This window comes from Maylandia zebra, linkage group LG12, assembly GCF_041146795.1.
Source record: "Maylandia zebra isolate NMK-2024a linkage group LG12, Mzebra_GT3a, whole genome shotgun sequence".
Taxonomy (NCBI): domain Eukaryota; kingdom Metazoa; phylum Chordata; class Actinopteri; order Cichliformes; family Cichlidae; genus Maylandia; species Maylandia zebra.
In genome coordinates this window covers 12,268,250-12,326,196 of record NC_135178.1, presented here as the reverse complement: position 1 = coordinate 12,326,196, position 57,947 = coordinate 12,268,250, and the positions used below count along the sequence as shown (strand labels likewise).

Sequence of the window (57,947 nt, the reverse complement as noted above, 5' to 3'; positions counted from 1 at the left end):
TTCTGCCTGTGTTTTTCAGTTGTGAAAAGGAGCCAACAGCCTCCCCCTTTTTCATGCTTTTTAAGGCTCATTGACATGGAGAACGAGGGCCGTGGAGATGCTTTATGTGCCGGTGGGTAAACCACAGCAGGTGACCCAGAGTCGCAGTAATACAGCGTCTTTAACGCATGCTGTGCTTGTCGAAACTACAGAGTATAGCCTCATTAGATCAACAAAAAGGAAATACAAACAAACACCACCAAAGGCTGCGGCTCTTATCAGGGGTGGCCAGGTACAAAGCATGCAGATGTGCACCCACTGGGAGAAGGCCAAGGAGTTCAGGCACTTTTACAAACTCTTATCCATTCAGTCAGGAGACTGGCTGCATGCGTGAACATCGACTGGGAGGAAATCAAAGTCAACGGGCAGATGCTGGTGTGAGAAATAATTAAAGGGTCACAAGTAAATAAAAAGGATACGATTCTAGAGACACTCCACAACCTTTGTTGTCACAGTTTTGTTTGAATAGAAGAAAAATGCATAAGAGTGAGATTCAGGATAGAAAAATATTTGTTTCATACCTCATATTGGTCTCTTTTTGTACACTTTCGTATCTCAAGTTAATAAGACATCAGTGTAAAAATGATATGGATTTCACACACAAGACTTCGAGTCCAGAGACTTTTATTTATTTTTTATGTTTTTTTATGTCACACCACAATTTGTCAAACAATAATTGCACACAAATGATTAACTCTTACATTATTATTCTTAGCTTTTTACAAAAATATTTATTTACACTGGGAAATGAGGTGAAATGCAAAATAAATAGTTTTTTTTTTCTTTTTTCAAACAATTAAACCACAAACTTGAGTTGCACTCAGCATTAAATGGCCGGTTTGAATCCTGCCAGTCGGGGCAGCAGACAGAGCCACTCCTTTTTCTTATTCTCTCCTCTCAGTTTTTCTCACTCTGGCTGCAGGGTTGGGGCCCTCAGCCTTGTATAGTCATGCGCTCTCACAGCTGTGAGTGCCGGGATCAGCTTTTTGTTAAGATGGCAGCGGTAAAGTAACTCTCAGTTGACGGTGGAGATTCCTTCACCAGCACGAATAAGAGAACAGCGGGTACTGGCTCCACTCGGCCACGTTGCCATGGTGATAGCTGTGATGCACAGCTTGCGTGGTGTAGTCAGTGGTCAGATGATGAGGAGGGGGATACTGGGAAGGACCTGGGCCGCCCCACTGGCCCAGGGGCTGCTCGGTGCTGTAGGGGTTGTAGATGTGGTGACCGATGACCCCTGGCTTGCTGGCCTGGGCCACAGACATGTTGAGCACCCCTGTGTAGTCCTGGGGGCCCGGGAGGTGCTGGGGGCCACAGCTGGAAGGGCCAACCTCACGGGCCTTTGAGGAGTCGTGATCAGGGACCGTGGCTATGTCAGGAACTCTGGACTCAAAGCTGCTGCGTCCGGATCCACTGTTGCTGCTGCCGATGCTGGAGGAGGGGGACGGGGACTTTCCATACTCATGGAACCTGGGGAGTAAAAAAAAAAGAAGAAAAGAACAAATATTGATTGGCATTCATCAAAACAACATGATTATAATATGATCTGCTGCATCGCTGTTTACCTGTATGACTGGTAGGAAGCTGGAGTAGGAACAAGCTGCTCTGTGCTGTAGAGATCTCTTGTGTCTGCCCCAACAGGAGAGTCAGTCCTCACTCTGTGCTCTCTCTCAGCATCCCAAGGAGAGTAGCGCTCCTCTTTGACACCATCCTCTTCTTTTCTTTTGGGCAGCTCTTCATCCTCTCCGTCGAAACCTTCATACGAAGACTGGCAGAAGTCTGAGGAGCCACAGATCATCAAATGAGAGGAAGAACAAAACAAAAAAAGCATCAACATGAAGAGAGAAGAGTGTGAAAACGGTACCTGGTGGACTGTCTTCTTCAGAGTTCAAAATGTCTGATGCCTTGGTCCTCTTCTCAAGGCATGATGGGTCCTTGTTGGCACGTCTGCAGCAGTAGATCAGTTATATTAAAAACAAATACAAACTACAATACACTGAACAATAAATGAGCTCAGATCCTTTCAAGTCAACGGACCAAACTGGAGCTTTCGCGTTGGCATTTTAACCTCACCTTTTCTTATTAGTGCCTTCATCCCGGAAGCCTTTTGCAAATGGGTTGTGATCGATCTTCAGCTTTGTAATCTGCAGGAGAGGGAGACACAAAGTCAAAGTTAAAACTTTGTGATTTGTCTCTCGGCACACGGCATACTTGCAGTGCTAGAAACAGACCTTAGTGTTCTGGTAGGCAGTGACTGCAGTGAAGGAAGTCTCCGGGAAGGTGAAGGTCTGGAAAACACTCCAGCGCACACTGAACAGGTCGTCTGCCTGAACAATGTGGAAGCGCGGATGGTAGCGATGCATGGAGTGCAAAATGATCTGCAGACAAGGAACATTTTTTTGAACATTTTTCGCTTCCTTGAACGCGGTTTTACTGTGTGCTTTTGACATGTCGACTTAAAGACCACGCTGTCTTTTTTATCCGCTTTTATCCCCGGTGGGAGGAAACTGTAATCGGAAGGTTGTTGAATTAACTATCCTCCAGCCAAATGTTAGAAAAAAAGCACTGCCGAAACGTTCGGTCTAAAGACGTCAAAGTGTTGCAGATGTTGCTTTTACTCACATGGCCGTGCTGGTCGAGCGTGTTGTTGGTCAGCTTGAGCTTGAGGAAGGAGACGGACTGCTTCATCCAGTGACTCCCTGGTGCTGGAGAGTCTGGGTGGAGGTAGGTTCTGCAGGGTGGCTGAGGTTCTGCTTTTCCTGCCACCTCCCACTTCTTTTTATTCCACTGTTGGAAAGAGACACATGAGTCAGTCAATTTGAAAAAGGTGAGTAGCGGAAGAATTTTCAAATCCTTCCTTTTCCACCATAGACTGGAGAGCGGTGGCTGGCCTGTACCACCCACAGAGATGGGGAGGGGAGCGGGGGGTAGTACAGTGGGCTCACAGCAGGGGATAGAAAAACAGGAAGAGATAACATCCTTTGATGTACAATGTTGGGGGTGTGTGTGGGGGGTGGGGGTGGGTGATAAACAGGGGATGTCTTGTCTGGGGCTAGTGGCTACCACTTTGGGTTATCTACAGCCAAACCTATGACTCTAGTGAGGCCTTGGGAAGTGAATTTTCTCTCATGCATGACTCATTAATACACAAAGGAGAAAGCTACTGGTGTCTTACCTTATACCTGAAACCATCCTCTGGGACCATGTCGACCATCAACACGTACTTGGCACATGGAATAAGCCCGGATAGATTCACTTTGCAATGTGGAAACATTCGCCTGGTAAACATGGGAGAAAGAATGAGTTCTGCAAAAGGTGGGGGAGCAAGGTGTGAACATTTAACATTTTATTTTATTTTTCTGTTGCCCTACCTTCCCGGTTTAGTGATGATCATCTCTGTCCCTATTTCATGGAAGGTCGTCCACAGTTCAGTGTCCTCCAGAAACATCCTGATATTGCCCTGGAGATAGGCATCAGGTCCGGGAGCTATGTGGGCCGGAGGAGGCCCACTGAAGTTGGACTTCAAGTCTAGAAGAAAAACATGAATAAGCATTTTTTACTGGAAAAACTGGTAGAAGAAGACACGTGTGCTTACGGAGGCAAAGCTGATATTAAGAAGTAGTCATCAACTCACCTCTGATGGACTGCATCCTTTGGATTAAACTTGATATGTTTTTAACTGAAAAGGCTTTAAAAAAAAAAAAAAAAAAAAAAAAAAACAACAACGAAAGAAAGAAAGAAAAGACAGAGAACTCAGTCCAGGTGTGTGATATCCAAAGTGCGTCTTCAGCTCTTCTCTGTCTCCTGGGTCTCTTTCCACACATGCAAAAGAAAAATCCAACAGCCCAGGAAGGAAGTCAGAAGGTCAAATCAGTCCTCGCTGCAGATGTTTCAGAGATGCTGAGTCCTTGCAGGATGGGATGACCATGACTTTTAAGGGTAGCCCAGGAGTGGGTGGGGCCAGGGAGGCCATCCTTTTGAAGTGGCACAATGATGGGTTGGAGTCCAACTGTGATTGGAGAGTGCTGGAAATCAAAGAGACTTAACAGAGGCTTGATACCATCCCCACAGGAAGGTGGGGGGGGGGGGGGGGGGGGGGGGGGGGGCGTGAAAGAAATGCATCTTTATTAACTGCTAAGAGACTTTAAAAACAAATAGAGATGGACTTCTGTGCTGCAGAACACATAACTCAGTCCAGCAAAACCTGTGTAAATATTTCCCTCACACACACACACACACACACACACACACACACACACACACACACACACACACACACACACACAGAGTCTGCTCATGAAAATGCCATTTAGTGTGTTTGTGGTTAGAAAAAAGTCATTATAATTCATTTGGCACAACTGAGAGAAACACAGCTGAAGGTCTGTGTAAACGGGTTAATGCACTGTGGTCTGTGTGTGCATACAGGTAGGGTCTATTTTTTTTTTTTTTTACATTTTTCAGAAAATCAGCAGTGTTTTCAATAGCTTAGTTAAAGTACACAGGCTTTTCTCATAAATACATTGCATAAATCTGACATATTGGTCTGGAAATGCACACATACACACACATATATGTATTTTCATATTCTATATATAATACATTTTTTCATCATCTCCTTTACACTTTCCATCAAAGGCACCCACAGCAGTGGGTGGGAAACTCTATGTAAACCCATAATGACGATGACAACATGCACTCTTTCTGCAGGTAACTTTCACCTGAGGGCTTTGTGTGAAGCCTGCCAGGTAGTGAAGACTGCATGGAAAGAAGGGGGGGGGGGGGGGGGGGTATGTGTATTCAGGTGTCTAGACAACCCCTGATAGATAATCTCATTAAACTGGTTCCCCTTGAAATGAGCACGTTTCTGCAGCATGGAGAAAGCCCAGGCAATTAACAGCCAGTTAGCACCAAAGGCCCAAGTCAGCCTTGAATGGGACAGGAGGGGTCAGAGAATAAAGACCTGGCACAACAATCCAGCCATCCTCCAGCCCTCCACACACGGGACAAAATCCACAGCTGCGTCTTTGCTCGCAGGCTCGTCTCCTCCTGCATCATGCCACTCGCTGCAGGCAAAAGAATTTATTAGAAAACTGCAAGTATTTGCATAGAAGGGAAAGAGAGAGAAAACCACAGTTTCCCTTCTTGCCTCCACCAACACACACACTCACAAATTTGAATTAAGTGAGTTTCACATCTCATTGAACCTCTTTTTCTTTTTCCTAGCACAGACACATCACTTCCAGTCAGGTTTCTAATTGTAATCCCATGTATGTGTGCTGCATACAATGCCTTCTGTAGGCCCAAACCCTTTTACTCCCACACACCAAGGAGTCTTTTGTTCACGTGTGACTGTATGGATAACAGCTCCAGGCACAAAACTGCGTGTGATATACGAGCGGCTTTTACAGGTGAGGAGCGAAACACAGAGGTGGGTTTATGAGACAGCAGAATTGGCAGTTGGGTGTGCATAAAGAGGCGCGAGAAATAAAGTCTCCCCTGTGAAAGTATTGAGCAGCCTGTTTAAGACTTTTGTGGAGGGTCGATGTAGAGTAAAGAAAAAAAAGGAGGAGGGGTGACATTCAGCTTTTAATGATACACTTAAGAGATCGTGGTCTGATAATTTACCTATGTTAAATGCCCTGATGCAGGGCTCTCCACTCTCTCTGTGGAATTGGCCCTCCCCCCCCCACCTTATGTGAAACGCAAATACACTGATGCTCTCCACACTTCTTCTCTGGTCATGTTTCAGGGGACCAGAGAAGGGGTCACGCAACTTTTTTGGCTGTTTGTCAGCAACGCGAAGGGCTGAATTCTCTTTAGATCACTTCAGCTTTAGCAGAGGAGAGCATGTCAGCTTCAGAGCGGAGGTGTACATTTCAGCAGCGGCAGTGTCAATCCCATTACGCAGTGGTTCTGAAGGCGACAGGTGTGACTGCTAAAGGCCTCAGTGCGGGGCCAGGCGACAAAAAGTCAGGGTGTACAGAGCCATGACAGAGAGCTTATGTAAGAGCAAGCCCAGGGGAGATTTAGGCTGGATGACAAATCAGGGAGCCTGTCTGGAGAAGACTGATAGAGGCTGCCAAAGCCCAAATATACTCCATGAATAACGCTTTTTTACTAAAGAATGTTCGAGGGTGACAGAAAGGGTCTCGCGCTGCAAAAAAAGACTTATCAGAGATACGCTGTGTCGCAGTGACTCCTACTCCCAGATCACCTTCAGCAGAGCTCTTCTACCTACCAGGTGTCAGTCTTTGGCCATTTGCTTTAACTGCACAGATCTCCCTGTGCTCAGCATTTAACAGCTGCCAATATACAGCCAGGGCCGAGGGATCAGACGGCTCTCTGGCAGCCCAATAAAACGCCCCCTTGAGTGCAATGACGAGAAATCTCACACCTTTTGCTCACATTAGCCATGCAGCGTAGTCCTTTTGATGCTAAATCAGCCACATTGAGTGGTTTGTAGAGACAGCAGCCGGCAACTAACACGACGAATGAGAGGAACGATCAATTTACTTTAGATCGTTGGAGGTGCTGTGTTATGATTGGTCACTTTAAGAAAAAAGTTGAGGAAAAATGGGAGAGAGGATCCTTCCATGCCCCCTCTGACATCCCTGTCCTAAATGCAGAGTGGCCGTGATCTCATCTACACAAACTTGGGGCTGGGGGACCTCACATTTGGTCCACCACATAAGAAAACAAATCTCACATCTAGCTTGCCTGGCAAAGAGGGCAAATGACAACTTCACAGCACTTCATAAGAAACTCCTGGAAGTTGCTAATGAAGACTAATGGCTTCCCTTGTGTCAGAGATTTCACACCACTGTGCACAAGCCCTTTGACCGCAGTCAGTGTGGTCAGATGGCTGCAGGAGTTCAGAGGCTGTGCAGCTCCACCACCAGCAGGAGGACTCAAAGAGGAGAAATCCATCTTCACCAGAGCTGAGTCTTAGGAGGTGCACAGTGCCCCAGTTGTGAATCTCCTTAAGGCAGATGTGTGACATTGCACAAGATGAAAAGAACACAATTTCAGCTGTCCTGAAATGAGTTTTGGGAGTTTTTGGTTTTAAGTTATTTGATCACAACAGAAAATAAAATGCAGACAACGGGAAATAGTGGGAAATCCAAGTCACCATGTGTGCCCCCCAAAGGTTTGTGCTTTCTTTAAGTGTGAGACATTTATACTGTCCAATGAGAGTTGTTTGTAAGGTGTCTTAACACTTCTATGGTGCTTTCCTCTGACTAAACAGAGAGTTGACTCAACATTAGAGCAACAGCCTCAAACTGCACTCATAGTTGTCAGATTGCTTAAACGTGACTTTGATACAATACAGTTTGCTAAATGTGTTACTTTGTCTGACATGAATAATAAATGCTTATGTAATCTATTGTAAATGTATTATTAAAAGGACACTCATATGCCATTTCATTAGGTACAGCAGCTTGCTCGCACCAATATCTAATCAGCTACTCACATAGCAGCAAGTGAATGTGGTCAAGATGACCCGCTGAAGCTCAAACTGAGCATCAGAATGAGGATGAAAGGTGATTTAAGTGACTTTGAATGTGGCATAGTTGTTGTTGTTGCCAGAAAATCTGCTGGGATTTTAACACCCAACCATCTGTAGAGTTTACAGAGAATCGTCAGTTTTTAGGGAGAAAGATGCCTTGATGATGTCAGAGGTCTGAGGAGAATGCTTTGAGCAGTGAGGCAACAGCAACTCAAATAACCACTTGTTACATTGAAGGTAGAAGAGCATCTCTGAATGCATGTTAAACCTTGAAGCAGATGTGCTACAGCAGCACAGGAGTGCAACAGGTGCCACTCCTGTCAGCTTAGAACAGAAAACTGAGGCTACAGTTCGCTGGGGCTCACTGAAACCGGGCAACAGTAGGCTGGAAAAACGCTGCCTGCTCTTACGAGTCTTAATATCTGCTGCAGCTTCAGTGCGCAGGGTCAAAATGTGGTGTAAACAACATGAAAGCATGGATCCATCCTGCCTTGTGTCAGTGACTCAGGCTGCTGCTGGTGGCGTGATGATGTGGAGGAAATTTTGTTAGCACAGTTTTGAGCCCTTAGTACCAACTGACATGCCGCTGAAACCCCACATCCTATTGCTGCTGACCATATCCATCCCTTTATGACCACAGTGCACCCATCGTCTAAGAGGATAGCACACCATGTCACAAAGCTCGGATCATCTCGAGCTGGTTTCTTGAACATGACAATGAGTTGTCGTGTACTCCAATGGTCTCCACAGACACTAAATATTAACTCGACAGAAAACATCTGGGATGTTAATATGAACCAAACTCTGAGGAAGGATTCCAGCATCTTGTTGAATCTGTGCCATGAAGGTCCAAACCAGTACTAGCAAGGTGTAGGTAACATAGTGGACAATGAGTGTTTATACTTGGAAATAAAACTAACGTACAGTTTCAAAAAATGTTGGGGTGCTGTGTAAAATGCAAAAGGCATATGATAAAAAAAGAAATAAAACTGTTTATATTATAAAGAAAACACATCAAGAGTTAACACTGAGAAATCACCTGAAAAAGCATCTCAGAATGAATAAGGTTAATTAGTAACATGATTGGGTATAAAAAGAACATAAGACAGGCCGAGTCTTTCAGAGGTAAACGTGGGGAGTTCACTGCTCAGAGTTCATGTGGGTAAAACTTGAACGTAAGCAGCAGGTTTGAGAAGGCATTAATATTTACAAGACTAGGAGTGACACATTCTATTATGCAGACTGCTTTCAGGGAAATCATCGTTTATTTCAGCAAGCCAACGCCAAAGCACAGTCTGCACATGTCACAGCAGCATGCTTGAGTGCTAAACTGGGCTGTCTGCAGACTAGACCAGTCAGCCAGTGAAAACATTTGGTGCCTTAAGAAATTAAAGATAGAACAAAGGACGCTCTGAAGCCTGAAACATTATGATGCAAAAGTTGGAAAATATGTCAGCAGTGTTAAAAGAACAAAAGAACAGGTGATGCAACAGAGCGGTCAACATGCTACCGTCTCCCCCAGGGTGCTGGCAAATTACAAAAAAAATTAATTTTAAAAATTAATTCCATTCAGCTTTTATTTACATTTTACACAGCATCCCAACATTTCTGACGTCACAACTTTTTCAGCAATCAAGTGAAGTCAAGCAACAGCATGTAAGTACTTACACTGTATGATGAGAATCTCCATCCGCACCATATCAGTCTGCATCCACGACTCTTGTAAGTTACAGCTGGTTTCCCCAAACAAACCATCTAATTTGATGCACACATTGCACCTGATAACAAACAGCACACACAGTGCAGATCGTGTGTTTCTCAAATATATTTTTGGTTTGACATCTATAATGCATTCAGTCCAGACACAGAGAACAGTTCCACTTCAGCAGCCTGCACCAGAGGGGAGCTGGGCGAAGCTCGAGCTCAAGCCTTTGACCCACTCGCCCTCTTTAGCCGCGTTACATTCCCAGAAGCTCGGCAGAACAATAGAAAAACTATCTTACACCAAAAAATAATCGTGAAATAAAATACAAAACGTTTCTTCTTTTATCAAGGGTGATAGTTTACAATTATTCACTTGTACGCTTTCTTTGAAAAATTATGTTTTAGACAACTTTCAAGAAACATAATCAGTAAATAACTTTCTTTAACATCTTGTATAGAAAACAAAACAATCTTTAAAAAACATTCTGTTGTCTTCCTCTGAGTTAAGCTAGATTGTGACAAATTTACCAAAATGGTTTCAATGGAAAGGCATCGGGATTAGAGAGTCCTCCTCGGGACGCGCCAAAGATCGGGAAAGATCATGAAAAGTGCTTCTCGAGCTTAAGAGTTGACCGCTGAAAGCCAAAACATGTCAGAAAGATACTTGGATTTTGATACGTACCAAAAAAAAAAAAAAAGCTAATTTCCAATAACCCCTTCCCATATGAATACAGATCAATGCTGGTGACATGGAGGTCCATCCTGGTAAGAACTGTTCCTCTTAGCTACAAATGCACATGAAAGGAAAGAAAGAAAAAAATAGTACAAGGAATACAGTGAGTACAAAAATAGCGCAAAGTTAAGTGCAAACTGAAAAACATCCCGAATGTTAAGTGTAAACATTTTCAACCTGCTACATGTCATGAGGCCGCGTGGCTCGTTGTCTCCACGGGCGAACATCAAACGCAGCCGATTGTTCTTGTGTCCTTTGAAATATTTCGTGTAGCAATGCATTGTGTCCTGGAGATGAACATCTCATGCCCAAGTAAACTATCAGAGTGGAGGACAGCAGGTGCATGCTGCTGAGCGCCCATCCAGACCGAGGCGCCTCAGTTCGATGGGCTCGTGAGACAACTGGAAAGCTGCAGCTTGGCGATATAGTTAGCACACAACATACGAGAAGATGCATAAACACGGGACTGGCTCGCTTTAAAGGCTGATTTTTTTTTTCCTTTTTCCCCAAGTTGTCACAGGAGAGCTCAAAAAGCTAAAGAGTGATATGCATAAATGGCACATTACAGACATGCTGTGAGACGAAAGCCATCATTGTCTGTCATATACATCATCACCAGAGCAACACTGCGACATGACAGCCGATGAGAATACTGCAGTGGGAGTGTGGGGTTTTTTGTTTTTGTTTTGCAATGCACGTGAGGGGACAAGAGCATCAACACAGACAGCTGCAGAGGTATGAACATCCTGTTTTTTTTGTTGTTGCTTTTAAGAATTGGGGGAAGTGGAGTTTGGCAAAGTCAGGCCTGGATGTGTCATGAGTTCAGAGGCCTTCCGAGGCTCAGATGTCCATGTAGTCGTCCTCCTCGTCCGACTCGCTCTCCAGAGACGACTCCTGGCTGGATGTCTCCTGCACCTCCAGTGCCGGCTGGGTCAGAGTGTCCTTTTTGACTGTGGCTGCGGACTGGGACGACAGGATGACGTTCTGTACAGGAGCAGACAGCAGGGGTCACTGTTGAGTGCTGGGACAACAGAGAGCCGTATGCGTGGTAATTGAGAGTGCTTACCTTAAGTCTCTGTTTGGTTTCCTCTGAGATGCTGCCTTTGGGGGAGAGAAGCGTGGGGGTCGGAGGCGTTACTGTGATTTCTGGCGGGAACTTGGTAACGGTGGAAGGGATGAAAAGCTTTGGCATGTTGGGCGGGACTCGGGAGCGGATTCGGCTGGGGTCTGGAAGCTTCGACTGGTCATTGCTGGCATACTGCTGCTGGTCTGAGAGAAAGAGCGTGGAAGAAAAAGAAAGAAGGCGTGCACAGTCACTAACGGTGCTGTTATGTGCATTATCTGTTGAATCCAATCTACGCATGTTTTTGTAAGACACTTTGATTCTTAGGTAATGACCTGGGCAAGGTTGTATTGTGCTACATGTGGCAGTTTCCCCCTGAAACCAGCCTGCTGCTGATTCCTGCCCCTGCTGGGACACAGTGGCGAGTTTCATCTGCTGGCAAAGGTGCGACTCCTGCTGTCGGTACAAAAGTCCCTCTGCAGGCTCCTCCCGCTCCTCTGCGAGCAACAAATAACATGTTAGGGATCGATTCGACCCAACAAAAAACTTTGCAAGTGCGCAAAAACTGTGCTTTCAATTTACAAAACAAAACAAATAAATCAGTGTATAAAAAGAATAAATATTGCAGCAAATTGTAAAATGTCAGCTTTTATAGCAAATCATTTGGACACTGACAAGAAACATTTCTTTTCAGAATGGTTTCCAGTGCTTTTGATTTAAAGTTGCGTTGCGTACCATTTCACTTCCTCTCTGCTTTCCTTCTTTAGCACGACTAGAGGCTGCGCGCGCACACACACACGCGCACACACACACACACACACACACGCACGCACACGCAGAGAAATGTGTTTTTGACTAGGGGTCCCATGAAAGTCATCAGGAACACTCACAAGCGACTGATTGTTTACAGGTCGCCGATGAATGAGGGGATTATTTCGTAATAAATCTCCTTATATTTGGCATTTATTAGCAGACAATTGACAGTAACAAGTTTCCCTTTGATTGGGACCTCACAGCCTCATTCATTAGACAAGCATTTGTAATGAATGCAGGAACACTGCTGCTAACACTAACTGCAAAAATTCCCCCTGCAGCTCAGACACGGACACAAATATGAAAACAAAAATTATCTAATACGTTTTCAGTCTTCACCCATAATGTTGCCTAGGAAACCGTTACATAACACACATCAGTGCAGTGCTGCTTCATACCGACCAGTGTGTGTTTGCACCCACATGCAAACACACTTTTGCATGTGTTTTCAGACTTCAAAGGTCATGCAAGTTTAGGAAATGGACATGAAGCTATACAACTTCATAATATGCAGCTCCTGGTTACGCTCTCGCTAAATGAATGATGAATGCAATTCAATAAGTAATAATAATAATCACCAGTGTGTCACGGCAAGAGATATTTGTACTTCAAGGACAATTTCTAATTCTCTGTGGGGAAGAACAGGAAGAGACCTCCTGTAGAAGCAGGTTCAGGGAGGGGCAGCTGTCTGCTGCAAATGGTTGGACAATGATGGGAAGCAATGTTCATCAAAATGCCAGGCATGACAGAGAGACGAGACACACAAAGAACCCTGATCTGAAATCTGTGATGGTGGTAGAAGTGTAATACCCGGTATTCTGAGACTTAATGCAGCTTTATTAGTCAAACATAAAAAACCCTAAAAAACTACTAAACTGCAAGTTGCCTTTGTCTTTTTATATTTCCGTTATTGCGTTCATGGTTAAGAAAATATAACTCCTACTGTGAGTTGGTTTGGCCACATGTGTTTTCTTCTCTGTACACAGACACACATGAAAGATTCACTGGTTCTAAGCTGCCTGCAGGTGTGAATGTGAGTGTGAATAATGGTCTTTCCTGTGACTGACTGGCAGCCTCCTTCACTACCGCCTGGTTAACAGCTAATGAATGATCAAATGTTTCATTCATGTCTGTCAATGCAACTTAAACATCCCTATGTGTATTCATTTTCTATGTATCCATGTCTGTTATTCTACCTGTGTAGTAACCCTGAGGGAGCTTGCCCCTTGAAAATAAAAGGTTCGTTTAAACTACCTTTCTGTGTCTTAAGAGTAGAAACAGGTAAGAAAGGCAAAAGAAAACAAAAAAAACCCAAAACTTCGTCAACAACATCATGACCGTCGTCAAATGTCGTCAAATGATTATTCTAACTAACTGATGCTAAATCTACTGACCACAAAGAAAAGGTTCACACACTGAATTTGCATACTACAGATTCAAGCTCTCAGCCTTTAGAAATGTCAGTTCTACTCATCCTAAAAACCTAAAGAGGAAAGAATGACATGTTTTGATAGCAAACACGAGATAAGCTGAATATTCATTATGAGATCTGCGGTGATTAAGCCAAAGCCTTCGAGGAGCTCACGTAGGCACACAGAGTCACAATCTGGAGGATGTGAATTTCTCAAACTCTTGTTGGTGGACTGACAAAACCCAAAAGGCAAAACATAACCAGGCCAGAGCTTGCTGTTATGTAACTGAGCTGCTGAAACCCACAGGCGCCCTCTGCTGGTCACATGGACACTGTAGTATCATTAGAAACTGGAGCTCCACTTAAAGCAGCAGAATTTAATGGCAAAACTGCATTGATTTTTGTCTGCAGAATCAGAGGACGTCGCAACATTTGATGTGTGTGGGAGGAGGCCGCTGTACCTGTCTGTGGCAGGAAGGCCATGGCTGCAGAAGAGTGGCTGGCTCCTCTCCTGTGCTGTGGCTGATCGTGGAAGCTTGAGGTCTGAGGTCTGGGCAGCTTGCTCAGGGGCTCGTACACCACCTTGGCTTGGCTGTCCTGGGTGGACAGCGGGTGGCAGGTGGAGTGGCTGACCAGGACGGGCGTCGGTAGGGAGGCGGGGAAGAAGAGGTCTCGTTGCTCCTTTGTGTACTTAGGTGTGGTCGGGGCATCGCTCGAAGCCTGCTGAAGACAGAAAAAAAAAAAAAAAAAAGACAAAGCAGCATTCATGAGGAGGTGTGACTGACCTTGGCTAACCACCCCCTGCACCGGCAGACTTCTGAGTACTGTACATCCTCTCCCCTTGAGACAGAACTGCTGCGAGACTCAGAGAAGCAGAGTCGATATTTCTGCACTTTTCAAACACACATCAGCCGTGCTAGTTTTGCCTCTTTCACACAACAAGTAATGAATCCTTTACAGAGTTTCGATGCCGCTCCTCGGGGTTTCACGGGCTGGCAGCACTTGCCCGCTGGACTGTGTGTTGGGTTATGGTGAGCTCAGATCTGAGCCACTTTGGTGGATGTCCTTTTGAGGACCACTTATAAACACAAGAGCTGCACAAACAACCTATGACAACAGCCGCCCTGCTCCCACAGCCGCTGTCATGGCAACACAGAGGAGCACAGTTAAAAGGAATGAATACACCTTCTCCTCTAGTTTTTATATCTAAATGGATAAAAAGTTGGATGAAAAACAGCTTTTCTAAGCACATGACACACAAGATGCTCGGTCTATTGTGCAAACCGAGCCAAAATGTGAGACATTCAGGAATGAATTCATTTCATATTGACTAGAAGGCTACACCGACATGTACAGCATTAATTATGCAGGGATGGAAAAGAGGCAAATATGACTTCATACTTGCAAAAGAATCTGTCAAAGCTAAACTGCATCTGCTACAGCTCTGTTAAGACATCTAGGGTCATAGTATATATTCTGTCATGACAAGTGGCCTTTGACAGATATAGTACGTTAGCTCAAGAAAATTTGGCAATAACAGAGCTCTCGTCCCAGTTCTCCCTGGGTGTCTGCAGGGAGATGAAGTCAAATTGTGCTCGGCTTCACAGCTGCGTGCAGTGACGCTTCCCATGGGATTCACACAGCAGAGAACAGGCAAAATTAAACAAGCAGAGTAGCCTTCCCAAAGCTTGGAGAGCAAAAGATCCTCCAGCCCAACGCAGAGCAGCACAGTAGCTTAAAGCAAGCAGCAGCTCCGTAGCCGGCTTTGATGATTCATATCTCATGAATTAAACATCCCCAATAGAGACACCAACAAGTCAGCTGGACTGTGCGCTTAGAAAAACATTAGATTGCAGCACGTAGCATGAAGCCAGTATTCAGGGTTGAGCGTTCCCGTGTGGTCGAGGTCCAACAATGAACCGAAAGACTGTTCTCTGTCATCACAGATCGGGCTGTCGATCAGATTAGAGCCGCGGCAGATCTTTCCAACACAGAGGAAACAAACTTTTTCCATTAAACTGCCCTCCAAAAATGAAGCAATACTGGCATTTCACTGTGAAGCAAACAAAACGTATTTACTGAAGTAAACCCATAATGTTCCAGCTCAAATACAGGAGTGTTTTTAATAAAATACCTCCACCAATTCAGTGTTATCCTTATTTAACTTATCCTGGGCTTTTGTATAGCCCCTCAGTTCACATTCACCAGTTGACAGCAAATTGTATGGACTCCTCCAGTGAAAACAAGACAGAGGACAACACAGCTGATTTTCCAGCTCAGCACTCAAAGGACTCCCTCTCCCTCCCCCTCTATTTGTGGGGGCTTGAAGGAAATGTGTGAATCTGCAAGCGACAGGGAAAAAAAAAAAATTTCCTCAAGCTACGATCTACATTACCCACCACATACAAATGTAAGCAAATGCAAACCACGACAGGTATTGGTGCCACAATAATTACACATTAACAGCAGTTAGATAAGACTACAGAATGAGCTTTGATGTAGAAAAGCACCCTCCGTTTGTCACATCCTGGGCATGCAAGGACACTCACCAGTGCATACAGGCCACCTATCAGAGTAATCCACTGATTTTCCTGGCTCACAATGGGCCTTTGGGCAGATGACTATGCACATAGTAAAGGCAATACGTCTGTATTAGCTTATATGGGAAAAAATCTGAGAAGGTGGTTAAAAAAATAAATTACAATGCTGGTGATTTTCCTTTGGCTCTGGCAGTCAGGCGGCATGACTGTGTCTTGTTAAGAATCCATGTATGAGCTGTTAAGTATTAGTCATCCAATATAAATGATCATGATGAAATAAAGTGGTCAAATTTAAATTCTTTTTGAGTGTGGATGCATCTGGGTTTAGGCTTCTGCAACCGTAATAATGGCATTATTTAGACATCATTTCAATTTTCTCACATTTAAATTATTCTAAACTGAAATACATAAGTCAGCATACAGTCCCCGAAGTGAGCTAAAGGCTCTTTACAGCGTTTTTTCTACTCCTGGCTCTGTGTGATGTCAGCGAAATTGAATTTCTGTGGCATGCTGTTTATGAAGTGCAGCAAATCAGAAATAAAAATGTCTTAAAGGGACATTGGTCTTAAAGGGAGAGGATCCCTAGTTAAAGACAGATGGTGAACTGAGGTGGCTGCACAAAGGCCCAGTATAAGTTAAATAAGGAATTCACTTCTTTATGCACATTATAATTAGCCTCTTTAAGGTAAAAAGAAGATAAACAAAATAATGTGAAATTAAATACATGTAGATAAAAACAAAAATATAATTTACTGCTACTAATTAACAACTGTAGTTTTTACACATGGCGTCTTCCAGCTCTCTGCAATCATCTAGCGTCGCGTGGAAAGTAGACAAACGAATAAAAAGACCAAGATGAACAAAAGGAATCATGCAGAAAATAAGATGGTGCGATCGCTGAACTGGGGAAAAAAAAACACAGATTTATTTTGCTTACAACTGTGGTACACATGAGCCTGAAGTTCAGGGAACATCACCGTGACAACAGGATGTGGGCAGAGAGACCCTTGATGACTGTGTGGGCAGGAGGAGGGATGAGAGGGGGGGGGGGAGAGAGACACTGAACCAGAGTGAGGCAGAGCAAGTAATGATTCGATGAGGAATCCGTGTACTGGAGACAAAACTGAGATAACGTGCTTAGGCACTAGCTGATTGTCTGCGATTACACAAATACTAAGTATTTACTCATTTCTTTCACTTTATCTTAAAAAATGAAAGACATCATATGCATATTGCCTGTGCAAATAAACAACCTGAATATCAGTGTCACGCTGAAAATGATGACAAGTTTGGCAGCGACTGAGTGAGGCTGAAGGGACAACAGGGAGCATTCACACCACGCTTTGGGCTATATTTAGCACTGGCAGGCAGGAGCAGGTTAGACTTGAAGTCTGGGAATTACCAAGTTAGTCATCACTTTAGCACATTTTACTACAGATGCTGCACACTTAACCCCACACATAACACAGAACATATATTATAACAAGTGCTATTATGAGCTAAATCAGCAGACATGTAACACTAGAATTAAACTTCCTGGATTCGCCAGATGGGTGAGCTAGACGATTGTAGTTTATAAGACATTTCTGGTGTCCTGTTAATTTGTTTTGAAACAAAACCTTAAAATTTGTGTTTTGCTATGCAACGCACATCCCAGGATCTTAATTTTTTGCATCATCTTTTATAATGAAGGAATAGACCCATAGTTAAGCACGTGCTACAGGGAGCTACACCACAAGGATGAGGGAAAATGTGAAGGTGTGGGTGTAGCAGAAAGGTGGCAGATGAACATGCTGAGTTACAAAGGTTTACCTGTCTTTGGGCAGAAGTGGCCAACTGTATCTGACAGAACTTCACAGCCTGGTCCAGAGCCACATCCTCATCAACCTGAGACAGGAGAAAAGGCAGAATAAGGATTTTCGAGCAGAGGAACGCAGTGTATCTACAGATAATCAGATTCCACGATGTCAACTTGTTCACATACGTTTCCGTGCAGTATAAATACAGAAGCAATGATTATAGCACCACAAATTCATCAGATTTCTGAAGTGACCTGTCCTGAGAAACATACAGTGTTAATTAATCCTCATACACCAACGCCAAACCGACAACAACTTAATCTGATTCTGAGCCAGCACGATTTTTTCTCTCCTCAGCTTTCGCATCTGATCATTAGCACAAGTAAAGAAAGGCGTAGTTCAGCTGGTGGATGTGTGGGAGTTGGCAAGCTTAGCTAGAGAACAACACCGCACACTCGAAGCTGGAGTAGGCAGCCAGGTTTTGGCATCTTCGGGGACACAAATTGGATAATAACCTTTCAGCATATTGTAACTCAAGTACTCTGAGAAAGATCTAGAATCTACCACTGATTGTTTTCAGGTTTTAGAAAATTAAACCCCGATTGGAGAATTTAGGCAATCACAGGTCTTTGTTGTCCAAATGTTTTCCAGTTTATAGGCATGTGTTAAAGGTCCTCCGTGACTGCGAGACATAGTTGTCTGTATGAGTTAAGCATACAACTTCCACCCAGAGGAGTGGGCGTAAGGCCTGTGAGAGGACAAATATTTAGGGGGACTTTATTTTTCCTCTATCGAATTTTTGTCTGTGGCAGCTTTAACAGCTGCGTGAGCATGTTTACAGCGACGTTCGCTGTCTGCAGCAATTCAGGGACCCCCAAAGGGAGGGAATTTACAGCATCCTCAATCGAGTTTTCAAACTGCTTATTGTAGAAACAGATTGAGTCAAGCTTCAACATGTCACAGAGGACAGCCCTCTGCTTTCATCTGTAGCTCTCTGCAAACTCTTTACTTGTTGAACTTCCTCCCCACAAACACACAAGGATGCATGTGTGTGCATGCTTATTTGCCAGTTAGAACTTCTCAAAAATCCCTTGCAAACTCCCCCCCCAATAAAAAACCCCACAAAAAAGCCCAAAAAATATCTGACAGGTATGGAGGACCAACGCCACTTTCTAGAGAACTGTAATGGCATCATTAACAGACAGTGTTTGTAAACAATTGAGCATTTGAACAAATTCTGAACCAACGCAATGTTCACATGATGATGCGCATTTGAGGATCTTTTTTGAGGTAGTAATGAGCAACCAGTATTCTCTACTCATCAAGCTGAAATACTTTGATGGCAGGAAATGCTCAATCTACATACACACTTAGTGGGTTTTTGTTTTAACACCTCAGCAGAGAGGTTAGAGACTGAAAAATGTCTTGAGTGTGATATGCAGCACTGCTGACATAAACAAAAATGAAAAAAAAAAATCAAAAGGTACAGATTTAAAATATAACCATGTGCAGGTGTGTTTTGGGGGGGAAAAAAGAAAAGAGAAAACAAAGCATTTGTAGTTTGTGTAAGTAGGTACACAACCACAAGATGGCTTTGGAAAATGTCCAGGCTTATTAATTGCGTGATTTGGTGACAGGAAACATGTTGCGCCTGGCTCTGGCTTTTAGGTACGGCTCTGAGAAAATTATTCTCTAAGCTGTTTCTTAAAAAGCACAGGAAAAAGAATCTTGCTGCAAAGCTAAGCGCCCAGAAAAACCAAGCAAACGATGCAGACAGTAAACCACTCCATTCAATTTTTTATCTCATTCTTGCTGTATTTTCAAAGTTTATATTTTTCCAATGGAAACCACATGGCTATTCTATTTTAACTATCTTAACATAATTCATTAAAAGAAGCTTTCTGTTTCTAGAAATATCCTACAAAGTTTCCATTTCTGTGTATGCACTTTGTCACGGCACACTTTGCATCAGTTGTGCTGGCAGTGTAAAAACAATCTTTCATTATCAATTATACTTTGATGGCAAAAACTAGCCGGGGCTGACATGAGAAAACAATTTGCTTTTCAGTGCAGAACCTGATATCAATATATATCAATGTGAAAAGTTAAGAGGCCAATCACAGGAATTCATAAAGTGAAATGTAGTGATAAATTTCACTGTATCTTTAAATCAGCAGTGACTGAGCCAAAGTGGTTTTTGCATGCTTTAGAGGTGGATATATATATCATGAGAGAGAGAGAGAGACAAGCGAAAGAGAGAAAATATGGCTATTCCTATTTAAAAATACCAAACTACATTTAGAGTCAGCAATCTATTTTAGAAATAACAGCAAAAGGACGGGACACACCGAGGTTGAATTTGGGTTACTCAGAGTAAAAACAACCGCACCTTGAGCTGTATTTGCTGCAGAGCTCGAAAACTCAAAGTGGGAAAGTCCCTGATTGTCAATAGGAGTACTGTTACTAATTCAGTTAGAAAAGGGGTTTCCCGAGTCCAAATTATTTTAGGAGGATTCTCATTAAGAATGTATGACTTTGCAAAATATCATTTAAAAAAAATGCAGTGCGGTTATTGCAACAATAATGTTACCTATATGTGCACAGTGAAGACATGTGGTGTGGCACATCTGCAAGAGGTTTACCTGTTTTATGAGCATATAAGTCTCTGACATTATCTTTTCAATGCGCCCCAGGTCGTAGGTCATGACTTTCTGGCCTTGTTGCCACACTCTGTAGGCATCAAGCAGGAGGGTTTTTCCAGACTCTACATCCTCTAGAAGTTTCCTCTTCCTGTTTGGCTTTCGTAGTAACCCCTGATCAGTCCCACTCGCTGCCACGGTGATTTTGGGTGCTGAGGCTTGAAGCTGCTGCTGTCTGGAACTGATACTTAGCTCCTCCAGGGAAAGTTCTGGTGTCCGGCTGATGTCAGTGACTTTCTGCTGAGGCTCAGTGCCACTCACTGAGGTCTCAGCCTGTGTTTGGGTGCCCTGAGAATCTGTGGCATTAGAGGGTTTCCTCCAGTGGCAGATGTCCAGGTCCATGGGTTCTGCAGGCCCTGCTTTATGCCCCTCATTCCCAGGAGTCTCTGCCTTCCCAGGGTAGCCCTCCTGAACCTTACTCCCTTTATCTATTGACGGTAGTGGTGATGGGGTGAGTTGCGCCTGGGAGGCTTCTCTTGGACCTGGATCAGTAGCACAGGCGCCCTCTGTGAGTCCAGGCTTCTTAGGCACGGTGTGTTTGCTGTCATCTGAACTGGGCTTGTTGGATGTGTCTGTTGTGGTCATCTCCCCCATGGAGGGCGCAGGCGCTTTCTGAAGCTGCTCAGACACCTGAAAAAGAACAGAACCTGTCAAAACATGAAGTGGGTGCATGCCAGATGTGTAAAACACTGAGTGGCTCTCGGCCGTGCATGTGCACAGTGGGCTGTAGTAGTCTTACCCCAGTGAGACTGTTCAGATTGTCCTCCAGGACTTTTACAGTTAGGAAAAATGCTCTCTTGGCCAAAACCTGGCGATCAACATCCCGTAAATACTTCCTTCAGAAAGAAGGAATAGAGATGTCATGGAACGAATAAAAGACATATGACAGAATTAACATCATCACACAGAACGTGGTGCTTACTTTCCCTGGTCAGGGGTTCTCTGCAGCATAAAAGAGACTTTCAGCAGAGTATCGTGATCCTTGAGCTGAGACAGCACCTCCAGCAAGAGGACAATGGATCGGTTCATATGAGATGCAAAACTACCCGGGCGATCAATCTCATCTACTGGAATACGCCAGATGCCCTGGACAAGACAAGGAGAAAACAAAGGAAAATGCACAGTTAGGTTTGACTATTTTACTCATCATTGTTGCTAGCAGTTGGAGTAGGAACAGTCAAAAGAGACAGTGCAGTTACCCAAGAGTATTTCAAACTTCCCAGTGAAGCCAAATGATCTCCAGCAGCTCAAACAAAAGTTACCGCTCAATATTCCAAAAGTCCAATTTGTAAAATTCTGAAAGTTTGTGTTTTTATAAATGCTCTCTGCTGCTATTCTAAGTTCTCAGAGGCATGTGGAGGGCATGACACAACGGAAACAATTAACGGGGACATGTGGAAAAGCTGAAAGGAAAGAAGGTAGTGGGGAAAGCAAGAAAAATTAATGTGACTGAAACACATGGCTTTCAAAGAAGAAAGCCCTAATGAGGGGATGGAAAGGCTGCAGGAGAGATCTAGCGGTCTAGCTTGCCATGTAGGAGATATTAAGAGAGAGGGGGGCTTTCTCTCTGGGCAGTCTCATTAGTGCTCAGTTCTGTCCAAGCAATGAAACAGACCAACAGACTAGCTGCCAACAAACAACGTCCTCTTCCCCCCCCCTTCTTTTTTGTTTTTTTAAATGGAGCACTCCACCTTTTCAGTGAGCACATGTCCACTCAGCAGGTAAACTGAGGAGAGGATCTGCACTCTGAAGCTACTGATGCGAGTGCAGATGGTGGCCTAGGCAGCACACAGGCTTCAGTCGCAAAGCACATGGCACATAGTACAGTTACAGACTCTGTGTGTGTGTGTGTGTGTGTGTGTGTGTGTGTGTGTGTGTGTGTGTGTGTGTGTGTGAGAGAGAGAGAGAGTGAGAGAGACAAATAAAGATGACCATATCAGGATGGAACAAAAACAAATGAGATGGCTCTATCAGCTGCTGGAGGCATGGGGAGCATGGCGCTCCTCCTAACAGACCGCTCCAGATTGTCAGATGACATTTTCAAATCCACCGGAGAGGAACAAAGCAGGAGAGATAAACCTATCAAAACAAAATCCATGCTTGAAGATGCACCTAGAGCCTTTTAACCTAGAAAATTAAATGAAATGCAAATGAATCCCAGAAAACCTGATACATGTTGTTTTTAAGCATTCCTAATTTCTGTTAGTATTTTTGTTGTACATAGGAATCTTTTTGTACTGTTTTTTAAGCAACTTTTGTGATGATAATTAAAAAAAACCCCAAAAAAACAGAGGTCAGGAAAGAAATCCCACGAACATTGCTCAAATGTCTGCACAAAGACAAGAAGATTTATTTATGATGTCATGCGACGCGATCAGGCCAGGCTTGGGAAGGTTTTTAACCTTTCAATAAGCCTCCAACATTTCATGGAGAAGAGTTGTTCTTTACAGTAGCATCCAACCTCAGCAAATCTGTTTAGGGAAGCAGAGCCATGGGTTTACACAGATTATGAAGCAGCACAGCATCTAAAGCAGATTTGTAAGACTTTAACTGCAATAATTTTAAGCATCTTTTTCCCCCCTTTTTGCTGCAGAAAATATGAACACTGCTTGATATCTGGAGCTTAAGCCCAGACGTGGCCAGTAGATCACGTAAGAATCAGGCAAGGGGTAAGACGCACAGCAGACAAACTCATACTTTAGATGTGTTTTTCCAATTAAATAATAAGCTGGTTAAAAGGGAAAAGCAGAAAAAAGGCAAAAAAACAGCTATTGGACTTTACAGTTATACTGAACTGGGGAATTCTTTGTTTGCAAGCCAAATTAAAAAAAACTGGCTGTCTTATCTACTTCATCTTCTCATGTGTAAACATGCCATGGACAAGGAAAGGCATGAAAAAAGAAAGTAAAAAGGCAGGAAAGTTGCACAAATTAAGCGTTGCTGTGTCTTAAAGCAACGCTATCCCATGTTACATCAACTACAGTTTCACTATAACCAACTACAACTTTAGATTGTACGATTTCGAGGGGTGGGGGGGATCCAAGATGGCTGGTCTCCTGCTAAAGCCATGAGCATTTGGCAGGTTGTTGGTGTAATTTTATATCTTCCTAAATTCTTCTCTGCATTAGTCCTGACATGCAGAAATCTGAAGAATCTAAAGAATAAAAGACTCCAGGAGTGTCCTTTACAGTTCTGTGCAATCTAACAGAAACATCACAGATTTAAAAACAGCTCTACTCCAAGGTACAGCTACTATAAACACAAATTTGCGCTCGATTTTGAAAAGAAAAAAAAAAGTCAGAAGGAACGAGAGGAGGCAACTCACCATCACCAAAGAAAGCTACTCCACGACGCCTGTGTTAGTATTCTTTTGGACAGTTTCCTGTTGGTGGTGGCAGCACCAGCAGTGCCTCCACCCTGAAAGAGGCTCACGCTCTCAGAGCCAGGGGTGGGCTGCATTTGGGTGCTAGGGCAGCAACAGCTGCAGAAGAGGAGAAGAGGGAAGCACAGCTGCACATGGCAGAACAGGAAAAGAGAAAGAGAATGGCAAGAGGAGAGACTGTGCCGGAGTCTATAAGCTCAGTACGCCACTGACAGTAGAGCTGACTCGTTCTTCTCCTGATTTCAAACCCTGCCATCTCAAAACAAAAACACCCACGCACTCCATCTCCGCTTTCCCCCTGACCCCAGCCTGCTGGAGTTCTCCACCCCCCCCTCCCCTTCTCTCACTCACTCTCTCTCTCACTCTACACAGCATACATCCAATCCTCGTAGGTCTACGCCAGCCAATTGGAGGCTGGTGGAGAAACTCCCGCCCATTAGTGCACACCCACACAATACACACAAACAGGGGAGTGCCAGAGAGAGAGAGAGAGTAATGAGGAAGCAGAGCAATAGAGTGAGGAGTTGAGTAGAGTGAAAAAGAGCCAGGGGGAGGGGTAGAGCGTGATCAGCCTGAAGACAGAGCAACAGGAAAAGAACAAAAGAACATAAACTGGCTGAAAAATGAATTCAGTGCTACCTCATCTGTGTAGTGTGATGCATCAAGAGGATGACAAACCAATAGTGAGAAAGGAAAGGCAAAACTAGCAGAAAAAAAAAGTCCCTCAAGGTTTGTGTAAGTAAAGCCCTCCCCCCGCAATCAGCCACACAAAACAGTGTGAAGAACGGTGCTGCCTGAACAGATTGTGTTGTGTACACATATTTCCTCAGTCAGCCAGCAGCACAGCAACAGCAGCCCTCACCTTCTTGTTTTCCTCTCCTTTAACTCTGGTCGTCTCTCTCCAGCTGGCCACCAAAAACATACTAAGGAAACACACCTTGTTTTTCCCGCTTCCTGTTGTGAGTGTAAAAAGAAGTGCTGAAAAATATCGAGCTCACTCAATTACAGAGCAGGAGAAGGCAATGAAAAACAGACTTGCAGCCAGAGTTAACCCTCCAACATGCAAATCCAAATATCAACTTGTACAAAATGAATTCATTGGGCCAACACGCCTCCTCTAAGAGAGGCAGAAAAAAAAAAAACACAACAAGGTTCTCCTAAGTGAGGCTCCACCTACAGCACGCTGCACAGCTGAACACACAAATGTTTGAGTCATACGTCAACTGACTCAACTGTGTTACCCTATAATATAACAAGACAGCGAAGCTCACCCATAAACAAAGTTAGATTCAAGTGGTTGAATTAAACGTGAATGCTCACTTGACACACACGCACAAAAAAGGGTATCATTTCAAAACATGACAGAAGCGGAGTTACGTCTGTCTGAAATATAGCAACAAGCACGCCCATTTTCTCTGGAGCTACGTGAGTGGGTGGAAGAATATTCAAGTAAGATGAGTGCGTGTGTGTGGCGGGGGAAGGAAGGAGGTGGTAAATGTGCCTGAGTGAATACTCAGGGACTCCTCACGACTACTCAACAGTAGTCTTGTAGCTAAAGCCGCCTGCTGTTACAACAGCATTACAAGAAATATCATTACAACTCAGTTTTCTCACTCTGTAAACCACTGTGGAAATAATGGCTACAATAATCCCACTACATGCCTGTAATGACGACACTGAAACCAAACAGGGTGATTTGGAAATTCAGAAAAATCAGTATGTGATGTTGATGTTACATCACATTATCTGTATAGTTTAAAGGGCTGAAATACGATATACTGAATCCTGTTACTAATGAGTCTTTGGTGGCAGCCGAGTCTGAGTTTATAACATGCTCACTGGATTATAAACATGTGACATCACTTGGGTCATAAATAACAAATTGCAGACTAAAGAGGAAACATTTCTGCTTTGTATGAAGTGTGACAATACACACATCAATAATGTAAAGCTAAATTATATATTGGTATCTGCTACCAAGTTTAATCATTATTCAACAAAAACATATAGTATGTTATACTCCTTGTTTGAATGAAGCTTCCGAGCAATGCGTTTGGGCTAATAATATTTTCAAACCCAATAAAACTGACATGGGACTTAGTCAAAACAAAGTGTACGTGTTGCTCCCTTAAAACCAAACTGCATTTTACATCTATTCCCTGCATCTGAAAAGCCAAACATTTTAAAAATTAGTTTAATTTAATTTATACAGCGCCAGCAACACCAGTCGTCCCAAGGCTTTTTATATTGTAAAGTAAAGACTCTACAGTAATACAGAGAAAACCCCAACAATCAAACGACATTCTCTGAGCAAGCACTTGGCGACAGTGGGAAGGAAAAACTTCCTTTTAACAGGAAGAAACCTCCACTCCCTGAGCCTGGTTCTGCTGAGGAGAAGAGTAAAAGAGCCAGAGATGAATAATTAATGATTAAATGCAGAGTGGTGTATAAACACAGAGGTGAGGTGAGTTAGTGCATCATGGGAATCCCCCATCAGTCTAGGTCTATTGCAGAATAACTAAGGGAGGATTCAGGGTCACCTGATCCAGCTCTAACTGTAAGCTTTAACAAATGGAAAGCTTTAAGCCTCATCTTAAAAGTAGGGTGTTCATCTCCCAAATCCAAACTGGGAGCTGAAGAGGGGCCTGAAAGCTCAATGCTCTGCCTCCCATTCTACTTTTCAATATCCTAGGAACCACAAGTAAAGCTGCAGCCTGAGAGAAGTGCTCTGTTAAAAATAAATGAATAAATAAAAGAGAATCTGTCTAGACAGACATTTATGCTTCTTATGTATGCTTCCTTCTGCAGATGGATGTGCTTTATTAATGTGTTTTGCTTCTTCTTTTCTTTCTATCACAATTACTTTAATGTCATAATCACATCCCACCTTATACTGGTTCACTTGTGCTGACAACCACACTGATAAATTATGCAGCATAACTTCATCTGGATCATTTCTTTACAGCAGTATGTAGGTTACTTTGTGCAGTTAATGTAACCCTGCCAATGCGAGAGGGAAAAGTAGGGCATCATGACCTACATTAGGGAACTTAGTATTCACCAACAGGCTCAATGAGGTGTGTACTCAGCTGAGAGTCAAGTCTCTTTGACATCAAGAGGCGCCACGCATCATGTCACATGTTTGATGTAATCACACTAGCACATCAGACCTGCTGCAGATGAAGACATGAGTTGAACACACAGAGAATATTTAAGAAAAAGTCACACTAAGTGATTAGTTTGTCTCAAATGCAGCTGTTGACTGTCTGCTGAAAATTACTCACCTAAAGGTATAGTTTTCCTGAACGGTTCAAATCCACTTCAAGCCAGCAAATCTGTGTGCGCCTAAACTTAAAGACTAGGGGAAAACAGGCATTTCTCATTCATATTTAGAAAGGTTTAGATTGTCTTATGGCAGATACAGAGTGCTTGGTTCAAAGTGAACAGTAAAGCTCCAACAGTTGGTATGCTAGGGTGGCAGGTTTGCCTACAGAAGGGGCTCTGAAACAACCCAGTGGGAGCCAAAGAGCAGCAAAGCTTTCCTCTAGCTCAGACCTGGCCCTCATCGTTTCCAGTCAGTTAACATTCTGTAGCCGACATTTGACTCTACAGCCCACACAACCAATTATGTCCAAAATAAGGTTCACTGCTAAAACGTGCCTGACAACTGAATGATACAAGGTGCTGACATGATGTAACATTCTGTTTGTATTATCTGGCATGTTAGTGAGAGTCTTTACGCTTTGACAAATCACACAAAGAGCAAATAAAAAAGTAACCTTTTTTCTGCACATGCTGAGAAGGCATAGTATGTGCTTCAAGTGAAAAGAGGTAAACAGACTGACATGCAGAACAGATGACAGATTCTGACAGTAATCTCCTCCTCTGGTACCCAACAGAGGTCTCATAATTCTGAAAGGCAGATAATGCAGTGATGGCCCACTGTGTGACTCAGATTATAGTAGTGCTTGTCTTTAGTGATCCATATATAGGGCTGATTTTTGTGAATCCAATTGATTCGTGTGTGTAAACCTAACTATGGAATGCCAATTATTCACAGCAAGCTGCACAGATCACCGAGTCCCAAATGATCTGAACACTTAATGTCAATAAATGTTCTTACGTTCTTATGCTGAGGCTAAACTTTATACAGATGAGACAACAACCACCTGGGTATGCATGCAAGTAATTTGGGATCTCTTATGTGACATGATTCTTGACTCGTTTTTGGAGCAAGTCTTACGTGGCCACCACAAGAACTGCAGTTTTTTGCACTTCTGTGTTTTCAGTTCCAGAGGCTGCTGCTTGTTTTAATGGCATAATAATAACCCTCTTATAAAACATGCTCACATTCAGCAAAAGACAACAACTAAATGCCAAGTGTTCAAAATGGAGTATTAGTGGTAGATATGGCCATTGTTTGTATATAATCTACAGCTACACACAGGTGCTACAGTCTGAAAAGCATCTTGGAGAAGTCTGTTTCGTATTTCTCTGATGTGTTTATAGCACTCAAGTTTTTCCTTTTCATTTGTAAATATTGTAAAAGATAATGACTGTAAATTTTGTGGGTTGTTCAAAATTTTAGGTTATATTTATTAGAATACGATGTGGAATATTCACTAAATTAATTTCGGCATGCTTGTACAGTCATAACCCGGCCCCATTATTTATGCAATATTGGCCTTGATAGCCATGACTCACGTAAAATATTTTAACTTTAAAATAAAATAAAAAAGTCTTTGGTGCAAATGCTTGATGGTTGGCAATATATCGAGTGATGAAATGGCTGTTCAAAAACACATTAAACATGTAGTGGCTTAATGACATATTAAAGGAGGAAGTGTGTGTGTGTGTGTGTGTGTGTGTGTGTGTGTGTGTGTGTGTGTTTAGTGAACTCTGACTTACATTGAACAGGTTTGTCTTGTTTCTTTCACAGAAAAGTCCTTGTGCTGGCATGTGCTTCAGCTGTTGCCATGGGACACTGCTTCCTAGCAACACATCTCTAGCCCACTGTAGGTTCTGTGTCGGGAAAAAAGCAACAACATACATTCGAATGTACAACATTTATCTGTTTTTTTTTAAATATATATATACACACACACACACACACACACACACACACACACACACACACACACACACACATACATATATGAATAACGCATGAAAAACATTTGCAATGTAAACATCTTTTCATATCGAGATGACTCACAAACTAAGCAGTGCCTAACCAGTGCCCTGTTGAAAACAAGATTGGAAACCACCACCACTTCATGCTACCTGTCACAATCCCACTGCCCATAGCATAAAATTAACAGGCTTCCCCTCTTTCCAAGTTTGAAATGTGAGAATAAAAATGACCAGCCAATGTAAATGGAACAGAGGCTTTTAATACTCAGTGTGTCACGTTGTGGAGGTGTCTAAGCAACCTGTGGCAACAGCATCAAGTGACTGTCATCCACTCAGTGCCGGGGTACATTTGCTTTCCTCCATGTTAAACCTCAAGGAAACCTTACCAACGGTTTCCTTGAGCCTAATACTAACTAGGTAAGCCTCAATCAAAAGTTATTGTACACTAAACTGAGTCTAATGGAAATTTCCTTTACTGAACTTGATTTCAGTGCTTGTTTAGACTACCGAGGTCAAATGAGGATATAGAAAACACCTAACACTTTACCACACCCAATTTACCTTTATTCAGTTTGGGGAAAGACTGTATTTATTTAAGAAAACAAAAACTAAAGTGGTAACAGAAGGTTGCCATCTCAAGTAAAGCTCATTGCAGTCTCCTTGTGCCAAACTGGCTGAGAGAGCACTGCGCACCACCCACACACACCTCTGCCCACAAAGCCTCATAGCCAACACAAGCTGTTTCAGCAGCTCATGTATCACTGCAGAGCTCACAGTCCCACAAGAAAACCAAAGAAAAACAAAGAAATGGAAAGCTCTGGAGTAATTACTATAGAAATACAGATAAATACATAAGTAATTGGAGAGGAACCTCATTTTTTCATTTTCATTTCATTTTAGTGTCATCTTTAATTACAGCTGTGTTGTCTGTGACATCTTTTCCTGAGTCCCACGTTTTCCCACAGGCTTACTGGACAAAGCAGCTTCACTTTCAAACCTGGTATGTTTTATTGACATTTCATGGTGTTGGCTTGAAATGCTGAAGTTGCATTCACTGATTTTCACAAGAACATGTTAAAACATGGTGTCTATTCAGGTGAAGGCAGCCATCCAAATGAAAAAAACAAAACAAGCCTATCAGTGACATGAGATGTCTTAGTAGAACCTGGAAGACCGCCAAAGATATAAAGACAACTAAGGCGCAGTTCTCTGTTACAAGACCAAATCAGGCACATTCTTGAAGAGGTAGTAGAATAATACTGAACAGTCAAAAGGACCCTAACCCTTTTATGAATGTAAATAGCACAAGGTTAACCTCAAGTTGTAAATAACTGTTAAAGATCAAGAAATTAACAGCCAAATTAGACTGGAATAATATTATTTTTGACAGATGAGACTAGATTATAGGATCAGAATGAGCAGAAGAAAAGAATATCTCCCTAGAGAAGGAACGGAAGGGCTCACGATTGAAATCACATGACAGTATCTGTCAAAACTGTTGGAACAGGCATGTGGCTTGGCCATCAGTTAACAGGGCTGGACTGACCTGATGGGTCTTGCTGTTTGCATAGAAGAAGGCCAGGCGGTAGAGACTCTTGTAGTGCTGAGGGAAGCGCCCCAGACAGAGAAACAGAGCCCGGACACACATCTCCACCAGCATTCGTTTCTGATCAGGATGATCTGGAGGCAGGGCTTTGGGCACTTCTATCACCTCAGCGGGGGGCTCGGGCTTCTTCTTACCCTCGCTGGCCGGGGTCTGGGGGGTGGCCTGCTGAGAAGATGCTGGCTTTGGAGGTGTGGCTGGCACAGGCATCAGGTTAGGACAGGGGTCCGAAGAGACTTTGGGAGCTGAACCCTCAGACACAACCACCACCACTGCTTCGACTTCTTCCTGGATTACTTTCTCTTCTGTCTGGATGCCAGTGTGCTCACCACGTGAGGCTAAGATACAGCACAAAATCAAAACTTTAGACCCTGAATTCAGCGCAAAAGTCTCAAAGATTTCAGTTGTGGGGCATTTGGTTAGGTCAATGTTGATAGAAACAAATGTGGTTTTAATGCTTGGGTTACACAATTCTTTGGGCAGGAAACTAAACTTTGATTGTTTTAATAAATAAACTGGCCAATTATTAGCATTTTTCTTTATTATGAGTCTCAAAACAACAAGCTTTCAGTGTTCAAAGACATTCACAGTCCTGCCGTTTGTTTGCATTTGTTTACCTCTAAGCTGAGATTACGGAAATTAAAAAAATCCAGCAGTTAAGTATCCATGTTGTAGTTTCTGACATGTTTATGAACTTGAAGGGGAAAATATCAAAATTCTTTCTACCCAGAAACACCTACATAACCTAAAACCTTCACAAGCTAGAAAGAATTTCCCCCTCTTGCAATGTCAAAAGCAGATAACCAATAGGCTTTGACCTAAAAAGTCCCACCCCTTCACTTCCTGCTTTATCTGAGGTGAAATGAGTGAAGTGGAAGAGCAGAGCCTTTTGGGAACTCTGCAATGTTCAGGGCATAAGTGTTGCTTCCTTTGGACTCTGGCTGAATTTTATAGCAAATTCAACTCTTTCTCACTGAAAGTCCACAGGCTGTTGGCTCGAAGTGAGAGAAGGAAGATGTCATTTTTAAGTGATGTTATGATCTATTTAAACAACGGCAAGAGAAAACAACTTTCAAATAAAATTTATTTCATATCAAACACTAAGTTTGTGTTCCCTCATTTGGGAACCTTAACTACATTCATTTAATTGAATAAAAATCTTCAAAATGCTACTTTACGGAGGAACGGGCCAACATGTGCCTGAAGCAATAAAAGGCTCATTTAATCTCTGATTACCTGTGTCCTCAGATGCTGGCTGGCCATCCTTTACCGGGGTTGTACTCTCTGATGACGATGAGCTTGCTTTCCCGGAGGCGAGTTTGTGGCTGCTGTCTTGTGAGCTAGCAGGGTCTGTGAAGGCATCCTGAGTGGAGTTGGAGTCAGAAAGCAAGACAACCTCACTGTCCTGACTGCGTTCTGGCAAAACAAACAAAGAGGGGGGAGGAAAGGAAAAAAAGAAAAGAAAACAAGGGTTATGCTGCCAGTTGCATGGCCGCAGACAGATAACTTCAGTATTTGGGATAAAAATGGAGAATTATTCATATTTGTGAGTTTTTGTGTACAAAAAGGTAATTCTGGTGAAGTGATCTTTCATAAAGATCAAGTGAAAATACTGTACAGTGAAAACTTTCATAATAATTCATTATATGTAACAGCATGCTGTGGATGCCTTTTTGGAATTGGTGGTAATGTGACAAACATTTCCTGTTGTAATGTGGGGAGGAGGGGGGTATATACATATTTAGGAGAAAAAAAACAACAACTCATGAGCCAGAAATTCTTATTAGTGCATCGCACAAAGAGAGATGGTCTGTTTTTGTAAGTAAAACAGTTTTTTGTTTTGGTTTTTGAATGCTACAGTTCCTCCTAATTACGTTCTGCAGTCTCAGGAAAAAATAATCCTGGGCTGAGAACTGTAAATAAGAATCAAGAGGGCAACAAGCTTTAGCTATTTCAGAGAATAATGCACACAAAGGACTTTTCAAAAGATTCAGTCATGAGTCAACAGCCAAGTTACTATGGTACTGTAAAATTTGTGTAAACTGACAGCTGTGCATTCAGTGCTTCCTACAAGAAAGCACTTCACTCTAGATTCAAAATATAGCCTCTTAAAAGGTTTGGTGGGTTTGAAGAGCAGTACCATTCAGGGAAGCCAGCCATATTGAAGACCTGGGCAGGCAGTAATCATGGTCAAACTCTGGTGAGGCTGTTGAAGATACGGGGAGCTGGTTTTAAGATATAATCAAGCAAATATTGCACCTCTTAATTTATAGAAAAGATTATTAAAAAAAGAAAGAGAAAAATCAGTCATTTATGCTTCTAGACAACTGAATGCAAATTTAATGCCACTCCCCTTAAAAGTGTAGAACCTGATTCAGACACACATTTCTTTCTATAAGAAAATCTGCAGGTTACAAACTAAGTCCAGAATCTGCAATATGAATAAAACCAAGAATAAATTTTCTCCCATTTTACTATTAGAATTTTAAAAATCAAATCAAATCATGGGAGTAGTCCAGGAAGAATTCTTCGAAAAGTGTCGAAGAGTCAATAATGAACATAAAGATTTCATAAATGCATGTCTGAATCTGGTCCTGCGGTTTTACCACGCTGATGCACTTTAAGCAGGACTCAAGACAGAGAAATTGGACACCTGCAAGCAGCAATGTGCATAGTGGGGCATTTTCTGGCTTCAGTCTCAGTTTTGAGTGCCAATAACAGGGCAGCCACATTCTTTCTGACTTGACATTTTCACACTAATTGGCCATAATTAGAAATTAGATCCAATTAGTGGTAAATAGCAAACATGACTCACGCAAGGTTTTGAAATCTCTCCCAGAAGTTTGACTTTCTGCAAAATTACCCCCCACACTGAGCCCACATAAAAATGTGACCATATGATACACCAGACAATTTAGTGGATTGTGATAAAAGGACGGACTTTGTCCAGTTGTGAAGGCATTCACCCCATTAGAACTACATGCATATAAATGGCAAAGCAGGTGGTAAAAGCAAGCAGGCAAAGAGGTAGCAGGCAGGTAGGTAGGTAGGTAGGTAGGAAGGAATCTGGAAAGGGTGACAAAACTGGCAACATGGGCAATATGGCTGCGTTATTTGCACATTCAAGCTCAACATGATACATGGGGTGGGTGGACAGATGTCACAGTTCTTGTCACATGGAAACAATGTCCAAGACTCTTTGGTCCAAACAGCACTCGGCCTTTACAGTTCAGGAAATTGAAATCAGCTCTGCTGCACAGTCATTGTGTAAGTATGCAACAACCACTGGAATAAAAAAACAAACAAACAAACAAACAAAAAAAAACAGCCCATCTTGCAATACTTAAAGTGTTGTCCCTTAATTTAAAAGAAAGGCAGTTAGGCTTACAGTACACACCGCAAGAACATAACAGATGGTTAGTTCGCGTGAGTCAGTAAGGTCTCTTATAATGTTAACTGTACACGCGGTAGTATATTTACATTGCTGAAAGTAATATTGTGCTATTAGCACATTACTACATAGAACTATCAAATTTTTTTTTTTTTAAGAATTAAAATTTTCTACTTTCATTTCCAGCTTCATGAGAAAAATCACATTTCACAAAAACAATTCTGTTTATCAGCGCTGACATGTCGAGCACATCGAGCGTTCTGAACATGTTAAACTAGATTTTTATCTGCATAATAAAATCCAAACACCATCAAGTTTTTCTACCTGCAGACCGAACTAATCTGACCTCTGCCGTCTAAAAATGTGTGTGTATAAATACTGAACTTCCATTTATTTATTTAATACTAAATGCACTTAATTACAGATAAAAAACCCTCAAATACATCATCCAACTTAATCAATCTAACCTTTCACTTCTGAGCTGTGCAAGGCATGCATAAATATTTATAGGACTTTAAATTCAAGAATCTACCAGGTTAAAGTAAACTAACTGGTTATGCTTAGCAGCAGACTTTGAACAAGTACCAGTCACAAGTCTTAATAAAAATCCAGATCACTGAGAATTTTCAGCTTTTCTTGGTGTGATAAACAGCAGCTCATGTATGCAACCCCTATATCAGCAACAGAACAAATGCTGGATGTTAAAAGCCTGAGGAAGTTGCAACACAACAACAACTATTACATATTAGGAGGGGCAAAGTGATAGTTAGGAAAGAACATGGTGCCAGCAATAAAGAGCCACAAGAGAAGGATATGCCACCAATACACCTACACACAGATATATGCAAACCCACAGGCCTTAATGCTCTGTCATACCCAACCTTGAAATCTGTCTCTTTCCACACTGCTGCTGCAAATTAGTCAAATAATCAGTAGCCATATTGCCCATTTCACCACATCCCAATCACCCAGTGCACAGGAATCATTGTAACTGAAACCAAAGCAATTAAGCATGGTGATTAGCAATCGGAACACTCCCCAGTGGGCGTCCTGTCCCAGCGCAGAAAGAGCTCCAAAGAGCCCGACCCCTGAGACAGTGTCTAGGACTGGGACTGTACCATCAGCCTGCCGCTCCTCATGCCGCTGCTGCTGCCACTGTTGCCTTCGGAGTGTTTTGCGTTTGGCGTAATCGTGGTCAAACGGCGTGGCCACATAAGGAGGTGATGTCAGACCTGGGGTGACAACTGATGGAATGGATGAGTTAAGGACATTCCCTATACAGACTGAGGGACAGTTAAAGTCTTCATCCATCATAGAGGGCGGTTTCTCCCTGAAATAAATCAAAAACAAGAATAAGTTCTTCTGCATGATTTTTTTAAATTTGACTCTTATATCACACTTCTTGTGTTGTATTTTTTATAACTTACTTCTCATGGGCCCTTGGCATGCTTGGCATACTTTTCTCTTCTCCCCTCGCAAATGGTCCTGTAGCTGCTTCAACCAGTAAGTTAAACAAGAGCTCGTGTTCCAGATCTGGCTCATCAGCCTCTAGTAGTTTCAGGATGGTGGCACTCAAACGGAAATGCAGCTAGAAGAAGTTTAATATATGCAGAGAATGTCTTTAAAATGTGAATGTTTCCAGGCAGTAATCTTACATAACACAGCACTGATGTAACACAACTAGAAACTATTGGGAGCCACATGTCACAGATAGCATACCTCCAGGGCTTCCATGGCCAGGTCAGGAGGATTATGGTAATGGATTTTACGGGGGTATCTGGCAGCTTCTTCGTGCAGATAGTTTGCTGCCTATAAACACAGAAAAGGTGAGAGTCACCAACCTGACAATCATCTGCCAAATGAAATTAACTCCTAAACGCATAAAAAAAATGCCTGCTGAAATCACGGGTCATACAGTTCATGTGCTTCCAACAATCTAATCAGAACAACAGAGTTATGACTAACTGTTCTGCCAAAGGGAAGAAAGAGACAAGAAAAAGAAAAGAAGGAAACATCTTGCGGGAGTGGAAGGGCAGTGATCTTTGCTTCTGTAGGTGGATTATGAAACAACACCAGAGAGAAGAAAAAAAAGAATACATCGGCAATCAAAGGTTGATTACAATGACTGGAACAGTCCTCGTGGTTTTTGTGTTATTACTTAACTAATATCTAATGAAACTGAAAGGAATACATTTAACGTTGTGCTATCCTTAGAAAAGTTCCAGGCAAGTCACACCTCAATACCAATGTTTATTATTAAACATCAATTATTTAAAGAGTTCCTGACACACACAGTATGTAGGATCATTTAAACCATAGGTGTCAAACTCTGGCCCGCAGCCTAATTACATTTGGCCTGCGAAGCCATACAAAATTACCATTAGAGCTGGCCTGCCAGTATTATACAGTGCATGTACTGCTAATAATACAATTCCCAGAATGCTCTGTTGGTGTTTTGGCACGTCAGTCATGACAGGACCCATTAGCACCCTCTCCTCTGTTGACCATAGTCATAGCAACCATGCAAATACTGCCATGCTACCTATCCCAAAATGGCAAAAAGAAAGTCAGAAAACAGGAGCTTTCTGGACAGGTGGGAGAATATGATGAAAATTTGATAAATGATAAAATGATACAATTTAATTCAGAAGGCTGCAAATACAATTTTTATTTAAGAAATTAATTCCACTGATGTATTATTTAATTGGAATTTTGATTTTGCATGTGTGCAATATTAAGTTATATATACATTTATATAAGTTATATATATTGTTTAGTATTAAGCTTTGCTTGTTCCATATTCAGTTTTTCAGCAAAACTTGTTTGAGTCCATAAGAAATGATTCCTTGTTATATTTGGAGGAAGATTTTTTTTTTCAATGAATATTAATGTTAGCCCGCGAGTTTGAGCCACTTTTGAATTTTGGCCCACTGTGTATTTGAGTTTGACACCCCTGATTTAAACAATGTGTCTAGCCCTGTGATACTCAAACTGTGGGGTAAGCAACCCTGGTGGGGCAAAACCAGGGGAAAATATGATGGTAAGATTTTCTGATGGAACATTGATGAATCGTATTGAACGTTAGCGATTTATATTTTAAATTTTTTTTTTTACAAAATGGGAGAACCACTGGTCTAGCTTCTTGTCACCAAACCACTTCACCTTTTTATAAAGCTGCAGATATCCCGCCGGAGGCTGTCTACGTTTCTCTGCTATCTTTCCCAGCATGTAGTGAATCAGCCACTCTTCTTCGTCACTGTCACCCTCACAACGGGAGGCGCCCTGAAAACACTGAAAGGCCGTCTCCAACATGGAGTCTCTCCTTTCTTCCATCTGAAACACCACAGACACACAAACATGCACATGTTGGAAACATCATGAACGTTGTAGCTCAAGGGGGTAGATTAATTGACTCTATAAAGACTGCCAGTATGGAATGAGCAAGAAGTGGCCCAATGCAATCGGTGAGTTAATGTCTTTAAAAAAAAAAAAAAAAAAAAAAAAAAAAAAAAAAAAAAAAAAAAAAGGTGAACGGATAGGAAACACAGGTGAGTTATATGTCAGAGCATGCCTCACCTGTTTAACCACCTCAGGGGGAAGCTCACTGCGCCACTGTTTGAGCTGCCGTGAAGCAAACGAATGCAGCGCATATGACATGGTACCATACTCTATCCACAATGACAGATTGGAGCTGTCGATCTCCAGAGCCCTCTTAAAGCAGTTAAGCACTGCTTGGGAGTGCTTCCATATGGGAACGTCGCTTTTCAGCTCATTGGAGTTGAGCTTGTCTTGGATACGGCTGGCCCTCGCTAAAGCCATACCTGCCCAGGAGTCAAACCTAAAGCAAGACGAGGAAAAACACTTCAGTATTCTCACTGCATTTAAAAGTACACTATGTTACTTTATAAAAACAAACAAATACAAACAATTCCTCTGCACATCCAATTTTGTGCTTTTTTCAAACAAAAATTACAGTAAACCTTAACTTTAAAACATTAAGAACAAAAAATTGATTACTGTGTGCAATGAGCTACCTGTTAGGAAAAACACATATGTCATGCATATAGAACTTGATGGCTTTGGATTGCTCCTTGTTCTTAAAATGATAGTCCGCCACAAGGTAGTAGATCTCATTGATGATCGGAGGTGCAGGAGCACTGCCCTCGGGAAGGCATGGAGCCTTAAAGAGAGAAACAAAAAAATCTTAATTAGACGAGACTGTTACTGACTTCAAGGCTTTTAAAAAATATATTAAATATATATAAATATTATAGCAAGGAAGACCCTGTTTATAACGTCCAAGTCACTTAGTGCTTCTCACTTCTTCACCATGGCCCCACAAACTGACCTTTTCTGTCATGTCCTCAATGTAGGCTGCCACTTCATCCATTGTGAGGACGGGAGTGTCACTTGGGGGGGCGATGCTTGCAAACCTCCTCAGCAAATTGGCCAATTCTGCAGACACTGTACTCGTCTTATAGCTGTCAAACTCAGGCAGCGACTTTGGTTTGAAATACTGAAACATGAAGAGGGCATCGCTCCACAGAAGCTCAACCTTAAAGCAGAGTAATACCACGGGAAATTAATACCTGTGTAACATACATGGCTACAGCAATTACTGCTAAAAGGTCCCAATAAGACTATTCTTTCATTAGTTACAGTGTACAGTTAGGACTCCAGCCACTGAAAACCAATGACATACAACTGTGGGAATGACCCCCACCTCGTGGCTAAACGCAAGTACTACAAAAATACAAGAGATTGGGTACTTTACACACAAACCTCCTGCTGAGTCACTTTATCTCTTATAATATAACACGAGTTTACCTTTTTCGCTCCCTTTGACTCTTTATCTTCAATCAAATGTAACTATTTACAGAGAACTCTGTCAAGCATCTCCTATAGTGACAAAGCAATAAAGGAAGCATGCTGTTATATACTAAATATTTCATTATCTTGTGAGTTACTCAAAGACAATTTCACTAAATTACGGTAAAAGTCTAAAAGCCCACAAACCACAATTCTGCTGGTAAGTCGTTAATCTAAATGTGGTTGCATTTTTCCTCACACACTGAATCAGTGCCATTAACGCTATTTCACCGGTGCAATTTATTTCAGTGACATCAGAAGTGTATTCCTCACCAGCAAAACAACATTAATGGATATAACAGACTTTTTCTGTGTGTCATGAGGGCCTGTCTGAGTCATCAGCCCTCAGCTAAACAACTCACTATTTATGCAGGTTTGTCAGTACCACTGGGAAATCACACAAAATAGTCCGACCTTAAGTTACCTCTCAGCAATTCTGCCTGTTCTTCAGGTATTGACTTTTGGACTATGTCATTAAATTAATTAACTTCTGCTTGGCAGAGCCGCTTGTAGATCAAACACCAAACTATAACACGTTAAATCAAGCAGAGTGTTTTAAGCATCTATAACCTGTGGAGATGAATGATCTTCAAGGTAGCGGGCCTTGCTCTTCTTACTGGGGTAGGCATATAAACAGAAAAAGCACTGTTCCAGGGCCATTTCCAACTCCTCCTTGTAGGGGTGAGAGTCACTGCTAGTAGAGGCTGCAAATTCTTTTTCCAAAACTCGCACCTAAACCAACAAAAACAAATATTTAAAAACATTTTCATATGTTTTTGAAAAAAAGAACAAAAAAACGAAGTAATGTACAGCCTACATGTCAGGCTGTACATTACTTTGTTTTGTTTTTTTTGGTGTTGATGTAGCATTTGCAGAGAGCAAACAAACTTACAAAAAATTTGAGAAGGGCTCCGTCTGAGCTGCAGCACAAGGACCGACGGCCAAGATACTCGTGGGCCGTGTTTAGAAGCATCAGGGAGGAGGGCAGCATGGGGGTGTCTGAGTCCTCTAAAAATTAAGACTTGACAGTGTCACTCAGTGTAACAACTGACATGGCATATACAGTACACTGAAGGAAAACTAAAAAGCATAAAAGCAAGATATCAACAAACCTTCATCATCCCCTACAGACATATGCTGTCGAAGCATACAGTCAAAGGCAGCCTCTTCGTGCTTGATAATGCGATACAGGATAATCCAAGGCAGGACTGAGAAGAAAAATGGCTCCTTGGGATCATCAGAAATGGTCATGCTAAGATCAATCAGCTGAAACGCAAACCGACAGCACAATAAATTAGCAATCTAAAAATTAAGTGTATCGGTACCTTAATGTTGCGTGAATTAAAGCATTACTTAAGGCGAACAGAAACTCTCTTTGAACCTGGATTAGGTTGTTTGCCAGTCGAGCCATACTAGAGAAGTGGGGGACATTGCTCAGAAGCTCCGCCTCTTTATTGAAGCAGACCTCGATGCCATCTAGCAACTTCACAATGGTGCTAACCCACTCCTCCTTGCTAGGTGGAGAGCTGCTTGGAGCAGAGTTGAGCTGCTGGAGGGCTTCATTCAAGGCCAGCTCGCTGCACTCCAAACACTGCTGGTAGTCCTGCAGCTTCAATAGTGAGTTCTAGGACACAGGGTTAGAAATAATTACGCATTTCAAATTGTTTAGCGATTCCACTGATATCACTGTAGTTTGTCTAACCTGTAGTAACGTCAACTGTGCGGGACGCTCAGGTGTTGAGCTCACAAACTCCAGAGGTTTGCTCCTGCTCCCATAATTAAGGGTGGGCTGCAGCAGACGCACCACTGAGTCGAAATCCGATGACTCAAAGAGGCGCTGGATCTCTTCCAAAGATTGACAGCGCTCCAGACACTTTAGCCTTTTGTCAATCTGTGTGTGGGAACAGAGAAAACCCACCAAAAACACAGTCAAAACATCTACAAAATAAGCACTTCGATATTTTCAAGCTTAAATTGCTATGAAAGAAATGAATGCTTAAAAATTCCCCTCTCTCTTTTACATACGCCATATATACATACATTTATATATTACATAATTAAGTATTTTGATTCTGATAAACCCCATAAGAGAGAAATGGGAAATATATTAATAAAAGAGAAAATATATATACTGGCCAGCACACAAACCTCCTCTACAGAGATTGCTGCATCTACACGAAGGTTAGGCAGGTTGATTGTGTACTGTTTCCCATCTGGGCTCTTTGATTTGCTCTGCAAAAGGCCTACACAGACATCATAGCTCTCCAGAGCCAATTCCATGTCCCCCTGTCAAAACAAGAAATGCACTGTTACTGAGTGAAAAAAATAACTCAATAATAATCAAGTAAAATATAAATAGACATATAAACTTTACCTGCAGGGCCAGGAATCGTGCCTTTAGCCAGTATACTCGCACCATGACATCCAGCCAGTCATCCTCAAACAGATCTCTTTGAGATGCACCAAGAGCGAGAAGTAATAAATCACCCTGGAAGTGCTGCCCAGGAAATTCTGAGTCAGTGGTATTGTTTCCAGAGCCACAGCTGCTTCTTCTAGGAGTAACTGGATAAGGAATTAAAATATGAATGCAAGCCAAAAATAAACAATGAATTTCCATTGTAAAACAAATACTACATATCATCACGTTCAACTTCAACAGTGACTCCAACACCTTTTAGATCATTAAGCCAAATTTAAAATGCTAGATAAATGGCAACACATTTCTCACATTCAGGCTCTTGAATGCTTTGCTCAGTAGTGTTATTTGTCCAAATTGATCTTTTCAAAATCTACTAGGCTATGAGAAAAATTATGAAGCTCACTCAGACTTACCAGCCTTCCCTTTGCTGTGTAACCATTGCTCCAACTGCAGTTCCATACAGGCCAAGCTCATTGTCAACATCCCCTGCATACGTTAAAAAAACAAAAAAAACAAAACTAGATCCTTAGAGAAAAGCCTTAAAGGGCTTAAAGTAAATTAATGTTAAGCCATAAGCATGATGATAAAAGACATTCAAGCAACTATAAAATTAACCAACTTTCATTTACCCGGATATGTTGGTTGCTGCAGTCCCGAAGGAGAGGATTAGGAAGACCGTTACTGTGCTTCCTCCAGGTCTGATAGACCTCCAAGACCACAGCAGTCAAGCCCCGGGGCCACTCCTCCATGAATTTCTGACCCACTGCTTTCAGATAGCGCATCATCAGGTCCAGTATACCACCATTGGCCATATTGTCAAGTAGGAAGTTGTGGACATCTTGTTGTTCTGGAGGAAGGAGTGGACAGTGTGTTAATATGATGGAAACACCAAAATGAGATATGATATTGTGAATACACATTTAGGATGCACCACATACCAGACTTCATGTATTCAACTGAGTCCACAGGTAAGCAACTCCCATGCAGAGGCTGTATGTCATCCTTGCCATCACACTGTGTCTCGAGATTACTGAGGCTCTCATCGTCATTATCAGGATCAAATTTCTTTAGCCTAAGAGAAACCAGAAAAATACTTTTACATCAACAAAACTATAATAGACCTGTAAGATTTACGCATTCTACATAAGGTTCAGTAAAGAGCGGCTACCTAGAAGGTAGGTATTTAAAAAGCAGTTCCTGAAAATCAATCTTCTCCTCCTTCTTGCATTTAGTGTTTCGAACACGTGCAGAGCGCCGCTTTGCCGTTTCCCCGCTATCTTCTACCACGCGTTTCCGTTTCGGCGCTTTCTTCACCTTATCTGTGAGCGACACTTCCATTGCTGTAGCTGTGAAGATTTGAGAACATTTAAATGGCTACAATAACAACAACAATAATACTTTTAATTGATACAAATAATCACATTGAGAGGCAAGACAAACAGCACTGACCAACAGGTGGAACAAAGGTGTTGACCTCTACAGTGGACTGACTGGTGGCAATTTGAGGTTGATTGCCAGATTGAGCCATCACTGCTGGCTCAGTGAAGACCACTGGAGGCAGGGATGAACTGGGGCTGCTGCTTAGCACTGTGGTCTGGCCCATACTGACAGGGCTGCTTGGCTGGGGGATGTTCTGGAGGACGTTTGGGTCACGGTACTCTGACAAGTCAATTCTGCGGCCAAGACTTGGGCGTGGTAGCTCACACGTGGTCTGATGTCTGTACATTGCAAGGAGACTTTCACCCAGATGTTTCCATCTGCAATAAATACAGAAGATATAGCAAAAAATTTGGTCCAGTGATAGGTTTGTAGCATAAACCTATTCGCTGGAACGTTAAGGACAATTTACTACACAGCAAAAGCAAGACACAAGTAGGCAAAATTCTTTGTGTTACTCATGCATGAGGGAGAGAACCACAACAAGCGCCGTTCCTTCGCTTGACCCCAGTCGCTCTCGTCCGCTCCCCCATAACATTGTTCTTTTATTGAGCTCACATGAATATACATAGGTTCATTAACATAAGACGTCTACATACACACAAAGAGTACCTTGCCTGTGCGTTGCATAAGTATGTGTGTGTGCGTGTGTGGGGTCAAGATGTGACTCCCCAAAGCTGGTGCCAGGAGTCTAGCGGTCCATCTAAACAAAAGGCTCTTACACTCAAACAGATATACGTGTGTTTGCTATACCATATATCACCAAGAGAAGATATGACCTCTCCTAGGAGGTGTGTGATCTATGCCAGAACACTCTGTAGAGGAGTGAACGCACCCCCCTCTTCATGCTACACAGAGTTGTTACAGACCTCCTAGGATGAGACATTCTTTCAATCTACAAATGATTATATACTTCTAAGCATATATGACTAATTTTTCTAAGCATAAATGACAATAAACAATACAAATCTAACAGATTCTGCATTTTCTGCTGATGTAAACCATAGCATTGTAATAATTAACAATAATCTGTTCTCATTAAAACAAATAATCTATGGTTAAATGCTGACTGTGTGATGAAATGACGCAGACAGCAACAACAGCAGAGCACTCACGAGAAGCTGTGGATGGGCTGAATGAGTACAAGGTCAGGTTTTGGTTCAGAAAGAGAGAGAGCCTGCCTGCGCCTCCTTATCTCTAGTGCCTCTTCCATAATGGATTTGCGTTCCTCTTCTTCTACTTCCACATAGTGAATAGAAATATCACTGAGAAAAGTTTAAAAAAAAAAAAAAAAAGACGGAGACAAGTTTGTCAGTCATGGAAAAGTATGGTGCAACTCGTAAACAGATTAAGAACTTAAAAGAAAGTTGCCTTTACCATTTCATGAACATCTGCATCGTATCCCTCTTCAGACAAGGTTGTTCCTCAAATATTTTTTCCTTCAACACCAGACCTTTGGTGTAACAATGGTCCTTCTCTAGGGCTTTGGAAATGAAGTACAAACAGCCTGGAAATACATAGAGAAATGTTAGCTACTTTCCCCCCCATACATGAGCTCTTAACCTGACCGTGAAAAGCTTATGATGACATGTTACATACAGCTGTAGTCACTGAGTGTATAGAGTATAGTTATGAGGTTGTCCAGGCAGGGCCAGTGGTCAGGGTTACAGTGCAATCCTTCCTGGAATGCATGACGAGCCAGAGGAATGCGCACCAGTCGCACAGCCACCTGACCAATTTTGTACCACATGTTCACATCAGTGGAATCCAACATGACAGCCTGAGAACAGAGCAGAGCAGAATTTATAGTAAGAACACCTGCCAGCGTTATTCATTCGGTCATTGAATTTAATCAAGTTAAAGTGACACATTACCTCTAAGTAAAACTCCATAGCGGTCTCCAGGTCATCCCGTAACGCAGCCATACTAGCCAGATTTTTAAAAGTTGAATATTTCAGCATCAATCCGGGGTGCTTGAGGCCCACTCTCTGATCATCAGAGGGCATGGCCTGAAATATTAAGAGGATACATTAGATTCAACACCAAACCCATGGGGTCTTGATAAGATCAAGCAAGGTAAATAATGTCAACATGGCCAATTTTATTTACGCAGTGAAACTGAATTCTACACAGAAAATGGTTAACATGATATGTTCATAATGACACAAAGTATGAAAATGTATGTCCTGAGAAACACAAATGGAAGAAAATCTGCAACAATGTGTGAAACTTTAAATATCACAGATCACCACTTTAGTCCTCATGATCAAATGAGCCTCCAAGCTGGCTACGTGTGGCGTTTCAGTTTGAATGCTAAATGCACTGCACTGGTCTCATTGCAATTCACAAACATGGGATGCAGGATGAGCTCATCAGGTAGGGTGCTTAGGATGAGTTTCAGAGCTTGAGCCCTTTCATTCAGCTCCTGGAATTTTGGCACTTTCCTGTCAATTATCAACTCCTCCATATCATCTGCAGCCATGCAAATTATAGCCTCTTAATAGTTCATTTTTAAGTTTTTCTTTTCCAACATTTTGATAACAGCATCCTGGGTAGGTTCGGGGTCTCCTTCGCTGCCTTTATAAAAGCTGTTGTTAAGGTCTGCGCTGCTGATAAATTGATTTTCTCCAGCTCTTTAAAGAGAAACATCACAGCGTAGAGAGCCAACGGAGCAAGTGAGGCAGCGTCTGCTTCATTCTTTATGTCTCCCGTGGTCATCCTTGACCAAGCGATGGACTTCTGTGCGTGCACACATCCACTGATGCCGGTTTCACCACATTCAATCAGTCATGGAGACTGACAGAATGGAAACAGACAAGGATCTTGGGTGAGATGGCTGTCAGTGATGAGAATACCGGCGCACTGTTGACTGGATGGTGGAATTATAGAAAAAAATAAATGACCTCTATAGGTAATGCGCTAATTTTAGAACAGCTTTAATTTAAGGAGCGCCACAGTTGTTAGCACTGTTGCCTCACAGCTACTACGTCCTAATTACGAATCCACCATCTGATTGGGGGAAAGCTGTGTTGCGTTTGCATGTTCTCCCCATGTTTTTGTGGGTTCTCTCCAGGTACTCCGGCTTCCTGCCAGAGACCGTCTCAATGTGTTAGCCCTGCGATAGATTGCTGACCTGTTCAGGGTTTACCCTGACTCTCGCCCTGGGATAGCCGGGATAGCCCACCCACCCCCACAACCCTGAAAAGTGTAAAAGAATGGATAGATGGGCTGTTCTGTGCAACCATATTATTAGTTTGTGTTGGTGTGTTTACCTCTTTGAGCAGTGGAGTTTTGAGAAGCTCATGGTAGGCCTTGGCGGACTCCTCAAATTTATCATGTTTCTGCAGATCCAAAGCTTTGTGATATAAAGCGAATGCCTCTGCTTCCTATTGACAGAAACAAACGGGGGAATACAACTGACTTAATGGGATGTACAGAGATGAACGACTGCATCAGCAGATAGAACTAATATTGCTTATTCATCAGCATATAGTATGTAGCCTACTTGAGCCTCTTTTGTCTGACTCTTGCTGTTTCTCAGGGGATCTTGAGACTCGTCTGCAGCTGCCGAAGCAGCATTTAGTGCTGCTATGCGAATCTGTGTAAAAGGGCAGAGAGAAAACGCTTTACCATGCAGTAATCTGTCTTAGGCAAGGGAGTGTGCGCAGTTACAGTGAGGATGTAGCTGACGCTGTGATTCAAGGTCTTACCATTTTAATATTTGAAAAGCAGCTCTTCTGCCTTCACGGTTCGCAGATTTCGTTGAATGCAAGAAAAACAAAAAATACACTGCAAAGCCATTTAGTATGTCCTCTGTGTCTTTTCCATTTACTGTTATCTATTCATTTGAGTGTATGTGAGAGCTTTGGGCGTACACAACCTACAACACAGAAAAGCAATGCGAGCCGGCGTTTCTATCACGCCACGTATTTGCTCTTTAAAGAGGAGATTACGACCACTTGGGACCGACTAGCTCACATTACCGACACGCCATTCAAAACCAAATCTGGTTAACTTAGCTCTCTGTAAACGATATTTCGCTCTTAGCAAATATACAGAACTCTGGAGAGTAGATGCTAAACGTAGCTCACAGTTTCTCCAGCTAGCCGAAATTAGCAGAGACGTTTGTGAGCTAACTGTAGCTTGTGGTCCGCCGGACGACCGTCACTTCCAGAGCTCAGCGACTTACCATTCATTCTCAATTAAACTGCACCTGTAAAGTTTCAGGTACTCGAGCAACATAACAAACCCTGAAAACTCCGCGGCTACGAAGCAATTTAGAAACTTAACCTATACATCATCCTTTGTTGTTGTCAAATACGGATGAGACCCTGAGAATGTTTGCGTCACTGGATGACATTTGCCACCCGCCAATCAGTAACGTGGTCACTGATTGGTCAATACCCAGTGGGCGTACTCTTATGACCAACGATACTGTATGATATTGGGTGACACCGTCTGGGTTCGCTTTATTACTACATCGCCGTTCGCCTGCCGGAGGGGCAGCGCGACAAGGCATTTGAAGTGTCGGATATCCTGAGTTCCGACAAGGAAAAGAGCACGCCGACTGAAAGAGCATTTATTACATAGCTACACCTTACCCAAGGAATACACTAAGGTGGCCCAATTGTTGGAATTGAAAAGAATATTGTATATTATCCTAATCTGTGCAACAGAAACCCAACCTGCCAAATGCGTACTCTTGCATAGTGTTATTTTAAACTACATCGGTGACCAATCAGGAACCTCTATATATAAAATTGCAAATTAAAGTTTGGGGCAAAATCAGGTCGGTCAGAGGGATGCGCACTTGTTATTGGTTATATCTTTATTTTCCAAATGTGGATGCTCCGCGAAATAACATTATATCTTTATAATAGTGTCGTGCGTATATTTTAGTGGTTAATTAAAATGGGAAGAAATTATCCTGTTGCTGGTAATTATACTATCATTGATCATCAATCATACTAATTGAATAGACCGGTTTTCTCAGCAAGTAGCCCATTAAAAAGCCCCTCTGCGGTCTTAAAGCCTCACTGGGGCAGCAGGCTATTTAAACAGCACGATGTGCATGAGTGGCTCGTTACAATACCTGTGCCAGCTTCCTAAAAACGAATATGAACTTTTAATATGCAGAGATATGCTTATCCCCTCTTGACCAAAGTTAAAATAACTTCATCAGAAGCTAGGCTAACAGTAGTATGTCAAGTCTGCGCAGAGGTCCATTCGTTAGTGTGTACTAGTGTCATGGTCCACAGTTAGATAGGTAAGCAAGTGCACAGATTTGGTAAAGATAACACCGAGGGATTTGGGAACATCCTATTGCAACAAATACTTTGAGCAGAAAACCAGTAGCCTTGTACCTGTTTGTTTGTACATTTACTTGTTCTCATCAAAGTCCAAGCTATTAAATCTTCAAACAACTGTGTACAATCAGACAAAAAAATGTCTAAGCAAAATGTTGTGTTTCTCCTGCACCATTCATAACTTATCAATTATGCATTAATAATGGCAACATTTATTAATTAAATATTTTTTCTTGATTTGCGACACTCCAAAACTGTATGTAAACTGCAAAACTAACAGAAATACACGCAAAGTTTGTAGTAAAATACATAGCCATCTCATATTTTTTTCCAAGTACGTCTTTAGACCGGTTCTGTAGTTCGGCCTGTGCACTATAAAGCTGACTGCCCATGGATGGACGTGCATATGTTCTTGAGAATCCAATTCCCCATATTTACAAGATAAAAATGCAACCGTTTCCTGGAAAGCGTGGATGTTGCAGCATAAGCAGCACGTGTGCATAACATATAAAATGTTGAAACTGAGACATGTTGTTTTATGAAAAATATCGCTTCATTTTGAATGTAACACCAACCACATACAGTCGATGAGTATTATTGAATTAATTTATAATATATATATTTATTCACCAAATATACAGTTCATATTGGCTAAATCAATTCAATTCAATTTTATTTATATAGCGCCAAATCACAACAAAAGTCGCCTCAAGGCGCTTCATAGATACAGAGAAAAACCCAACAATCATATGACCCCCTATGAGCAAGCACTTTGGCGACAGTGGGAAGGAAAAACTCCCTTTTAACAGGAAGAAACCTCCGGCAGAACCAGGCTCAGGGAGGGGCGGCCATCTGCTGCGACCGGTTGGGGTGAGAGAAGGAAGACAGGATAAAAGACATGCTCTGGAAGAGAGACAGAGGTTAATAACAAATATGATTCAATGCAGAGAGGTCTATTAACACATAGTGAGTGAGAAAGGTGACTGGAAAGGAAAAACTCAATGCATCATGGGAATCCCCCGGCAGCCTAAATCAGGAGATAACAAGGTGTAAACGTGAACGTTTGTTATACATTAGTGCTTAAATATTTATAACCCTGTTTCCATCATGGGAACTTTCCTCACGTACTAAGAACCATTCGAGTGACTCGGGGTTTTTTTTAAAGGCGTGGATCAGGGTCTAAATGAAGTTCTGGAAATTGAACATTGTGATCAACATTGTGACATGCATGGGAAACAATCAACCACTAGAGGGCAAACTTTTATCTATAATCATGAGAAGATCCAGTGTGTGGGGGTTTCACCCTTTTTTCAGCACCCCAAGATGCTGAGCTGATTACCTTAGCAAACGTTTGCTGTGATAGTTGGATCATAATAGAAATTTCACTGATACCTTTTCAGACACTGCTGACAAATTGTATAAAATTATGCAAAGCAGTGGCTAAAAGATGGTTTCCCCTTTCTTCTGTAGTTTGCACAGATATGTGATAGAGAGATGAGGTCTTTGTCAGGGTTTCTGATGACGAACTGCAAGAAAACTGCAGCTTCTAGGTGTAACAGTATATCATCTTTGTCCTCACTGACCCTGTGTGTTGCAGTCCCTTGTTGCTCTTTCGTTGCTTCTCCCCCGCCTTCTCCATCCCTACACTCATCCTCACCCACCCCATCTCTTCCTTGGCTGAGACCGGCTGGCTGGCACTATTATCAATTCTTTCTGTCAGCATGCCTGCAACAAAAAAAAAAAAAGAAAAAAAAAAGCTTACGTCACAGTCATTACTGGCCCTATAAAAGTCAGAGTGATGCAGATTCACTGTGCAGTCGGCCCGGCAACATTCACAGACACAGAGCAGCCCGTCTCACTAGTCATGGCTTCCGCAGGCTTTGACCCTTACTTTTCTTCTGCTTACAAGAAGAGGGGAGTTGTGCGCAGCGGAGGATATGGGACTGGTGGAGGGGGAGCAGCTAGGTCTGTCTACTCCACCCACTCTGCCCCAGTAACTTCCTATGCATCTTCACGCAGAAGTTATCCTGCATACGCCCGAGCTACTTCCAGCTACTCCACCATTCTTTCTGCTCCTGTGCTTGCACCTGCTCCTGAGCTACGCCTTGACCAAGCAGCCCAAGTCAGCTCTGAGTTCAAAGCAGTAAGGACCCAGGAGAAGGCTCAGCTGCAAGACCTGAATGACCGCTTTGCAAGCTTTATTGAGAGGGTCCATGAACTTGAGCAGCAGAACAAGTTGCTGGAGACTGAGCTCCTGCTGCTTAGGCAAAGGCAGACGGAGCCATCCAACATTCGGGCCCTGTATGAGCATGAGATCCGCCAGCTCCGCGTAGCTGTGGAAGAGGCCCGCCATGAGAAGCAAGCAGCCCAGGACCACAGGGATCAGATGGAGGATGTGCTGAGGAACCTGCAGAAACAGTATGAGGAGGAAGTGCTTGGCAGAGAGGAGGCCGAGGGCAGGCTCATGGATGCCAGGAAGGGAGCAGATGAAGCCACACTGGGCCAGGCCGAGCTTGAGAAACGAGTCGAGACCCTGCTGGAGGAGCTGACCTTCCTGAAGCGTCTCTGTGAGAGTGAGATTGCGGAGCTGCAGGCCCAAATCCAGTACAGCGCAGAGGTGTCAGTGGAGATGGAGGTTGCCAAACCGGACCTGTCTGCTGCCCTCCGTGACATCCGAGTGCAGTACGAGAAGCTGGCACAGCGCAACCTGCAGTCAGCCGAAGAATGGTTCTGCAACAAGATGAATGTCATGACAGTGGGCGCCACTCGCACCACGGAGACTGCACGCAGTGCCAAAGATGAAGTTGGAGAGTACCGCCGGTTGCTTAAAGCCAAAATGCTGGAGATTGATGCCTGCCGCGAGATGAACCAAGCTCTGGAAAACCAACTACAGGAAGTGGAGGAGAAACAGAGTGGTGAGATTGCTGCACTGCAGGTGAGGCACAGAAACAAAGGAAGTGCAGTGACCTCTGTCTCTTTCCTGTGATAAAAAAAAGAAGAAGAAGTGATCCTTTGTTATTTTCTGTTACTCAGAGGAGTCACAGAGCAGATATTTAACTTATGTACATATAACATTTCTCTTTGTACAGGATACAATATGTGAACTGGAAGAAGAGCTGAGGGCAAACAAAAATGACATGGCTCGCTACTTGAAAGATTACCAGGACCTTCTGAATGTGAAGATGGCACTGGATATCGAAATTGCTGCATACAGGTAAGTGTCTTATACATAGTGTCCCACTGTCTTATATACTGGATGGTAATTGTGGAATACACAATAAAATGGGTAATTAGGCATTTCATCTTCTTGTAATGTGTGCTTTATCCTATCAGGAAGCTTCTTGAGGGAGAAGAGAATCGTTTGAATGTGGCAGGACCGATTTCTGTCACTGGGTACTCCCAAGCCATGTTTTCTGCTCCGTCCTATGGAAGAACGCAGATCTCCATGCATTCTCAGCTGAGCTCTGCAGCTCCATACCTGCTGAGCTCCCGCCTGTATACTACATCGCTGCCCACAGAGGAGACAATATCTGCAAGCCAAGCACAGCAGGCAGAGGCTAGCCCTCCCGAAGAGGAGGAAGAAGAGCAGGTGGAAGAGGAAGAGAAAGCTGAAGAAGAAGAAAAGGAGGAAGAAGAGGCAGAGCAGGAGGAAGGGGGGGAAGAAGAGGAGGAGGAGACAGCAGAGAAGGAAGGAGAAGAAGAAGAGGGAGAGAAGGAGGAAGAGGCAGATGCAGAAGGTTAGTGTGGTAAATTTCCATGTATGCCCCTGTGCGTGTCCCTGTGTGTATGTAGTGGGAAACTAATGTGACCTTTTATCTTTCTTCACCTCATTTTCATTGTGAAGAGGCTGAAGCAGAGGATGGAGAAAAAGAAGATGAGGAGGAAGGAGGAGAGGACGGCCAGCCTGAAGATGAGGAAGATGCCGAACAGAAAGAAACAGAGGGCGATGAAGAGGGTGAGAAGGAGGAAGAAACTGTAAAAGAAGAGGAAGCAGAGGCTGAAGAGAAAAATAGGAAAACAACAGATAAAAAAGTCTAACTTTACTCATTTTAAAAACAAAGTGCTAGCCTGTAGCTAAAAGGATGTTCCAAATCCTCTGGTGCTCCTATTTGCTCTGATGTCTCATTCAAACCAAATGAAAATATCTTAAAAAAGTGCTGGTGACCTTCACCTCTGTGTGGTCGACACGAGTGAAAGCTTGTACCTGAAAGCATGTATGCACAGGTACACTCTGCAAAAGATTAAAAAAAAATGTATTTACAAAGACAGGATGTGTCAGGAGTAGGAATTCTGCTTGGTGGAGAAATGTTTGCTGGTGCTTTACCTTAACCAAAATATGCTTATGTAACTGCCTTGTATGTGCAATAGCCTTCAAGTCCATCGTGTGCTGCATTAAACTCCAATAAAGCCTTGAAGCCTTCTTAACCAGAAGCTATCTCCTGGATTTTCATTTTTCCATACAAAAATAATTTGCAATGGTGTGTTAAATCGAGTCACATTTAGCATAAATAAAACGCATAAAAAGAAAATCATATTCAGTGTCCAAGTCCTGTGACTCACTTGCACATGTCAGGATGGAAATTTTTCCTTCCTAATTAGCCCCTGAGCTTCTTTTTCTTTCATTCAGAGTCTTAAAGCAAAATGCTACTATTGCACTAGAATGTTAATGGAGGTTAATGGAAAAGTACAGAAATGGCAGCCAGAGGGCCTTGCTTCTGTTCACCACGATAAATCAGCTCACAACTGACTGAGAGGAGGAGGGCTGCAGCAAACCAGCACGGTCAGCAAGTCTGGATCATCTTAGGTCTTATTCAGCAAAAAAAAAGAAAAAAAGCACACACCAGTCCACAATTAAAATGCATGAAAAACAACACACGACACAATAAATTTTCAGTGTATCGGGCAAGCATTAATCTTTTAGCTTTTCAACATGACAAAGCCAATAAAGTCTCCTTAGATTTCCAGTAACTTGTGAAACCAAAGGCTGGTGTTAACGAATTGTGTTAAGCTGGCGTTTTAGGCTTTTTAAGTCAGCAGGTCGTCCGCTGTCCCGTCTGTGTTTGATCAGCGAGCTGACACCGGTGTTTTTTTCCCTGCTGCCTCACCCTCATCCACATCACTGTCCATAAATCAGGGCGCCCTGAAACCTTTATGACTCAGCTAGTCTGCTGCACCAAAGAATCTGGCAAAGTGTCAGCTCATGCAGAACAGCGAGGAGTGGAGGAAAAAGAGAGAGCAATTTCATTATTTCATTAGGGAGAAAGACAGACAGATTGAGGGTGGACTCGGGGGGTGGGGGCATTGGAATAGCTTGCTGCACTAAAACCTTGACAGAGGACAGACTGTCTTTATCCAGCAAATAGGTGGAGGATTTCAGGGCTTCCTTTAGGCATTTGCAGAGATGCAGTTCTTATCACTTAAGTAAACCCCAAACACACACACACACACACAAATGGGACACACAAGTGGTTAGAAGTGCTGCATCATATAATTTTAAGCACATAATGGCCCTTTTAATTCATTCAGCAGATTTCCTACTCAGTGTCGCATGTATAAAGGCAATGCCCTAAACACTGTGCAGTATCTTTTGCCACTCTCTCGCCATCCCCCATGTCCTCAATTTACCTCACTCGTTGCTACACACACCGCCATCCTCCTCGTTATGTTGCTCTTGGTTGCCACAGTAGAGTCGGTCCAGAGGAGCACTCCATTTAATTATTAGAAATTCCACTTTAGAGTGAATTTGGCTTTGTGTTACACACACCTTTCACCACTCAGACAGAGCAATACAGCAAATGTTTTTTTTACTGGATTAAAAGACCACTAATTACATACCACTGGGTGGATTATAACACACAAACCACGCTGCACATAGAATGCTGAAAAGGGTATAAGGCTCCTCGGAGCAGAAATAGTAAACCACCAGTAGGATGTATTCTCCCACTTGCCTTCCATACAGCTAGGGAGCCTCGCAAGGTTTTGTGCATGTATGTGCCTACAGCTTGTGTGAAGCAGCTCAGGGCACAGTGGGGCACAGATCCCCTGTAAATGCAGCATATCAAAGCAAGGCTGTATTATTTTTTATCACATTTCATCTCTCAGATACTGACTTTCAGCTCGTGTTTCATCTGTCACATTTGGGCTGTGAACGGACTGGTGTATAAATCTTATGGCCCTCTTCCTCTTCTGGGCATAACACTATGTTAGAGGCAGGGAGGCCTATCACCGGGGCCCACCGGAGACCTCCAAGAGTTACATCCCTTTGATGAAAAAAAAAAGAGAGAGAGAGAGAGAGAGAGAGAAAACAAAGAGCTGGAGGTGCAGCAGGAGATATTGACAAAAACCAAGCTAAAAAAAGTGTCAGGATTGTACAGTAAGTGTAAACTCTTGTTTTATGATGTAGATGAAATTAACTGATTCAACTTTGTGTCAGATTTAGAAAGAAATTACTAGTCAATAGATATACATCCACTCCCGTGTAAACACCCTGGATCATTTGACATAGTCAACATTAAAAATTGAATATAGACCTTCTGTTATGATCACTATCATTATAATTTCCAAAGGGTAAAAATCTCAGGAGTAATAGTGGTTTGTAGATTGTTACAAATATCATGAAAGTATCGATAATTTCAATATCAATGCCGATATTGGTATCGGCTCAATACTAGGGTGACTGATACGACCAAAATGTGCAGTCTGGCACAGCACTAATCTACAAAGCAGAATCCCAGCATTACTAATCTTTTGTGGTCGTTTATGGAATATTAATTAAGTTGTTTTGTTAAAACAAAAAGCTGCACTTTGATACACTCTGGTGTACATGCATAAGAAAACATGAGCATGAACTCTTTTTTTTTTTTTAAAAACACTGCAGGAATGAATGCTTTCCATGTCTTTGGAAAGATGGTGTTTTCACCTTGAAAGCAGCACTTGTCGTCCAGATTATGGGTTTTAAATTGTGGGTGGGCGGGCATGTGCTCCCAGGCTCTGGTCCAGACAGTGATTGTGGTGGCACTGCAGTCTGTCTTTTTCTCTTTTTTTTGGATGGATGTTAAACACGGAAATCTGGATAAGAGTTGCAGCTCCCTCTGCTGATCTGAGAGAATGGTCTAATTAAAAAGCCTGTGTCAAAAGAGCCCTCACGCTGGCCTGGAAGGCAGCAGGCAGAGACCATTTCATTTAAAGAGGTTGCAAACTCCAGTTCTATAAATAGATTCTCATGTGTACATACAGCTTAGCTTCAATTTTCAGATGGCCTCATGCACCCACTTTCAGTGCTACAAAGAATGCTTCAGTGAGTCAGATGGAGACAAATGGGAAAGCCTCAGGGTGCATCCCTTCTCTTGCATCACAACCTGAAAATGAGATGTTAGGCATGTGGATACAAATGTGCTGAAGCTTGCTTGGACTATACCTGTGAAAGTGGAGGGTGTGATCACATATATTGACACTGTATATTTCCTTAAGTCATGTGAGGGCTACATTTATCGTCCTGTGGAAATAACACTGTTTATCTAATTAGGATCTTTGCACAGGAAATGTGGTGACACGTCAGCAGGCTTCAAAAGCATGCAGCAAACATGAGAAACAGAAGCTTTTTTTTTTTTTTTTCAAAACTACAAATGTCTCAGAAAAAGAAACAACAGAGAAAGTCAACAGGAGCCGGTGCCCCAGGATGTAGAGTTGTCATGCACTGGCAGGGCATTGACCTATCCTCAAAGAGCTGCTGGACTGAGCAATTACCTGTATCTGCAGCCTGACAGCCAGGTGGATGCCCAACCCCAATTTGCCTTTGGCATCTTGTGGTTCTGGCTGTGGACCTATAAATCCATTAAGCCTTTTTTGTCGACTTGTGTTTCAGGAACTGAACCGCCCTCCCTCAGAGGGGGCAGTGCGACTCTGTGCTCAGATCCCTTCCACTTAGAAGTCTCTGAGGCCTCCGTGCTTTCCTCACATTATACTAGAAAATCAGAATTCACTGAGTTTAGTAATTCCCGACGCTGAGGAAAAGTCAACTCAGGTCAAGCTTTATAACACTTCATACATATGGATGCCCATTGTGCTTCATCTTTGTGCATGCCGCAAAAAACAAAACAAAATGCGCACACACGGGCATATGTGTTCAAGCTTTTCCCTGCAGAAAAAAACTCATCAAATGCAGCAGAAAATAACAAGGTGGACGCTGGATTGAGAGCTTATTTATTATTATTTCAGCTGTCTGTCATACTAGATGCACATTCATCTGTCCGACGATACACTGAGAAAGCCCGAGGCAATGTAAACGGATAGTGTATCCCGCAATAAAGACAAAAACATTACTGCTAGCTCTGATTTTTTTTTTATCTACCATATCAGCAGCACATCCTCATCACCAGGACAACTTCTTTGCTTTCATGTAGGAAGCTGAGAACAAACAGTGTTTATGTCCCAGCTGTTGTGGCTCTGAGCTGCTTGTGCAACCTGTTTCCATTTACTTTGCACATGTGCACACGGCTGGATTATAAACTGTTTTATTTCCAGAAAAAGGAGGCTTTATTATCAAAATACTGCACCTAGTCAAAGACTAGCGCAGGCGTCTGCCTGACCTGATCTAAATGAGACAATGAGGGCAAAAGGGGTTTCTAGTAAGGAACAGCCTGTCTCCTTCTATTGCTTATGGAGCATTAAACTTCAGGTGAACTCTGGGGTTCAGTCAGCTTGTAACTCGGTCTCTCGCGCTCTCTCTCTTTCAAACACACACACTAACACACCAGTGCACGCAGACACCCATCTAAATTTCATGATTTCTCCTTATGGAGGAAGAGCAGAAGTAGATATTAAAAAAATACCATGGCAGACCATAAATGTGACTCAAGAATGAGGCTTATCTATAGTACTGCAATAGCAGACAGCAGTCAGGTGATGGCACTGTTGCATTCCTTTTTGCAAGCTTGAGTGTTTTCTTTATAACTTCCCAAAAGCAACTCTTTACATTTCATATGAGAGATTTTGCCCAAAGCACAAGAAGAATCAGAGGCAAAAAGGGCACGAGCAGATGCGAACACCCTCCTACAATGAACTCAGCGAGCACCTACGGCTCAGCCAGAAATAGGTCACAATAATCATCTGTAACGGCTCAAGTCATAACCTTGAAAATTCAGTTACAAAATACATCCCTGGTCCCCAGTATTCTGGATGACCTCAGTCAGTGTACTTAAACCATTTAGCTAGCAGAAAGAAAACATGCACAGTCACTCAAAATCCTATCAACTAAGAGCAGAAATGCTTTCCGGCTTTAATTAATTACAGTTTTCTCTATAGGCTTATAAAGTGCTATTTTGTAGTTCCCATATGTTTAATAGTCCCCCACACCACCACCACCCTTTTTTAAATAACAGCTTCTAATCAGACTGCTCTGCATTAGTAATAATTCATTACAAGCTGTGTTCAAAAAAGAGACACATCACAATAGATGGGGGACAGAATAATGGAAATTGTCCTGGTACAACAAAAGCACCACGGCTGAACATTACTGACAGCACCATTTGGTTGACCAGTGGCAGCAGAAAAATAAACACATATGATGGGCAAACAAAAGGCTGAATGGGCTACCAGATCTCAGAGCCAACAGCTGTAAATTACTTCAGTGGGTAGGGGATGGGAAGGCAAAGGGAGGGGAAAGGGTGAAGTCTCATCTCACTGATGGACAAATCAGCAGTTGTGTTTTCTGGCATTGCCTCCATAGGCTTCTCCTAATTTTGTGGCTTGCATGGAATGGGCCACAGTTAAATCAGATATAGTCTTGACTATGAGAGCATACCTAGAGAGGGGCCGAACAATCCAAATATCAGTAGTACCAATACCAACGCTGATATTGGTATTGATACTAGCATGACAGGATCGATATTTTGTTTCTTTCCCAAAGTCAGTATGCAGCCCACAGGATTGTGATAAATAAATATTTGTTTTTTGAAAATGAAAAAATATGCTAAATATACTATTAAAATGTCTATAGCCTATAACACATTTAAACAACAGAACTTGGCCCTAAGTGCTTTAAAGACAGGCTCATTTATATTCCACGTCTCCAAAAAAACATAGTTTCAAAAATAAATGA

The 57,947-nt window shown here is 42.5% G+C and overlaps 3 protein-coding genes across 8 annotated transcripts; 1 reads left to right on the top strand and 2 right to left on the bottom strand.

Moving 5' to 3' along the window:
- Positions 1 to 696: 696 nt before the first annotated feature.
- Positions 697 to 4,041, bottom strand: tbx16 (T-box transcription factor 16). 2 transcript variants are annotated; one of them, XM_004544105.2, is made up of 9 exons: positions 3,674 to 3,722; positions 3,411 to 3,567; positions 3,215 to 3,317; positions 2,662 to 2,826; positions 2,271 to 2,417; positions 2,113 to 2,183; positions 1,904 to 1,986; positions 1,605 to 1,818; positions 697 to 1,509 (listed from the first exon to the last, which is right to left on the bottom strand). In XM_004544105.2, exons 1-9 carry the CDS (start codon positions 3,687 to 3,689, stop codon positions 1,077 to 1,079), a joined length of 1,389 nt encoding a protein of 462 aa, XP_004544162.1. In that variant the 5' UTR covers positions 3,690 to 3,722; the 3' UTR covers positions 697 to 1,076. The 2 variants fall into 2 exon arrangements, with proteins under 2 accessions (XP_004544162.1, XP_076746573.1); XM_076890458.1 differs by having other exon boundaries at positions 3,411 to 4,041.
- A 5,064-nt stretch (positions 4,042 to 9,105) lies between these two features.
- On the bottom strand, positions 9,106 to 46,882 carry cabin1 (calcineurin binding protein 1). 5 transcript variants are annotated; one of them, XM_024804382.2, is made up of 38 exons: positions 46,253 to 46,882; positions 46,048 to 46,140; positions 45,815 to 45,928; positions 44,417 to 44,551; positions 44,142 to 44,322; positions 43,920 to 44,049; positions 43,658 to 43,807; positions 42,555 to 42,862; positions 42,274 to 42,451; positions 42,044 to 42,177; positions 41,735 to 41,952; positions 41,519 to 41,591; positions 41,061 to 41,248; positions 40,835 to 40,972; positions 40,389 to 40,577; positions 40,068 to 40,310; positions 39,799 to 39,952; positions 39,579 to 39,694; positions 39,257 to 39,418; positions 38,166 to 38,372; positions 37,852 to 37,997; positions 37,394 to 37,655; positions 36,980 to 37,150; positions 35,537 to 35,626; positions 35,245 to 35,405; positions 34,936 to 35,147; positions 32,567 to 32,632; positions 31,663 to 31,842; positions 30,370 to 30,764; positions 28,599 to 28,712; positions 21,231 to 21,394; positions 21,048 to 21,144; positions 20,252 to 20,938; positions 17,623 to 17,697; positions 13,732 to 13,993; positions 11,382 to 11,543; positions 11,050 to 11,252; positions 9,106 to 10,967 (listed from the first exon to the last, which is right to left on the bottom strand). In XM_024804382.2, exons 1-38 carry the CDS (start codon positions 46,253 to 46,255, stop codon positions 10,824 to 10,826), a joined length of 6,705 nt encoding a protein of 2,234 aa, XP_024660150.2. In that variant the 5' UTR covers positions 46,256 to 46,882; the 3' UTR covers positions 9,106 to 10,823. The 5 variants fall into 5 exon arrangements, with proteins under 5 accessions (XP_024660150.2, XP_024660151.2, XP_024660153.2 ...); XM_024804383.2 differs by having other exon boundaries at positions 13,732 to 13,990; XM_024804385.2 differs by having other exon boundaries at positions 35,050 to 35,147.
- A 2,768-nt stretch (positions 46,883 to 49,650) lies between these two features.
- Positions 49,651 to 52,271, top strand: neflb (neurofilament light chain b). Its single transcript, XM_004544104.3, has 4 exons — positions 49,651 to 50,783; positions 50,938 to 51,062; positions 51,182 to 51,585; positions 51,693 to 52,271. Exons 1-4 carry the CDS (start codon positions 49,713 to 49,715, stop codon positions 51,884 to 51,886), a joined length of 1,794 nt encoding a protein of 597 aa, XP_004544161.1. The 5' UTR covers positions 49,651 to 49,712; the 3' UTR covers positions 51,887 to 52,271.
- Positions 52,272 to 57,947: the final 5,676 nt, after the last annotated feature.

Bases quoted from the DNA above. Each gene is read 5' to 3' on its own strand.
- tbx16 (XM_076890458.1), bottom strand. From the start codon at position 3,592: ATGCTTATTCATGTTTTTCTTCTAGACTTGAAGTCCAACTTCAGTGGG. The intron at 2,184-2,270 runs GTCTGTTTCTAG...CCTCTCCTGCAG, and splicing joins CTGCCTACCAGAACACTAAG to ATTACAAAGCTGAAGATCGA. The intron at 1,987-2,112 runs GTGAGGTTAAAA...CTACTGCTGCAG, and splicing joins GAAGGCACTAATAAGAAAAG to ACGTGCCAACAAGGACCCAT.
- cabin1 (XM_024804382.2), bottom strand. The intron at 45,929-46,047 runs GTAGGCTACATA...TTCTGTCAATAG, and splicing joins GTCAGACAAAAGAGGCTCAA to GAAGCAGAGGCATTCGCTTT. The intron at 40,578-40,834 runs GTTTGTGTGCTG...TCCCACACACAG, and splicing joins CAGCAATCTCTGTAGAGGAG to ATTGACAAAAGGCTAAAGTG.
- neflb (XM_004544104.3), top strand. From the start codon at position 49,713: ATGGCTTCCGCAGGCTTTGACCCTTACTTTTCTTCTGCTTACAAGAAG. The intron at 51,063-51,181 runs GTAAGTGTCTTA...TTATCCTATCAG, and splicing joins ATCGAAATTGCTGCATACAG to GAAGCTTCTTGAGGGAGAAG. The intron at 51,586-51,692 runs GTTAGTGTGGTA...TTCATTGTGAAG, and splicing joins GGAAGAGGCAGATGCAGAAG to AGGCTGAAGCAGAGGATGGA.